Below are 72,089 nucleotides of genomic sequence, written 5' to 3'. Positions count from 1 at the left end.
GAATAACCAGGTTCAAAGCCATGTTGATCAATTTATAGAGGAGATCAATTTAACAAGACATAATTATTGACAGTTGCAGAACATACATTTTATTTTTAGGTTCTGTTGGGGTATAGTTTAACAAAAGACACCATAAGCTGCTTATTAATTTGCCTTAAAAAATGTGTGCTCTTTCCTATTCAAGTTGTATTATTTAACTCTTCTCTTGTACACAATTTAAATGACAAAGACTAACGTAACAGTTGGCAGATAAACAGCAAATTGAACAGAATGGACCAATAGTTTCTCAGTTCTCTGTTGTAAACTGTTGCATTATACACTGATTGTGCTAAAATAATTGTTACTGTGCTTATACTCCTTAGTCACCGTTGCGGAAATAAAGTGATGGAAGATCACATTTGTGTTTATGGAACAGTGTAGATATCCCCCCAGTACAAGCACAGTGACTTGAGGTGAATGATAATCATTGCAGAACTTGTGCTTTGACTTGTAAACATTGTAAAAATGTATTTGGTATTTTATTTGAAATGAAGAATCAAAATAGTTATTAAAAAAAAAAAAAGAAATCCTCCTGTAAATATATATATTCTGAATCCATGTATACAAACATTCCTTTAGAGTTCAGATTGTGAAGAGTGTCTTTATTGGCTAGAGACCGCTGCCTCCTGCGGCAGAGGTTACATGTGCTATAGTAAAGAACACAGTGTGTGAAGTATTTGATGTACTGCAGTACCATAGTTCTTTTGGTCTGTTAAGTAAGTTGCAATTTGTGATGAAATGAAGTTGAAAGTAGTGCTTCATACTAACAAATTTCCTTGGTTACGACTTGATTTTTCTTGTAAAACTTAAAAGGAAAACTTGAAAATTTTATATATTTGGATTTTGTAGATTTTTTTTATTTTATTGCAACACAAGGTACCAAAATCATTAAATAAAGTACACTGTGGTCATTTTACCATGGCTCTAGAGTCTTTTTTAAAACTCTTTTATCCTGGTGGATCAGCAAAAGGATGCTAACTTTTGAGCTTCTGAAATTATTACCAAACAAGACAAAAGTTGGCCCAGGTTGGACCACAGTTTGGGACAGAGAATCTCCAGAGATCCTTTCCACCATTAATTATTCTATGACTCTAGGCAGTATTATCCCAGGAGCTCCCATCGCTGAGCACAAGACTGATCCAAGTGGCTCCCAGGCTACCTCTGGGACTGGGACAAGACTTGACCTGGGACTTGGACAACCTTACAGGTGTTATCCCAGCAGGGACCCCCAGGAAACCACCAGATACCCCAGCAGGCACCTCACCCAGAGCAGCAGAACAAGTTGCTCTGGCCGCTCTGGCTGAGGCCCTGAATGCTGTTCTTGAAGGGAGACCTCCAGAAAAGCTGCCCTTGCCCAGGGAGCAGGCCAGCAGGTCCTCCCCGCAACTTGGCCCCTCAGAGCCAAAGTCCTTCTGACACGGGGCCACACTCCCCAGCTGCCTCCCTGGCTGCTCCACAGTACCAAGGAGGGGAGAAGCAAGAGGAGCCTGACCCTGCCACCAGAAAGGGGGATTTCAGGGCTCTGCTCTCAGGGCTGTCATGGGAGTGCAGAAACCCGGGACCTCTCCATCACCTGAGAAGGGCCCTGCTTACAGGAGACAGAAGAAGGTGCTTTGTTGCTTTTATTCCCCCTTCAGGCTCCTGAAAGCATCACCATTCAGTGATCCCCACTGAGTAGTGGGGGAGGGAGAGCTGAGCCTCACCCCAATCTTGTCCTGAGCCCAATAATTGGGAAAACCTCCAGGGAAGATGCAGCTGCTTCCTTGATCCTACCGTGTCCAAACCCCTTCTGGTTGAGGAGGGTTTAGTTTCTTCTACTTCTGCCTCCTGGGCAAGTGCTTTAATCGTTAAACTACTACACAAGTTGTTGCTGTCTTTGGCAGCACCTCCAATGGCCTTAAGGGACCTTTTGGACTTCATTGCCATGTTTGTGTGTGCAGTGTCACCCCAAGCAGCCCCAAACCCAAAGTTTGTGCAATGAAGGCCGGTGCCCATATCTCTCAGGCTTTCTGTCCTGTAGCCATGCTCCTTCTCCTTCTTAGATGCTGCTTCTTGGCCTCCCTCAGGTGACCAAGAAAGGGAGACAAGGGGAAAACAACCCACCAAACAACTAAATAATTAGCATGAGTTCAAAGAGAGGAAAGAATATATACATATATATCTCGGGTAAGTGAATTTGACTGCAAGTAGGGATGATATGTGACTCATTGATAGATTCTTCAAAGTTTTGTTTTCCACGTGTTTCATGTTGTTTGGCTAAGGTTATGAAAGGAGTAGCTTGTTATTGCAGCTTGGCAAAGTGTGATGGAGGGAGCAGCAGCCCAGCAACACCACTGGTAGCTTGGACACTACTGACCGCTTGGGTAGCCTTTCCAGAGACAGGAGTCTCCACCTAAAGATCTTGTCCTCGCATTTAGGTGTCTCTGAAAGGAGCTGAAGGTCTCTAACAGGGCTTCCGACTCCTCTCCCTGAATGTGGAGCTGCATGGGACACATTAACTGGGTGAGCAGCTGCCACTGTGTGAGACTAGTTAGCTTGGGGTAGAAGCAATTTACTTTGCATGGTTTTAGGCAAATTATTAACCTCTGGGGCAATAGCTTTCTTCAGGGGCCTTTTAATGAAAACCTGCTGCATGAAAGAAGCAAAGTAGTTTCTTTTTAGGCTGAACAAAGGTAGTAGACAGTTTAATTAGATTCTTAACAACGGAATAAGAGAAAATTTTTGCAAGTTGCTTGAAAAGTGCTGAGTCAGAGTACTTCTTGTCTTGCCTGCCTTAAAAGAAGACAGAAATACCTATAGTGCCAGTAAAAAAAATATGCTGAAAAACTAAATACAGGAACTGGGTAATAAAAGCCCCAAGTGTCTTGGCAAAATTATTCAAGCAGGGTTTTTCTCCTACTTAGCTCGGGAGCTAGTAAGAGGCTTGACTTAATACAGCTAATAATGCACCTAGAGACCTGTGTGCATGGGAAGAAGCAGTGTCTTCCTACCACAGCAATAGGAAACTTGGAAAGGGAGATTAGAGGCAAGAAATTATTCTTTTTCTCCTGAATGTTGCATAGGTATAAAATGCATTTGTTCAGTGACTTCAGAAATGAAGCTGGAAAGTAGGAAAGTAAATACTGATATTGTGTAGTATTTTTGCTGTGGGAGCATTTCAGACCCATGGTCAAGCACAGAACCACAGGTGAATTTGATGTGAAGATGGGTTGGAAACCCACTCTCTGGCTTGTTTTTGGGCTGAGTGAACTCTAAAGTACACTACACTCTAAAGTGTGTTGTCCACACAATAATGCATATTTTAACTACGTTACATTAGTGTTATTCTCATGTGCTCCTCTGTGCTTCTTTTCACTGGGCAAGGGGAAGAGAGCTCATTTTGCTGACAAAAATGTAGCTCCAGAGGATGTAGAGCCAGACTGATGGGAGTGGTGGCTTTAGCTGCGGTTGCTGTCACCTAGCACACTGGGCCATGTAGGCTTCACATCTGTTCTTAAGCGGTAGGTTTTTACAAGATGGAGAGATTTCTTATTCACAGGAGGCTATGCAAAAAAAACCTGAGGACAAAGGGATGCTTATACCTACTGTGTCTTCCAGTAACCAACTTGTTTATTTTTAATTGGGCTCTTGTTAACTGCTGTGCGCATAAACTGTACTGCCATGATCACACCCAAGATACATGTGGTATTTCCCACTGCTATGTGACTGCTACGTGTGTTCATAGGACTTACATTATTAACCAAGTAGATCCGTTTATGGAAGGCAAGATCACTGATAATGTCCCAAAACATGGAAGGATAAACTTAAGTGCATTACCATTATAAATATTGGAATTGAGCTAATGGATTATTGCTGATATTGTGGGCAGCTGCTGTTCATCTCCAAACTATCTCATAGTTTTAAGCAAGATAATCTTATATTAATTTTAAATTTCCTGTACCTGTAAAGACTATAGCAGTCCAAATCTGAAATTTGATCAATTCATTAAACTCCAAAGGTCATTTAGATACTGACCTAACTTCATTTTTAACATCCGTGACTAGTGGGGCTTTGGCAGTAGTCACTGTTAGTAGTTCCTCTGTATCTTCCTTAGCATTGGCCCTACTTTATTCCATCTGTTAGCTTTGTGCACTCTTCTGCTGTGCCAATGGATCCACCATTAGAGTGAAACAAATGTAGTTTCTCTTCCCTAGGCCGGTGTGAGACACGATGTACCATGACCAGCCTCAAGTTAGCCACCCTCTGCAAACCAGCTATTTCACAACTTGTAGTTACATGAGAGTGAGAGGGAACACCTGGAGGCTCCTTCAGACTAAGCAAGCAGCGTTACGCAACTCAGCCCTTCCACGTTGCACATTTGTCCCTACTGATCTTTTTTCTCATCTAATGATTTTGTAACTCTTCCAAGATTCTTCCTTTAAGGCATTTTCTTTTTGTGTTTGTTTGTTCATTTATTTTAAATGCCCGTTTGTCTCTGATATTTGTTTTTGTGTTTTCCTTTGGGGATTTGCTTTTGCTTTGGGCTGTGCTTGCCATCTGTGATGTTTGAGGCTACATTTCAAATGCTGTCACCTTTTCTGGCCGATTTTGATTGCAGATGGCCGTGTTGGTGCAGCAGTGGGAGAGGATCTGTGTGGTTACTTTGCAGGTGTGTGGCTTTTTGTCAGAGGTCTGATGTCCTGAGGAATGTCCTAACAATGTCCTGATAAGAGCAGGAAAATTAACCCATCCTTCAACTTCTCTGACTGGTCAGTGTTTTGTTAGGTACCCTGTGCCATCTTCTGCCTACAGTTTCACCCCAGGATCTGTTGTGCTATATGTACATGTGCCCATATTTTAAAATCTAAAAAGAAATAAAAATAAAACATAAGGAGGCCCTGCCTTAGTAGGGCCAAAATATCTCAGAGCACTCACCATTTCCAAGGAATGCAAATAATTGCCATGTGCTTAAACTCTGCTATAGAATAAAGTGTATAGTGTGCCTTAATGATTTTGCTTAATGAACATCTCCAAATATCATACCCATATGAGCAGCATACACAGTATTCTGTGTTTGTAAAGGAAAATTGAGGTTGAAGCTTAAATTCCATGTTATGCTATAAAGGCAGAAATGGGCTGGTTTACCTCCTGTGAGAAGCACTGGTGGTCACCCAGGGGTTACAGCTCTCCGCTCTCTGCCCCAACCAATAGCAGGCAGGACATTATTGGCAATTAAGAATAAATATGCCTCACGGCTATATCTTTCTTTAAAGTGACATGAACTCTGTCCTGGTTTTGGCTGGGATGGAGTTAATTTTCTTTCTAGTAGCTGGTACAGTGCTATGTTTTGGGTTCAGTAGGAGAAGAATGTTGATAACCCACTGATGTTTTCAGTTGTTGCTAAGTAGTGTTTAGTCTAAAGTCAAGGATTTTTCAGCTTCTCATGCCCTCCCAGCAAGAAGGCTGGAGGGGCACAAGAAGTTGGGAGGGGACACAGCCAGGGCAGCTGACCCAAACTGGCCAAAGGGCTATTCCATACCATGTGACGTCATGCCCAGTATATAAACTTTGGGGAGTGAGGCTGGGAGGGATCGCCGCTCAGGAACTAACTGGGCATCAGTGGGTGAGTGGTGAGCAATTGCATTGTGCATCACTCCGTTTGTAAATTCCAATTCTTTTATTACTATTGTCATTTTATTATTGTTATTATTATAATTTTCTTCCTTTCCATTCTGTTAAACTGTCTTTATCTCAACCCATGAGTTTTACTTGTTTTTTTCCAGTTTTCTCCCCCATCCCACTGGCTGGGGGGCAGTGAGTGAGCAGCTGCATGGTGCTTAGTTGCTGACCAGGGTTAAACCACGACAAACTCCTAGGTGTGACTTGTAACTAATAATGAATCAAGTTTAGTTTTTAGATGGGCTTTTGCTTCTATATGTGATCCATCTGATCTTTAAAGTTGTAATTATCCAACTCTAGTCTATTTATGTAGTTAGCAGTTTTTTACATTTGGGCGCATCACCTTATCCCAAACTGTTACTCTGTGCTGGTAAGACATGAGATTTCAGTGATAATGATCTCTTCAGCACCCTAATGGGACAGGCTTTCATTAAAGTGGTGTATTATCTAGCGTATAAAATTAATTTACCTTGCCTGTAGAGCGCCTCTGTGAGGTTTTGTTGCAGAAAGAATTACAGAGTTAAACTTCTGTCTTTGATTTCCACGTATGGATTGCTAGAATCAGACACCTTCAGAAAATATGCAATTAAATGCGAAATGTGCTTGGAAATTTGGGGATCCAAAGAGCGTGGTCCTTGAGACTCCTTCTCAGTGCTCAGTTAGACCTCTGACACGCCGTTTGCTTTTCCTTATCATGGTGAGACCTTAAAATGCAGGCTGGGGAGCAGGGAACCAAAAGGACCATTTCTGCTCCTGCCTGATCCCGTTACCCAGCCACCTACATGATGTCACCTGTGGCTTCTGTCCATTTAAAAGGTTCTTGTGCCTCCTGCTCAGCACAGGGGCATTGCTGCTTGGTCTGGATTCGTCTCACCTGCCATGCAGCCCTATGGAATTGCACAAGGGCCAGCTGTCCGGCAGAATTTGCAGTCCTCACCAGTGCATGCCTCGGTTTAGATGGCGATACGGGCTAATGATCTGACCCAGTATGGCACATCCCCTACCCGAGTGGTGGCTGAGAAGTCACTGCACTGTATTTCCAATCAGGTATGCTATTCCGCTGGTAGTGCATCCAAGTAGGACATGAGAAACCTCAATTTTAAATTTAACTTCTTTCAACGTTGTTTTGAATACAGATCTCATAAAACCTTTTATTTAATTAACTTTTCTTGCATAGATAATTCATTTTCGTCAGCAGCCTATGCCACAGGATGCTTCTGACTGTACATAGCGATAACATACTCTCTTTCTATTTCTGCCTGAAGGAGAATTAAAATAGGAAGGGAAGTGTTTGGTTGCACTTTTATTGTTTGGAGTACTTTTTCTTGTGTGCACATGTGCAACATCTTTTGAGATCATAGCTCTCATATTTCCTAAAGGAAGAGGAAATAAAAACAGGGTGACCTTAGAGAAAAACAAAAAATCTTGGAAGAACATAAAAGTCTTCTGCTCATTACAGTTTGCCTTGAAGACTTTATCTGACATTTCTCTGAAACCTGAGTTATCAGAAGCAGTAATTTGCTCTGCATTATCTACTACCTCGATTCCAAAGAAGTACTAAAGAGGTGCCATTCAGATTCATACAGGAAGCCATACAGCCTCTTATTGAAGGTAGCTGGTGTAAGGGAAGAAAGCAGAGAAGCTTTCTCTGAGCAGAGGGCTCAGGATCTCTCTGTTATTTATCCTGCAACTGCCTGGGACAAATATACAAAGGCTCTGTGCCTAGGTGTCAAGGTGTAAGTGTAGAGATCAGATCATGTAGCAGGAGCAGGCAGAGCCAGCAAGGAGATACAGCCAGGCAGATGTGGTAGGGAGGGTGAGTAATGGAGCCAGGCACCGTCACCTGCCGCCTTGCCAGAGCTGAGCTTTTATCCATGGCAGGGTAGCACTCCATGTCCTGGCACTTTCCAGGTCCCACACGTCTGTTTTTCAAGCAGAAGCTGCAAAGAGAACTTTTTCATACTGGCTTTTTCAGACCACATTGGGCTGCATGAATAACTCACTCCCTATGTACCAGCTTGCATTGCTGCTGTCTTAGACGGTACAGAGCGCTGAGCTGAGCTCTCCCTGTAAGCCGTCAGGATGTGGATGCAGGATTTGGTGTGAGAGCTCAGAGATGCTCAGCTGAAGTGTTCAGAGGAACAACCTCTGCTTCAGCAATGTGGATTTCAACTTGTGCCAAGGCAGCAATGCTTTTAAATTGCCCGTGCCGTTACTGTTTCTGACATCAGAAACACTGGCTACAATCTTCCAGCTGATATGCCTGGGAGAAAAAAAAATGAAAAAACACAGGCCAAAATGTTAGCAAACCATCCCTTTTCACGCTGTAAACTTCCCCGTGCAAAGATCCTTCCTTCACTTGCCCTCAGGTGCCAGCAGAGGCAATGCAATATTTGGGTTTTTCCATGCTATGTGTTATGGCATTTGTAAGTGTGAAACGAGCAGACCTGACTCCAAGAGGTGGGCAGGCAGGGCTGCTTTCCGGCTGGCCAGGGCAAATGTCTTTAGGGATCAGGCATATAAAAAAAGTTTTCCTTTCTTCTTAAAAAGGGGAATAACTGCACTACCTGCGCCATGCTGAGCCATCTTGCACTTTGACAGCTTTTCTAACTTAAGACAACCTGCCTTGCTAAATCTTAACCCATCTCTGTGCTGGCGGCAGCTAAAATTAGTGATTTTTTTATTAGGATGGTTGTAATGGGGCAGCACTGCTCACTAAACAAAGGGGCAAAATGTATGTAATGGAAAAGGAAAAAAAAAAGAAAACAGCCCAGCACCCTGTGCAGGATCAAACATTTCCATTCCAGATGGGCTGTTGTAAAACAAGTGGAATCTTGGGAGAAATAAACCTTCAGTTTTTCTGCTGAAATATAAGGTAAACCCAGCATACGCACAAAGCAGTATGGGATGCCAGGAAGGGAAAGTTGGGTCATGGGCATATGAATTACCTGGAGTCAGTCATATTTTCATTTTATGCATTTATTACAAGCAGCTGCCAACACTTGCTGCACCTCTTAAAATTGACTTTGCCCCACCCCGGCAGCAGCACATTTATATCAGGATGAATCACCACCACCTTTTCCCTATACAGCCTGCCTGTGCTCAGCCAAACATCTTTTCCTCTCCCCTGTTGCAAAATAGTAGCTGTCCCCAGCAGCTGACTATTAAATCTGATTAAATTTGATGGAAGCAGGTCCTCATTCTGTCCCGAAAGAGCTGATACTACAGGGTCGCATGTTTTCCTGCGACTGCCTGTCTCCGCTGCCGTCTCTTGCCTAGCATGCTGCCTGGAAAGGTGGAGGGGCTGTCAAAACAGGACAGCATGCCAAAGAAATAAAGCTCCTTCTGAAGGACAGCCCTGATATAAAAATTTCAGGTTTTTTTAGGAGGTGCCCCCTCTACAGGTGAAATTGCACCTTCATATTTGAGTGTATCAGTTTCCCTCGTCAAACCTGCTAGTCCTTTGTGTTTTACTCCGGAGCTTGGGAATGTCGGTATTGCAAATATTTGTTGAGGTGGCAATGCTATTCTGGAACCTGAGTGTTTCTGGGTTTATTTGCCCTGATGTGAGCATGCTGCTAACATGGATGCTGTCTCCTATTTCAGACATTGGAAATGGGGCCCAAATCCTCAGAGACAGGCAAATTCCTTGTCAATGAAAACGTTCCTATAGACTTAGTTCCTACACTTACAGAAATATGCATTAAAATCAGGAGCGTGGGCTCCAAAAATCATTACTTGCTTGCTGTCCATGTTTTGCTGCATGGTTTGGAGACAATCTGTTAGAAATCAGCACATCTACAGAAACTACTTGGTTCACCAGCTAATAAAAAATGATTAAGCATAATAATGACAAAGAAAGCATGAACGATATCATCTTGACATTTGCAAAGCTTAGGTGGATTGAATAATAATGGTCTTCTATTTGCCTTGCGACAGCAGCTGAAGTAGGTTCCATGCTCCTGTTTATACCAAAGAAACAGGGCATCACACATACCCATGTGTACACGTACCTATGCTGCTATGTAAATAACAAAGTCAGACAGTATCTGGTCCTGTAGCCATTAATGGTCAGCAGATGTTAAGACTTAAAAAACTAAAGACAGACAGATTAATGCATTCCAACAGCTGAGATTTTCTTGCTGCCTTTTTAGGTCAGTTCTCTACTCCCGTTGCTTCTTGAAGTGTGTTTTTGGGCACTCGTAGGTGCTTAGCCACCCACATGCTGAGTTTTCCTGACTCACCTTGCTGCAGACAGCAACAAAAGCCACCCTCCAATTTTAAATGCCTGTCAAAATGTACATCCACTGGCTCATGAGGAGAGCTTTGCAAATGAGGCACTGGGAATGGAGTAACCAAAGCAACTTGAAAGTGGTGTTTTCAGCACAGCTTCAGATCTATGTATGACCCAGTTGCTGCACCAGAAGGGTGGAATAAATTGCATAGTATACAAGTGTCTGTTGGTTCATTTATTATAGCTGCTATACAGAAGGCTTATTGCCTCCCAGAAATGGTATTTGTGGATACTGTATGTATGACAGAAAAATACCAGAGGCTCTTTATAAAAAACTTTCTCACCTGTTAGAACAGCAGTCTTCCCTTATAAGGTGTTACAGTTTAACCCCAGCCAGCAACTAAGCATCACGCAGCTGCTGACCCACTTCTCCCCCACCCAGTGGGATGGGGAGAAAATTGGGAAAAAAAAAGTAAAATTCAGGGTTTGAGATAAGAACAGTTTAATAGAACAGAAAGGAAGAAAATAATAATGATAATAATAACAATAATAAAATGATAATAATAATAATAGAAGAATTGGAATATACAAACCAAGTGATGTGCAACGCAATTACTCACCAACCGATGCCCAGTTAGTTCCCGAGCAGCAATCCAGACCCCCCCAGCCTCACTCCTCCCAGTTTATATACTGGGCATGACGTCACATGGTATGGAATAGCCCTTTGGCCAGTTTGGGTCAGCTGCCCTGGCTGTGTCCCCTCCCAACTTCTTGTGCCCCTCCAGCCTTCTTGCTGGGAGGGCATGAGAAGCTGAAAAATCCTTGACTTAGTCTCAACACTACTTAGCAACATCTGAAAACATCAGTGGGTTATCAACTTTCTCCTCCTACTGAACCCAAAACATAACACTATACCAGCTACTAGAAAGAAAATTAACTCCATCCCAGCCAAAGCTAGGACATGAGGTCTGCTCTCTACGGGGATCTTAAAGGTGGTGGTGGGACATGCCCAAAGACCAGAACTTAACCACCTTAGCTCCTCAGCTGTAACTTTTTGTGTCTGTTTGGCCACACCTGAGCTAGCCCTGGGCTGAACAAGGTATTTCAGGGCACTAGAGGCACTGAAAACAGGGTGGCTGGGCCAGCCTGGCTGCTACCCCTTCCTCTGAGTGCTCTCCAAAGGCAGCCCTGCCGCAGCGCAGCACCACGCACTGTCCCTACTGCAAGGCGAACTCAGCGCTGTGTCTGCGGGTGCTTGAGCTTGCTTCACTCCCCTGCAAAGGCAAAGCTTTAGGGTGATTCAAGCCTTGTCCTGAACGATCCTGAGCATCATCATGGGGAGCAGGGGAGTCTGCAGGAAAGAATACAGACCAAGACTAGCGATGGAGAGAAGAACTGGGTAGCAAGCACGACCACTAGCTTGCTTTTGAGGGGAAATAGCAACCCTTGATGTGCTGCTACCTGATGAGCAAGTCTAATACAGCGTTGACTACTGGGTACCTTCCACTAGAGTCTACTGGCTCATAGTTTGTTCCAGACAGGCCCTGAGGGCTGCAGAGGTCTTCTCCTGAAGCTGCTCCTCCCACATGAGTGCTGCCGCCACTGCTCAACTCAGATGGCAACTTTGGTCCTGGAAACACCATCAGAGCTGCTAGGCTTCTGCGCTGGTGCCAGGTTTTGCAAGGAGAAGGAGACAGGAAGTTTTGTTTCTATAAACGTGACTCAAGATTGTCCAGAACTAGGATTCCGAAACTAGTTTGGGGTTTGGGTGTGCTTGTTTCACTTATGGGGCTTGGTTTATATTTTCATTAACACCTTGACGGACTGAGCCAAGTTGCAGTCAGTCTTCTGCAAGCTTGTTCTCACAAAGCACTATCAAGATACCTGGAATGTGGAAAGTCTGTCTGGAATGTGGAAATCTATAGGAAAAAACATTAACCGAGCAAGCCTGCAACTGCTGTGCCCAGTAGTTAAGAAAAGTAATCCACTGCATGATAGGCAAAAGAAAATTAATCCATTTCTGAATGGACAGGACACTTCAAAAGCTTTGGTGGATCTGTCAGGAGAGTGGGTTTTATATGGTAAGGAGAAATCTGATCATTAAAGGAGCTGGCAGCTCCATCACAGCAGTTGAAATAGGAGCTCAGAAATGTTTCTAGGTACCTTTGGTAGGCTTCAAATAGATCAAAAAGAGAACTAACAAATGTTCATTAGGGTCTCCATTTCTGTTCCCACTTAAGAAGTAACTGAAGGAAGACTGGAGCTGCTCTGAGCACAGCATAGACCTGACCGTAAGAAAACACTATTGGAAGAAAAAGAAAAGCAATCCCCAGTCTGGAATATATGAAGATCAGCCACAACTGCAACAGGACTCATCCCAATTCATCTGCCACAAATTCCCTGTAAAGATGACACAAAATTGTAAATTCCTACCCTCCCTGATGTTTGGCACATTCTGTTTCCCATTAAAAGCAATTAGGTAAAAATGGTTCCATTTCTTGCCTTTTTTTTTTTTTTTTTAAGATCTTCTCTGAATAATACAATACTCCCTTCTGCACTCTGTTAGAACTTTGGCATCTCACGTTACCAGAGCATGCAGTGGTTTTAGCCAGAAAACAGGAGCCAAAGCTGATTTGAAGAATTGTGCTGTGCTCTCTTGTTATCATAACTAGTATGGACAGCAAGGAGTGGTGGGCTTTCACTCGTGTGATGGCTGCAGCACGAGGCCTGGTGGAATGGGATCTGCTCTACAACAGCCAACTCACCTCCATGGTGGGGAAAAAAATACTGGGTCTGCCTTATATATGCAGCCTGATGTTAATTCCAAATGGCATCTTACCTTCTCGTAATGTTTCAGACAAACACACACACAAAAGAGAGAAGTGTGAGCAAACACTTTTTAAAAACATTCTGCCTACAGTTCAAAAGTTTATTACACTTTTGTGACCAATCTTCTGACATGAAGAGATCATTATAACCATTTTAAAATGTTTCAGGAAGCAACATATGGTATGCATTCAGTGTATGCTCTGGCAATATTCAGGGTAGTAAGTGGTAAATTTGCAACCAACTGTGCAAAACAAAATTACTCAAAAAAAGCAGAGAAGCAAATACTGCAAATAACCTATGATGAGAAAAGTATCATAGAATCATAGAATGGTTTGGGTCGGAAGGGACCTTAAAGATCCTCTAGTTCCAACCCCCCTGCCATGGACAGGGACACCTTCCACTAGACCAGGTTGCTGAAAGCCCCGTCCAACCTGGCCTTGAACACTTCCAGGGATGGGGCATCCACAGCCTCTCTGGGCAACCTGTTCCAGTGCCTCATCACCCTCACAGTAAAGAATTTTTTCCTAATATCTAATCTAAATCTCCCCTCTTTCAGTCTAAAGCCATTACCCCTTGTCCTATCACTACACGCCCTTGCAGAAAGTCCCTCTCCGGCTTTCTTGTAGGCCCCTTTAGATGCTGGAAGGCAGCCATAAGGTCTCCGCGGAACCTTCTCTTCTCCAGGCTGAACAACCCCAACTCTCTCAGCCTGCCTTCATAGGCGAGGTGCTCCAGCCCTCTGATCATCTTCGTAATCTGTGTTGAGACTACCATTCATTTTGGCTAGTTCTGAATTAAAAAATATATATATACAAAAAGGCATTAGCATCATTGATCTGTACCGTAGAAACACATTATCTTTGTTGCTAGCAAGGACTTTCATAAACATGAAGTGAATAGAACTGAGAAAGTAAGTGATCAGATTGTCTCATGAAGTTTCAGCAGACATGCTTTAGAGGATTATCTTACTTAACATGTATTTTCTGGGCTACTACACTCAGGTAGCAATTCCACACACTTCCATGTTTACTTTTGGTATGGTAATTTTTTTTGTGCAAAAATAACATGGAAAAAAAGCAGTCTTTCGTCTATGACGGGCTTAATAGGTATTAAGCACTGTAGAGCTAACCCATTGTCACCATAGCTGTATCTTTCTCTACAGAGTAAAAGGATGAAGCAACATAATGGTATACTTGTACAGCAAATCCAATACCGGATGAACCACACAGTTGTGTTGACAATGCTGATTAAGTGCTCTACCTTGCATTTACAGTGATTAATTTCATATGAAAGCTTCCTAATAATAGATGTTCAGACTGAGCTCTGCTATTACACAACAGGACAGTAAATTGGCCAGTAGGAGATTTGGGTCTTGCTGAGAGATAACGACAAATACCTGTCAGTACAGCAGTCAGTCTATTTCTACTTCCAAACAACCTGAAAATGCATATTCTGGTTATGCTGTTCACATGGAGAAACATGGAACGTCTTCAGCATTTCCAAAAACTAACCAGGCAATCAGCAGTCTAGTCTAATGCTGCTAAAATCTCCTTTAAATACTTCTGCCTGATGCACAGTAAACCAAATCAGCTAAAAGGAAGCCGTGTCTATTACCTTCCCTGTAAGAGTCTCTCTGCAGGTCTGCCCCCTTTTTCAATGAAATAAAGTAGGTAATAATTCACACACCAAGTATGTATAAATAAACCTTACTAGTCAGTCTTTATAACATATTTTCTGTTGTGGAATTTTAAATGTAACTAAAGTGGTATTGCAGTGCCTGTTAAGGCCTCTTCCAGCACTAATAACAACTACTAGAAGTCAGACCTTACTGTTTATGTGACTTTTGTCCTTTATTCCACTGTTGTCTGAATTATTTTCCCGTTAATTCATTCCTTCTGGGGCTTTGATCCTTCCACCCCTATTCAGACACTAGGCAAGAAGAGCTTCTGAAGGGTATTACACGCCATTCAAAACCACTGAAGGTTCAGCAGGGCAGGCCATGTATAATTTCATTTAGTTCAAACACAACACAAAACTTCAGAAGCCTGTTCCAGTTCTCAATTTTATTCGAAAGGTGTCTTTATACATTTGTTATATATAGAAATAAATATGAAAGGCCTATACAAATATGAACACTTAAAGAGTACCAATACTGCCCTTCATTTTTTATACTCATCTTTCAATACTTAAAGGGACAAAACTGCATCAAACAGCCCACATATTTAGTAAAATAAATTTTACAAAATCTCAGTTCACAAATGTCTGTTCCTGCCTAACAGAACCTTTTAGACTGAGTTTTCTTTTACATATACGCAACCTCAACACGAAATACGTGCAGCTGCCTTTCAGAATTTCACAATATAGACTGATTACATTTTCGTCAAGATGGACAGTAAAAACAAAGTCATACTTAAGTTATACTCCAATGTAGGAATTTGCATTATCACTTTTAATGACATACTGTGTTAACATAATATTTTTTTAAAAACATTCCGATAAATTAAAAAGAACACAATCTTGCCTTCAAATAAAACCCAAGTCATTTAAAAAACTTCAGAATGGGCATTTGCTTTTACATAATGTGATTCTTCCCCAAACTTTAAAAAATTTAATTCAACACCACATAAAATGCTTTTGATGTAAAATAACATCGTAAAATCAGTAAGCTTTTTGCTTTTTGTAAACCATAGTTTATAGACTTTCCCATAAAGTGATATTTTTCTAACATAGGGCATCATCCACATGCATTTATGTAATCTCACTAATTTACACATTTATGAGAGTATAAAGCAAAGCATGTGCTTAAATGGTGGGAGGAATGGATACCAAATTGAATTCAATTGCTCTTTCAAAAGTTGGGGTTTGTTTTTTGGTTTTGTTGTTTGTTGTTTTGGTTTTTTTTTTAAGAAAAGGTCAAACCCCAACAATACTGAAAGGAAACCACATAATATAGCAAAACCCTCTTTTGTCTTTCCTTGAGGAATTTGTCCTCTATCCCAAAACTAAGGAGTTCCCAGATGCTAATTTAAGAACTGTAGCTTAAACTTGCTGGGAATCAGAAGAAATATTTCAGATATTTCCTATTTGGACAATAAAAGCGTAGGCTTTAGTTCAGAAAAAATATAATAATTTACTGTAAGCGCACAAAAGCCCAATCCTGCAACTATTTCCTGTTCATTCAATTGTTTTCACTTAAGGAAAGTGTATACGATTTCCGTCCCAAGCCTGATTTAATAACTTACGTAAATAACTGTGAAGAATATGGATGTTTAACAGTTTACAAATACACTAGATTTAAAGGATATTTGGGAATGTCTACCCTGTTTTTCAAAAGAACTACTACTTTTAAAAGAAGTGTTGTACTAATATTTTCTTTCCTTCAAAATAAAGATTTATGAGCTCATGTTACTAAACAGTACTCTCATTTCCACTTCTTAAAGTTTAAATGCTTGGCTCATTCTTTCAAAGGAGATTTTGCAGATTCATTGAGAAGTATACGCAACAACTCTCTACTCAAGGGCAGATATCCAATATGGCTCGGCATGGAATAGCAGCTGTGCCATAGGGTTCTCATTCACAGCATCAGAGTAGTTTCCGTAACAAACTTCCTTGGTTCACTGCAGTTCTCTAATCAATTTTCACTCCTCCAAACTCTTTTTGAGCTCACCCAGTAAAACTAACCACTTTCCACCATAGGTTTTGCAGGCATAGCTAGAGGTTCTGCAAGCCACAAAAGGTTGACTGTTTTCCAGCAACACAAGAGTAACGACCTAAAGAAAGTTTTCATAAATGCTGTACGGCATTAATCTGGCCTGCAAAACCTAGTTACAGTGATGATAATCAAGACAGTAAGACTCTAGCTCTACAGCAGGTCTAACATTCAGGTTAAAAAGCAACCATAGGCAGGGAGAAAAAAAAACCACAAAAAAAAAAAGACAAGTGACAATGTACATAAAGACTTGCAGTGTCATTTTTGAAAAAAACGCTTTCAAGGTAGGAATGCATGTATCAAAGACTAAGCTTTGCCCCATTACGAATGATTTGAAGTTTGGGTTCCTGAGCTTGATACTGGACAGGGGGAAGGGCAAGGGAAAGTGTCTTATATCTTAAATTATACAGCAGTATCATAAGGACAGTATTTAAAACCTATTATTAGAAGAATGAATAAATTACTATAACTAAATAGTAGTTTATTCAGAAGACCTTAATCTTCCTTCTTTTGTGTTTGAAATCGTTCCATTAAAGCCCTAAATATATTTCCTGGTATTTTCTGATGTTTTTCTATTAGAGCTTGGAGCGCTGCTTTTGTCTGTAAGGAAAGAGAAACGGTTTTGGTCAGATTAAGTCATCTTTATATTGTTCATACATTAACACAATTTCTAGGCTCTTTTCATCCTTTCAGATGTCACAGAACTACTGCAAGTTCAAAATACTATTTTTCCATATTTAAGCCCACAGGATGTGTTTGTGGGATCACTGCCAAGAAACAGATCAACAAACTAGTATATTCATCTCTGGTAGCTGTGTTCACAAGCTCTATTAGTGATACGCAATACTAAAATGATGATGGAGTAAATTAATGAAGAGACCTAGATCTATAAAGCATGTCAGTGCCTGTGTGCTGTACTGCAATTCAGAAACTTCTGCCTATGCCCAGGTTTGCATCAGTAACACTCTTCCAGTATGCGGGAACTTTGCTTCTACACATGCTCAGAAGCAGCACTGGAAACACAGTTGTGTCTCAGCACATTTGGCTTGTACAAAGGAATTATCCCTGCAGCCAAGTCCCCTAAAGGAGCTGGTCCTGTAAAGCACACTTGGACCACACCTAAAATACTGCATAGGACAGCAGCATTCACTTTCACTCAAAAACACAGCAGGCCAAAAAGTTAATAGCAGCCATTATTACCATATAAAAGCTCTATGAGACACTTTCAAAACCAGGGCAGTATGCAAAAGCTATGGTGAGGACGTGCCGTAACCTTCCTATTCTGCCTAGTGAAGCACAGCCTACTGAATTCTTAAGGTCAGAGACAGAACAGAGAACTATTTGCCTTTGTAAACCAGTGGTCAGCAAGGGGAAAACTGATTCTTGGTACAAGCTCCCACTGTTTACATGAAGTATGTGATCAACTGTTAAGCCCTGGGAGAAGGTTCCTGCCCACATCTCTTTACAGAGATGGTCCTAAGTGTCTCTGCAAATCTAAAATTTCTATTAGGCAAATAATTCGAGCTTAATTTTTTCTATATACAATGGGAAAATGCATACTGTGCCACAGCCTGAAACATGAGATACAATTTTAAAATCACTGTAACTAGGATCCTAGGGGATTCACATTCTAGGGCCCTTATCTAGCAGAATTTGCACATAATTCAGAAGCAAATGAGGGTTGGCACAAACGTAAGGTGCCAAAGCACGTTTGAAAGTCACTTAAACACACATTCTCTCCTGAAAGCCAACAGTTCTAAAGTCCTGTCAGACTGAACCCACAAAAGAAAGAATCAGTTTTCCATAACCAGGGCATAAGATAATGCAGATAAACATGTTAAGATGTCATTTTGCAGAGATCTAATCAGAGGGTAAACAGGAGAGACAACTGAACTGACACCTGCATGGTCAAGAAGAAAAATCTCTTTCTCTCAAGTGAAGAGAGTGTGAGAGTCTCAGAATGCTAGAAGTGACCATCTGTGGAGCTTCCAAAAATGGCTATTTCAGCCCCCTCCGACTGCTCCATCACTTAGGTTTTATGCTTCTGTAGTGTGAAGCCTATTAATAAAATGAATGAACATGAGAACCTGACAATCCTTTTTATAAACCACCTAAATCTGAACTAGGGGAATGTTCAAAAGTTAATTTGTTGGGCAAGAATTTGGAGGAAATATAAATGGAAACACACTGTACAAAGCAGTGAAATGACTTACCTTAAATTTTTTTATTGTATGGAATTGAAACAGTTTGTGGCCACAGATTTGCTATATTTGAGAGGTTTCATTAGTACCTTTCTGAAAAGGCCAAGAACCAGAACACTTTCTCTGGGTGAAGTACTTATGACTTTCTCAACTCAGAGCAGTCTTATCTGACTGAACTTCAGTCCCTAAAGCAAGTTGTTTCTCAAAGCAAATACAAGGTACAGTATTGACTTCAAAAGGCCTAGAACATCTGCAAGGTATAGTAATAAAAAGATAGTGTTTAGGAAGGACATTCAGAGTTAAGCAAGTCCAAAGCTTACCATGATTCCACCAACTTCTATATCTAGCTCCAAGGCAGAAATCATTATCTTGACAAGAATATTCCAGTGTTTTCTATCAGAACAGTCAATATTTTAAATATATATATGCATATCTGTCTTACCTTTGCAGTTAGTTCCTCAGCAGTTATATTTGGTTCATATGGAATGGGTTCTCCGATAAATGTACGAAGCTTGACTGGAAACCCACCGTACACAGGAACTAGTGGCAATCTAATACGTTCATATAGTGACCTAAATATTTCTAATGTGAAAAAATTTAGGGGGAAGGGAGAAAGCAGGAGAAGAAGGGAGAGGGGTGGAGACGGGGAGGGGGAGACAAACAGACAGACAGACTGAGATTATTCTGTAGTTTTTTTCCCAGTATGTCTTAAAACCGGCTTGTCAAGTAATCCAGCCCCTGACCCAGATTCTCAAACAATGTGTCATCTCAAGTGCTATTCTACCCTTGACTGTCATTTCCGAAAAGCTGCGTTAATGCTAATGTCAGACTTGTTTCCACCCTAACTTCGTGTGATATCTCTCCTTCAAAGAGTAGCTGCAAAGAGAAGGAAGAAGAGGAGAAAAATCCAGTAGCTGCCTCTCTGGAAAAGAAGGGAATGCTACACAATACAGGTTACAGTTCACCTAATTTTACAGGTTAGCATAAGAAACTAGTATTGGAAGACTGTTCTGTTCAGTCCCACTGAGGTCTAGAGGATCAGAAATAGTCTTATCTGTCTAAAGGCCAGTCATGCTAAAATGCTGAACTGCCCTTTCAGATCACACACTGGTTGCAGTGAAACAATATAAAAAGAGAGAAAAACCAGGTATTTCTATATCCGCTCTAAGGAGACACATCTTCTACCCCACATGCCACCTTCTAAGCATCTAGCCCAAATGCAACCAGAACAGCTTCCTCGCAGAATGGGTGCTAATACTCTCTCTCTCAATTTAGACAAGAAATTCCTTTAACTGAGGTGTTGGCATAAGAAAATCCTTACTGACCAAGATGTGGAATTTTCTGTATACAACCTATAAGAACAAAGAATATTCCAAAACTATTGAAACTGGAGTAATGCCTCCAGTGATCAACAGAATCCACTTCCTCTAGCACCCCTGCTGTAGAATATAAGTAGCATGAATGATTTCGGCTTAAATTTCTGCTTGTTTGGGAGGATTCTCCTGAACACAGCCAATAATTAATTGCTGTTTATTTTTGTACAAGCTAACGAAAGTGTGAATTATTCTGCACGTCTACATCAGATGCCTTGGCTTTCTCCATGTAATATATAGCTTTTAATTAGAGGGGGAGAGAAACAGAATTGTTTTGCCCTGCAGTCCTCTGATGAAGATGATGATGCCATACTTGAGGCAGAACATGTGGCATGGAGGAGACTGTTCAGGCCCTTCCTGCTAGATGGTAAGTTGGAGAATACAAAAAAAGGGGTGTTAACACTAGCAGATCAGCAGAGATGTGGGCATCTAATCATCCCAGAGGTGGACCCTTCAGACATATACCCATCTATTCATGTGCTGGCTCGAAGTCCCCATAGAGGCGAGGAAAGAGAGCAGGCAAATACAAAGTTTTGTGAGGAACCACAGGTTTAGTGCAGTAAACCAACTACAGATTAAATATATTTCAAACCATTTGAAGTTTAGGTACAGACAGAGGTGTAAGCAGAGAGCTTTAAGAGAACATTTAAAGAAAGTACGTCAGTTGCAAACCCCTGTTTGCTTTGCTTCTTAACAGACAGCAGAAAACCTAGAGCTGGCCTAGCAGATATAAGCAGAGAAAAAAAGTGCTCTAAATCTATTTGCCTTTTTCTGGCTCCTTTTTCCTTTCTTCTACTGCTTCTGTGAAGGCATACTGTTACGTGGAGAGTAACTTAGATGAGCCAATACCACATCTAGTGCTGATATTAAATCCTAATAACATCTCTGAACTCTACTGGAGAGCAAACCTCCAGAAACAAGGCTGTGTCAAATCTCAAATTTATATGGGGATTACTTCTACAGAGATAGGCTAAGCACATATGGAAAAATAAACTACAAAAAAAAATAGAAAATATCTTACTTATTCCTCCTAATGTCCTAACGCCTTCTCGAACATTTTGTGTAAACATAGGAATGATGGGCTAGGAGGGAAAAAAAATAATTAAGAATTTAATGAAGATAGCACTATCTAAAAACTTCTACCTCACTTAAATCCAACAAGCAAATTAATTTCAGAAGTGTTTCTCAGACAAGGACACAGAGAGAACAAAACAAAGTTCTTCTGTGACAACCTGCCATGAGGTTTCAAGCTGGAGAATACCATGAGATTTCAGTGAGTCACTGTTTCAGCAAGTCCATTTTCTCAAAGCAGCCCAGAATTTCAGAACCTATGGAGCATTTAGGCATCTGCTCATCTAGCACTGTTTGCACAGTTGTGACTTAAGTGGTTAAACCTGTTGCTTAATTTGTAGTTATGCTCAAAGGGAAGAATTCAGAGGATTGGGACCCCAAACTTGTCTGATTCATCTCTGCTATGCTGATTGTATTGCTTCCCATACGATATGTCATATTCAATACATGTCCATGATTTACTTCTGCTGATGAATATTTGGAATGGTGTTGAATATTACAAGTTTTTATTGCTGTTTTTGAACTTGAAAACAGCTGCCAAGATTTACAAGAACCAGGAGGGGGTCCACTACTACATGAAGTTTTTTAATATCATTTTATAGTATGTACTCACTGCACATAGCATCATCAGAAATACAGACTCTTTATGTGATTTTCAAACATTCAGATTCTTTCAAACTTTTTTAAAAAAGCATGGAGATGAGCTAGTAAATGAAAGTTTTCAGACAGGTATCATGTTGGGGTTTTTTGGGGGGAGGGGGAAGTCTGTAAATAATCCAATGCCAACTATAGAGAATAAAAAGAAGTGCAGTTGCCTAAACTGAATGGTAACAAACTTCTTTATTCTGGAACCATCTTATTTGGAACATCTTACTTTTGACACAGAGGTAGTGATTTTTGTATGTACCAAGTTGGTTTATATGACAAAAATTCTTGCAAACAAACTGCTGAAATGAAACAACTTCAAGAAGTTGAAGGTCCCAGTTTTAGACACATTTTTCTGATGTTTTAGACACATTTTTCTTTCCACGAGGAGTTACGCTCACAATTAAAGGTGACTTAAAGTTCATCTTTAATCTAAATAAAGATATTTTCCCCACTTTCAGCCTGCCTCTGAAACTATTCCTATTCTACTGCATCTCTCAGGGTTTTTTTAGGGGGCGGATGAAGGTGCAAGACCTTTGTGAGGGCATAAAGGGAACTGAACACAAATTCAATAAAATAAATATAACTAATACAACCATAGCTGAATCCCAAGTACAGCCTTTCATATTCTATTACAATACATTAGTAAAATCTAAGTCTGTTGAAATTATCCTGTTTAAACAGTGTTATTTTCCTCCTGAGAAAAGTTACGCACACTTAAAATTGGGTCTTAAAAGTATTCTATTTCTGTATAAAATCCAGAGATTTAACTAGTCTCTCTTTGACAGTACCTAAATATAAAACTCTTGGCGTGAGACTTACTTTCAAATTAGGCATATGCAGACCTACGGTCATATGCACAGATCTTTCAAATACAAATATAGAACAAGAGGGACTCTGAAATTATTATTAAAATAGTTACAATTCAAATATATCATACACTTATGTGCCTTTCACAGTTGGTCCCATATGAATAATTATCTGCCCGCTGATCAAGCACAATGCTATATATTAGACCTGAAGAGACAGTTCACACTAGTGAGCAGCATCTCCACCTGCCGCTGTATGCCCTAGACATGTCTTACTACCACAAAATGCCAATACAGTACATAATGCCAGCGAGTCTATACTGTGCTGGGTCACAGTATACTTCAGTGGTAGGGAGAACAGAAATGTTGATGCATGGTTGCTTCCCAACCATTCTGGTCAGGGTTGAGCTATCACAATCCTGACCAGGTATGGTAGAACAGCACAAGCTTGTAATGTAGAAACTGTCCTGGATTTCATCTCTCATTCTTTTAAACTCTGGATTTCCTGACCACACTATTCCTAGTTGACTCCAAAGCCTTCTTATCAAAAGCGACAAAAAGAGTCTTGAAATGTAGTTATGAGAGCAAGTAGACCATATCCATGACACTCAGCAATATAACATCAACTATATGATAAATAAAACATCTCTTCCTGGAAGAAAGTACTAATAAGTTAGCATTCTTTGCTCCTCTTTCGTGATCTGTCATACTTACCACTTTTGCATCAATGGCCACCTGAGCAAAGCCCTTCCGATTACCCCAGATAATAGTATACATTTCATCACTGAAGAGTGCTTCCCGAACTCCACCTGGGGCAATGGCTATCAGACAGCCCTTCTTCAGAGCACTGACACATTCTTCTTTTGGTCCATGCATAACTCCATGTACATCAAGCAATATTTTAAAACCTGTAGGGTAAGATAATATTAATTCAGAAGATGTTAATTCATGCTACCATTGAGTACAGATTCCCAGCACAGAACACAATGGCTAAAACTTACTTGTCTAATAACCTGTAACCCCAAATGAAAGATGTTTCTAGAGGTACTGAAGCATTAAGTCCTGCTTATAAATTTTGGTGTAAAAAGTTGAAGATTTAGGGGTTTCAGTGGCTTTTTGTCATAGTAAAGTCAGGTGCTACCTCACAATCAGGACTAAACTGGAAAAAACTGGCAAGCACTGTGTGACATCTTTCATGTGTTCTTCAAAGGAGTTGTCAAGTCAGCTCCAGGGCACTGGTTCCTTGCCCAAGCTCTAATTTTCAAACGTAGCACAGTCCTAATAAAATGCAACAAGAGAAAATACCAGCAAATTATTGTGGTTTTTTTGTTTTGTTAACTTTGGCAAACAAAGAGCAGTCTGTGCACAAGAAGGGGAATGACAAAGAAAATGCAGCATTCTCTGTGTTGCAGATCACTGCAGGAATTGACTCCCTGGTTCAGTCTGTGAGTACTCGGATGGCCTTTCATACAAAGAGGCATCTGGCAAGCCTGGGTTGGGTATATTCGTCTTAAGTTAAGATTTTTCATTTACTGAAGTGTTCAACTGTAAAGTTACATAAACGCCTCATATCATCTTGAATTTGAAATGTCATACTGACCCTGCTCTTCAAGAAACAGCAGAACATCAAAAATTTGCTTACAAGCATCAAATGGGCACAGGCTTCACCAATTTAGACAGCTAGTCTAATGTGAAAGAACATAACTAGCATAAACCTCTGTTTGCAGGAAATCAATCATGTTCACTTGGTTCAATAAATTTTTAATTTATACAGTATTTATGAGTACTGCATACCAAAATGGGAACTTTAGATGACCGAGCAGTATGGGAAAGATTACTTCTCTTTCTTCAGGCTTCCCACTTAGGCAAACAACCTTATCAGCCATAGACAAGGACACAGAACCGACCTAGTAGAGTTTGCCCCTCAATAACAGATCTTCATTTTTTAACCTCAGGTTAACAAATGAATAGTTGTTACCATGAACATACATTTGTTACATACAGACTCACTGAGGAAGAGTCCAAATATAGGTAAGAAGACAGAGCTGTCTTCTCTTACAGACCGCATAAACTAAGGGCTTGGGAAGGAAAGCATGAGGCAGCATATCATTAGTTTATTCTTAACTAAACTCTGATCTCTAACCAGTCTTTGTAGTTGGTGTGAGTATAATTACTGATTTATATCTATACACAACTGGAATCTGTCCGTAAACATGACAACAGAACACAAACTCTATTACACCTGTCTCATATTCTGCTGTGCCTGCCTCGCACACTGCTGATGACACTAGCAGTCTTCATCTAGGAGCATTTGCACAGAAGACATGTGAAATAGAGTTTTCCTGAAGTAATTTAATTTCTCTCAGCTGCTTTGTTTGTGGGATCTTAAATAGCTGGTTTTTTACAATGTTTTACATTCCCAAACTAATTAAAGCTCTCCGGAATGTACCTGGTGCTAGGAAGCTGCCTAGGTCTAAGCCCTTTCTGTCAGTGAATTCAGGAGAGAGATGAAACAGTAATGAGAAGTGTTGAGCTGAGCATGAAAAGAGACTCCAAGGAAGCAGAAGCTGTGAAGATAGTTTTCCCTTCTGCATTGGACATGCTGGGAAAGGGAGGGGGGGGCCTGTGATAGAGCAAAACCATGAGTCTGTCTAGTTCATAAGTCAGAAAAAAACAAGAACAGAATATGGACAGAATACAGGCAAAAATTTGTAATACAGAATAGTGGTGGGGTGGGGTTTCAAGTCTTCATAAAATTTCTCAGCCGTATTTCCCCCCTTGACGTTTAGTATAAACCTCATATTCTGAGCTGTACCTCATAGCCTAGCCAGCAGATCACACATTACTATCAACATCTCTGCTCCAGTAGCAAAGAGGAAGAACCTGGCTCTGTTAGAGCAGCAGAGAGACAGGAACTAGTGCAGTGGCCCTGAAGGGACAGCCAGGGTACTCTGTGCCGAAGGTAAAGGTCATCATGGAGTAAGAAGAAACACTGGCATAGTAACTGGCTGTTGCATGAAAGTGACCAAGAATCTCTTTTTCCACTTTAAACAACAAAACAACTCTCAAAATTATCTAAACACAGTTTTTCAGCCTTCCAGAGCATGAAGGGATGCTAATTTTTCCAAATACCAAGAAGTCCAAAATTAATTTTATTCTGCAGTTCAACCTGGACTCTGCCCTTTGCCCCAGCACATCCTTCTCCTGTTTTCCACAACACTGTGTCTGCACCAATGTTTGAAAACCCTTTGGAGAGTACCCAGTAATGCATTTAACACTCATCTCAATAAGTGCACTATATAAATTTCTCTAACTTAGCCCCAGTGACTGTAACATAGGGACTGTCAGCTACCTGGTAGAAATATGGCAAGGATATCATCATTTTTCTATGGTTGACCCTTAGGACCACAGACAGAGAGGAATCATTTAGGCCACTGAATCCAACCATCCACAATTGTAGGTAACCACGCCTGTGTATCTGCAGAACATCTAGTCCACAAGACACTTTGCAACACCTTGTGTATGTAACAGACAAGAAGCCACAGCTCCTTTCCTCTGGGACATTACAGGAGAGGGACTGTCTTAGATCCCTAAAATAGCAGGCAACCTTTTAAAGAGGGCTCCCAGATGACTCTAGGAAGCAGACATGGCCCATACTATAGGAGAAGGTGATAGAGAAGAACACAAATGACATCTCTGTCCTCACTGCACTCTTTGGAAAAAGATTTTCTCTTAACTCAACTTTAGAGAAATCAATGTATTCCTGAGCATTACACAGCTAAGAATCTAAAAGAACCAGAAACCATTGGAATGGTTTTTTTTCTGTGACTAATCTCCAGTACTTAAAAGGAAAAAAAGAAACCACAGGACCATATTTCATATCCTTCTGCCCCAAAACGCAAGCAACAGAAGCATACATAGTACTGATACAGCATAAATTGAGACAATTAATAATTTCCTTTTGCATCAATGTGAAAGAAAGACGCATTAGGCAATGTTCAATAGGAATCTCCAGGTATCTATAGGAAGCCTCCTATTAGGTTAGATTCCCTTCCACAAGTTATCAAGCTGTATCTTTCAAGACTAAGCAGTAGGGAGAGGCATGTTTGACCCCTTGCAGGTTCATGCATCCCTTAGGAGGCAGAGCAACATTTTGCAAACACACTCCAGTTAATTGCAGTTAATTCAGGACAGCAGTGCCCAATGCAGAGGATGCAATGAGACTGCAAACTGGCAATTGCATACTGGCATGGACCCGAGATTCAGATTCATGGGACAAACCATTCCTCACAGCTATTCACAGTAGATTCAATAATCATAAAAACAGAAGGATCATTAAACCAGCTAATCCAAGTGTGTCTAACAGCCTACAGATTCTCCAAACGCACCCCCTATCCCACGTCCCCCATTTCTTCTGCATTGAGCATAATAACTTTTGGTTAACTAAAACATCTTCTGAAAAGGCATCCAATTTAATCTGAAGACTTAATCAAGATCAGGCAGTCTTAGTACTAGGATAAAATTATGGCAGTCTTTCTGGTTTGATTCACAAGAGAAGCGCCATCTATCTGAGTTGCCAGTCATAGATTATTCTGCAGATTTTGAGACACAGTCCAGAACATTATCTGGGCTCTTTGGGCTCATCTTCCCTGAACAGCCTTAATTCATTCACAGAACCAAAGAATTATGTAGGTTGGAAGGGACCTCTGAAGGTCATCTAGTCCAACCTCCCACTCAAAGCGGGTCCAACTAGATCAGGCTGCTCAGGGCCTCACCCAGCAGAGTTTTGAAAGTCTCCAGGGATGGAGATTCCCCAACTTGTCTAGGCAATCTGTTCAGGTGGCTGATCACCCTCACAGTAAAATACCTTCCCACACATCTAATAAAAATTTCCTGTGTTGCAACTTGTCTCTGTTGCTTCTCATTCTATCACTGTGCACCTGTCAGAAGAGTCTGACTCCCTCTTCCCTGCACCCTCCCGTTAGGTTGCTGAAGACAGCAAAAAAAACCCAGTTCTCAGCCTCTCCTCATACATTGTGTGCTCCAGCCCCCCATCATCCACTGAACATGCTCTAGTGTGTCAACGTCTGTCTTGTACTGGGGAGTCCAAAACAGGACACCATATTTTGAGATGTGCTTGCACAGGTGCCAAGCCAAGGGAAAAAACCTCTTCACTCAGCCTGCTGGCCACACTCCTGCTAAAAAAAAGCTCAGTGTGCAGTTCATCTTTGCTGCAAGGGCACGCTGCTGACTGACGTTCACCTTGTTCTCCACTACAATGCCAAAGTCCTTTCCTGCAAAACCACCTTCTGCCCAGGGTACTGCCACATGGGATTGCTCCACCCCAGATGCACAACTTCATATTTGCTTTTGCTGAACTTTGTGATGTTTCTGCCAGTTCATTTCTGTGAAGGCACTCTGAATACCACCTCTAACCCCCAGTGTATTGACTGCTTCCCCAGTTTGGTATCATCAGTGAACTTCCTGCAAGCACGCTCTAGCCCCTCATCCAGGTGTGCAATAAAAACATTAAGCAGCGCTGGTTCCAGTATCAGTGCCTGAGGAATGCCTTTAGAAACCAGCTGTTAGCTAGATGTTATACTGCTGAACCCGATTCTTCAAGACCAGCCATTCAGCCAGATGTCTCTGTGATGCTACTAAATGATACTTGGGGGACTCAAAAGTATGCTCACGCTTAGAACCTTATTTTAAAGCAGAAATGAAGAAAAACAACATTCCCTCCCACTTGATAAACAACTGTGCATAAGTATTGATACAATAGATACAATATGGAGCCAAATCTAAATTACAAAATAGGTTACGTTAGTCAGCTGTATGCAAAAGATTTGATAATCAACTGACAAATCCTAGCCTGTTGGCAAAAGCAGTTGTAGAGGCAAAGCCATGCTGTTACCAGTATGAAAAAAGTTCAGTTTTCAGGGATTAAGGCTGAAAGAAAACTATACTGACAAAAGGACAGTTTTCTGATAAGAGTTGTTTCCACTAAAAGCATCAGTGCACTACAGAACACTCCTGTAAATTCACAAAAAGAATTAAAAGATTTTTAGTCACAAACTGAACTTGGGAAAAGAACTGGGTACTACTGTATTTCACACACACAAAAACCAAACCCCGCACATAATTAGTTTCACCAATCAGCAGTGTTTTTCACTAGGCTGTCCAGCCAAAATCTTGCCCTAAACATATTTTTCATTTTCTTCATGCTTCACCTCATGTTTCACACAACCTTGTTGGACACTTCTACAGCTTTCCTCCAAAAAAGATTCTACTTGGAACAGTCTTCCTGGGGACAGGTTCCACTGCCCTCCATACTCTCAACTGAGTGGGATACGAAAATACATCCGTCTCCCCAGATTAATACTATCAACTTTAAGAGCATTGCTTCCAAACAGTTTATTTCATCAGGTTATTGCATGGGTCAGTCTCATAAACTCATTTTTGTTTGTAAAGAACGTGTTAGAGACAGCTGTACCTCAGCACTTGCACTAAATTTGTCTGAACGTCTGTTCTGAGCACTGTGTTCCTGTGGCACAATTTTTATTAACTACATCATAAAAAAAAAAAAAAAAAAAAATTAGAGTTCTCAAACCAATTGTTGACAATGAAGTATGTTACCTGGTAATCTAAAGACGAAATGATCAGCTACTATGTGGCAGTATCTCTTCTTTTGTATAAGAAGTCTAGCCATGAAATAGATACAGTCAGCAGGAGTAGCTCCATGATAGAACACAATAAGCCCTGGTCCTTCAGGAATATTTTCGGCACCATGAAGCTCATAACCTGTTAGGTGTTAAAGCATAACAGATGTCAAAGTCTGACACAATTCTACCCCAAAGAAACTCCAGCACGTTGGCAAACTGAAACCGATAGCTATTAAGCAGTGGTAAGAGCAAAGTGACTGCTAAAAAGTCAAGAGATTACTTGCAGCATTTACTAAGTTGCTTTCACAGGAAATACAAGTTTAATTAAAAGCAGAAGAGCCACATTTAAAGAAAGAACAACAACAAAAAAAATATGAAAACAAAACACCCAGCCTCACTGTCTTGAACTGTTTAATTTTTCCTTACTTTTTCAGTTCACTGTCTTCAAGGCTGCAGAGTCCTCTTAATCAACCATTCAAGAGAAATCAAAATAAGGATTGGAGTGGTAAAACACAATTATTTCAAGCTACTATTTAAATGAAGTTCATTGCCACCAGTAACTGTTTAAGAAGATTTGACATGACAACATCCATTTACATGTCACCTTTTACTCCAGAGTATGAAGCTTATCTTTGTTACTTCTCTCAGAATTATACTTGCTCCATTTTTCTGTCACTAAGTACTAAAAGCTAATTGGGGCTTTATATGCTTAATTGAAACATACATAAACACACACAAGTTTCTTACTGAACTTACATTTCTAATTAAGTGCAGAATATATTCAGTTAACACAAAATATCAAAATACATCAGTATAGAACATATTCAGTTAATATTGAGCAGTATTGTTACAGTATCTTGTCTGTGGTCTTTTTTTTTAAAAAAAAAAAACAACAACAAAAAAACCCCAACAACAACAAAAAAGCCCCAAACCCTGTTACTTCTTCCAAAGTTAATCAGGTCTGCAATTCCCATTCCATTGTTTTTGTTTGGTTGGTTGGTTTTTTTAATTCTGAAGGTACTCTTGACTCTTCTCCCTGTATTTTACTTTCTATACCTGTGGAGCTGCAACATATTGCAAGCATATCATCTGTACCATCCCAAGTGACCACTAACTGTGCTCCATGCCAGCCAATCATAATCAGAATGATACCTACATCTAGCATTTGCATAATATATGTAAAGTTCCAGGTATCACACACCAGTTTGGGGTTTGGGACTTTTGGGTTGTGGGGTTGTTGGGGGGGGGGGGGGGGGGGGGCGGTCCCAATGCTGTGAGATTTCAGGATGAAAAGTTCTTCCTATGATATATTGATTAGTCAAGCAGGGGAAAAATACAATTGCAAAACATTTCATTCTTTAGCAAGAGAAGTGTATAGAGAACATGGAAGCAGCTGGCAGGGCAGAAAAAAGTCACCACTGTCAGTAAGGGACTCGATAAGAATCTTGCCTGCGCAAATAAAAAGTTAGACCTTATAAAAAGAAAAAGTTCCTAAGGATGAAAAGAGCCAAAGCCTTAAAAAAATAATTTTCTTATGAAAAAAAGTAAATAGCTTTTTATTGTGAAGTGAGCATTTTAAGCTCTTTGATGTAGCTGTTGATTTTGATCTAGTGTACTTTCCTAGATTTGAAAGTTACATCTTAGTCTTACAAAGCCTATCTGATACAGCCACTGCACCATCTGGTTATCAATGCCTTGAAAACCCGCTTCCCTTTGACTAGAGAACAAATAGAGATGATTTTCAAGAAGGATTTGTTCTTTATGTAAATTGCTCTTAAACATCTCTTTCTCCTTTGGCTGCATCTAGACTGAATGGTTCTGAAAGAGGCTTATGATTTCCTTAGAAAGAAAAGCCAAATCATTTATTAAGTCTGTCTTTACAAAAGAAATAACAGTAGAAGGACAAGGAATAGAGCCCTTAGTTTTGACATTCTAGTAGAGAACGCAGTTGTCAAATACATAGACAAAAAATAAAAAAATTAGGGTTCTGTAACAGTTTGGGGCTCTAAAGTCAACTCGAAGCAACCAGTGAGCGAACTGACACTAAGTGCTCCTTTAAGCCATCATTTGGCATTGTATGTAAAAGACTGGTTAATTACAATTAAATTATGCTAACATGTGCTGACATACTATCTGTCAGGGAACTGGCATTTAAATATAGTTAATTGATCTAATTTTTAACATAGCAAACATTTCATGTCCTCCTGGAATGAGGAAATCCAGGAGTAGTTATAAAAAGTAAAAAAGAAAAAAAATTTAAAAATTTTTAAAAATTGCTTATGTATTCAACTGGATGAAAGATCTTATTTTGTAGCAGCAAAGGAATAAATGCATAAGACAAAAATTTCTACACCCAAAAAAGTCTCAATGGCTTTTTTTTTTCTCCCAAGCACCACTGGCAGTCATTGATAAAATGGAAAAAAAAATTGGCCTGAATTTTAGATTTCATGCAACAGCAGCAACAATCAGATATATATTGATAATCCTGAAAGGTAAACCAGGAATAAGAGCTTCAGCAGTTTTTAATGAAAAGTCAGATCTTGCTTACCATGCCATATTCTTCCATGTCCATCCCATAGGGTAGCCAACATCTGTTTTGCACCACCCCAAAAATCATTGGAATAAGCTTCCTTTAGTTCATTCTTCCTTTTATAAATATGAAGAAGGAGAATGGAAGTGTAGAAGAGGATGATGAGAACCCCCGGAAGTAGTAAAACTACTGCGAGTGGAAAAAGCACCCATGAAAGGTAGACTGCATAACTCAGATAATCTTCAATATGCTCCACGCCAGTCCATTCTCCCAGAATGTAAGTCAGGCAGGTTAAGTAGGACATAGGTATCGGTCCTGCAGTACAGGACTCATTTCCACCTATCATCTCCTGTTTAATTTAAAAAAAAAAAAAAAAAAAAAAAAAGAGGCAGATGAATAAATCCTCAAAAAAGATAGACCTGCCTATACTGTTTAATCATAAAAAACCCCTCTCTGACACATTTACTCATACACCATTTATCCCACATCCCAGCAGCACCTATTAGAAACATAATGGTTCATACAGCAAAACCTTTACTTGATTTTTTTTTCAGTCCTTTCCTTTTGTGTAGTGGAAATGTTGACAATTCTAATTGACAGAGATAGTGCAATTGCTTAATCTCAGGCTAAGATTTTATCTCATTAAAAACTGTTCAACTTACGCAGATCCAGAACATTTGTATTGTTACCAATACCAATTTTTACTGTATTTTTGGTTTTCAGAAAGCTGTATTGATTAGTGTAATTTATTGTTCTACACAATACACTCAAAACCTTCTCCCAAGCACTTACTACAACAGGAAACAGCACAATCTGAAACCCAGTGCTATAAAAAAAACCTGCTGAACACTTCCACTGTCCACAAGCATACGACGACTCAGGAAGATGATGGTCTCTAATAAGCAAGTGTCACTCCTGTAGAGACCTTTAACTATATCTGGAAATTTACAGATAGTGAAACGCAAAGTCCCAGAGCACAACACAGACAGGCTGCAGAAAGGACAAGGAGAAAAAGGTCACAAAAAGTCCTCTAGAAGTTTTAACTGCTCTGGCTTTACTGTGTCTATGTGTAAGAATCTCTCTTCTCCAATGCCAGCTCCTAAGAAGTTTCAGGGCTAGACCTCTCTGGGCTGATATTTCAGGTTTTCTGTAATTCTGGAGCAACACTTTTTTCTTAGCTTTGTACTATTTAGGGCAAAACTTGCTATTCGCTACATCTTACAAACATGAGACAACCTGTACACTTGGCTATCTTAGCTACAGTTCTAGAACAACATAAATAATACCTTGGGGAAAAAAAGTTACCCGAATCTAGAAAAGTTTTGGTCAAGACTTGAAGTAACTGTTACTCCAGACCAAGAAGAGAAACATTTTGCAACTGTAATGTAGGCATGTAGAGGGAAACAGATTAAGAGCAATAATTTCTAAAAGAATCTAAGGTTGGGATGGTTGTGTTTTGTTTTTGTATTAAAATGTGACTTACATCATGAATGATTGCAAAGTTCCTATGCCTAGATAGACATGTATCTATCACTCCTTTACGCTTGCTCTGTTTTTGCAAGCAACAAGTGACTGAAATTCAGAAGATAGTTTTGCTAATACTATCATAACCCCAATGACAACAAAAACTACAAAGCAGATCAGTTTTGCTCCACATTTGCTATGAGATGTTGAAACATGTACTACAGCAGAACTCATCTCACTTATTTCCCGGTCTCAATTTTTCCTCCCGTTCTGATAGACCAAGGATGTTCCTTTTCCTTCTGTTTTGAAATTGGCCTCTAACCACATTGCTCAAGATAACTCCTGTTAATGAGAAGAAAGCTGATCTCGTGACAAGGACTTTGCTCCCACGATCCATGCCTGTTCCACTAATTCAGGCTTACAACATTTTGCTCCTCAGCATGTTCTTGAGGACAATGTGATGAGCAGCATCTTCAGCAATGTATAAGCATGTAGCATTAGTGACATGCACTTCACTGATTTCATGCACGTGTGTTGTGGGGGGGTCTTAGGGGAAAGGACAGGAGAGAGCGAGCATGTGGAAAAGCAAGAGAAAGCTCCTTCTCATTCCAGTTGCCAGAGCTGAACTTCGGAACCTGTCAGGCAGCAAACACCCACAGCAAGTACAAGAAACATGACTTGTGAGACCAAGCAACATTTAGGAGTAGCATTCAACACCACAATATTCATCAGATTATTATGCCTGGACTTCTCCAGTGGTTCCACCTACTAGCTAGAGAACAATATGGAGCATGGGTTATGGCACAGAAACATTTTTCAAAGCTCAGGGGTGATTATACAGCTTTAAGGATTACTTAAATTATACTCTCCCGCCTATTATATTTTTAATTCTTTATGGCTTTCTCCAAACACAAAATCCTCACCAAGTAAATTTAAAGTCCTGTCCACATGTCAGCCTTGCAAAATATTACTTGTCCTTTTGCCTGTAATGTTAGATGCAATATCTTAAATGCAATCATCGCAGTTTTATAAGTTTATTTGCATATCTATGCACTAACCTGTAACACAAATTAAAATCCGACATCTTTGCTGCCAACCACAGAGGTTACATCTAAAGTATTGCCTTCCATTACAGACAGTCAACTCTGTACAACACTGTTTCCTCATCTTGAAGAGAATCATAGAATAATTTATATTGGAAAGGCTCATTGAACAGCACTTGTCCAACCTCTTGCTAACTAAGAAGTTAGATCAGGTTGCTCAGGGCCACGTCCAGTCCAGTTTGTAATATTTCCAGGGATGGAGATCCCACTGCTTCTCTGGGCCCCTAATCCAGTGCTTGACCACCCTCATGGTGAAAATGATTTTCCTTATTCTAGTTAGAATTCCCCTTACTGCAGTGTGTGCCTGTTGCCTCCTGTCCCTTTGCTGAAAAGAGCTTAACTCCCCCCTCTCTATAACCACTCATTAAGAGCAGCGGTAAGATCCCCTTTAAGCCCTCTCTTCTTCAGGCTAAACACACACAGCTCCCTCCGCCTCTCCACAGACACCACGTGCTCCAGCCACCTAACAATGTCAGTGGCCCTCATCTGCACCCCTTCCAGTTCGTCGGCATCTTTCTTGTGAGGCTCTAAACTGGACTTGAGGTCTCAAAAGTGCTGAAAAGAGGGTAATAAATACTTCCTCGATCTAACGGCTATAGCCTTGCTAAAGTAGGCCAAAATGTAGATAGCCATCCTCACTGATATTTGATTTACCATCCACCAGATAAAGGCCTCCTCCAGGTCTTTATCTCCTGTAATTTTGCTCCCCCCATAACAAGTTCAGCATTCATTCTGATCACCCAGGGTACATCCACAAAAATACTCCGTTTCCAAGCCCAAGTGTGATTTACGTTACTGCCACACTGGACACCCTACCAAAGGCAATGGCAGTGAAGAAGCAAAGGCAGATTCTGTCTCCATGATCAAAAAAAGCACAGGATGCTCCACATTGAATAAAGGTCCAATATAGTTCATCTACGCCACTAACAGATAGTGTCATTTTGGTCTGTTCCAACTTTACAGCTGTCTACTCTATGACTGCCCAGAGCAGTTAAAAATACAAGATAAAGCACACTGTCTTCTAGAAACACCAGGAACATCACTCTGATTAGGACCTCATTCAAGCAAAGAGAGACTATCCTGCTCTCCTTGTCAGAGGTTTTCTGACATCTGCCACCATCCAAATCTAAAACCTACAATGGGGTGCAGTACTACTACGTCTCACCCTTAGCCAGCTTACAGGCAGAATCCCTCTGTAACACGAGCAAACCCTTAAAGGACTTCTTATTTTAACTGACATCAGTAACACATTTCCTGCTGTGCAGTTCAAACCAAATATTTGTAATTTGAGTTCTAGCTTCCTCACAGACCAGCTTATATGTATTTTCAATAGATGAAAAAGATGCAATTTCTCATTTGACTAATGACAGTGCACGCTGACTTAAGCTTATGCTTAGGGCTTTACGTTGACGGTGAAATGGAAACAAGGCTAACACGGAATTCCTTTCACTGACGTCTAGCGTATGACCCAGAAAAGTCCTTAACTAAACTACAACAGTGGTCTTCAGTTGCAGTCAGCAGGCGCTACATTACCTGAGACCCTATAGCTCACGCTAGAAGAAGCAATTATGGAAAGCAACATATACTGCTGTAAACCACACACAGTGTGATTTCAGCATGTGTATGAAACGTGTAAGTGGAACCTCTGGAGAACATTCCAGTCTCTCCAAACTAGAAAGATGCTGCAAAGCAACAGCTACGACAGGCCCCTGCCAACGGAAATACACTGCTGTCCACTGCGTCAGCCAGCTACAGGGAGTATTTCTACTAGAATTAGCAACGCCACCACAAAGGCAAGAAGAACACAAGACCCCGACAATCCTGCTAATGGCATCCGCGGCTGGAGAGACCCTAGAAGTCAGAGGGTGGTTTCGTCCTTGTTTTGAAAGAAGGATCGGCCTGCTTCTTGCTGCTGTGACGGCCGGGCAGTGGTTCCTTCTGCAGCAGGCTGGCGGGGTCGGCGTTTCTTCTTTCTGACAAGAAGGACACAGCCCCAGCCCGGCTGCCCCAGTTAAGCGGCCCCCGCCCCGTCCCGCACCGCGCTCCGGCCGCAGCCCCCGTCGCGGCGGCAGTTAAGGCAGGGCCCCAGGCTCGGCGGTAGCCAACACAAGCCACCTCCCGCCCGGGGACCTGCGGGGCCGCAGCGGGGGCCGGGCCCTGGACGGGAACACCACCCCCCCCCCCCGCCCCGGCAGCGCCCGCTTACCTTCCCCTGGCAGCGGCGGCTCCGGCTTCAGCCCCGCGTCCCTGCCGGGGCCTGGTTTTACTTCTCCGCCCGCCGCCCCCGCGGAGGCCGGGTGCCCGCGGGGCGGCCAGGCTAGGGCGGCTCCCCGCGGTGGGACGGAGGCGGGAGGGCACCGTGCCGCCGGCGGGCGGGAGGGGGGTCGCGGAGAGAACGAGGGCGGCGGCGGAGCGGAGGGGACGGGACGAGAGGAGAACTCCGCGCCGCCGGGGGCGCGGGAGCCGCCCGGACCGCGTCCGGCACGCACCGCCCGGCGCTTCCGGCGGGAGAGGAGCGGGCGCCGCCAGGGGGCGCGCGTTTCCCGCGGGCGGGGCGGGGCGGGGCGGGGCGATTCGGTTGAGAGCGCCGAGGCGCGGCCCCAGGCGGACGGGCGCACGTGGCCGCCGCACCGCCGCGCGCCCTGCCCTCGGCTGTCGGCGACAGCGACCGCGGCAGCGCTGGCTGCAGGCTCTGTCAGGGCTTTGCCCGTCGTGGTTTTCTGCCTGGCCGTCTTTTACGTGTGCGTCACCTGCCCGTTCGGCTCCTGTGGTTGTTCGGTTCTGCTTTCGTGTGACGGTATTTGCGCTGTTGTCCAATTGATCTGTTTTTCTGGTGTCACCAGTAGGGTATTTTCCCCCAACGCAAGATCTTGTAGTTCGAGCTGGATACGCTTTACATACGAAAAGTTAAGAAAGAGGATTTCCTCACGTTGTTGGTGCACAAACTATACACTGAAAGAGTCATAAATGCTGCTTTTGTTTTGAGGCCGGCATGGGTCATTTGCATTTGCTGGGTTTCGTTTGTTTTTTGCTGTATGATGGAGTGGCTAGAAAATACGCGTAGCAGGGGAGTGATTGGATCCCCAATTACAATTCTATTTGTATGAAAAGAAACTCTAGTTTCTGTAATACCAGTTTCTAGTTCTAGTTTCTATTATACTGCTCTAAAAAGAGTCAAAATTTAGAGGGGGCCTCTAAAATAGTATTATAGTAACTGCTCTTTATTAAAGCAGTATTATAATGTTTCTGGAATAAATAGTTTAAATTTTTTTTATTACTTACATGTATTACTTATAAAAATCACATGTCATTCAAAACCACTCACATCTCTCAATCATAGTTTTGTCTATCACGTTGAGACCCCAGAATATACTCTTAAGACAACTGCAACAGAAGACAACTAATAGAAATTAATTTTCACTCCAGCTCACTTCAGCTAAGCTGCAGATAATACAGGGATGCTGCTGCAAGATGAAATAGCCCAGGAAAGACTTGAACTTTGTTAGCAAACTGTTAACAGCTGTCTGAGATATGGAAGATTTAGGCTGAGGTTCCTGCTTTGAAAGACAATCAGTGTTCTGATTACATACGCCCTGTCCAAGGCTAGTGCTCTGTTCTGAGTTGCAGCACGGCCCCCAGCATCAGGTATCAGAGGACATGGAGTTTGAAAGGTTGAGCAAATTCAGGTGACTACAGTGTTTTAATTGATCATAGAATCACAGAACCATGCAATCATTTAGGTTGGAAAACACCTTTAAGATCATTGAGTCCAACTGTAAACCTGACACTGCCAAGTCCACCACTAAACCATGTCCCTAAGCACCACATCTACACGGCTTTCAAATACCTCCAGGGATGGGGACTCCGCCACTTCCCTGGGCAGCCTGTTCCAATGCCTGACAGCCCTTTCAGTGAAGAAATGTTTCCTAATATCCAATCTAAACCTTCCCTGGAGCAACTTGAGGCCACTTCCTCTTGTCCTGTCACTTGGGAGAAGAGAACAACACCCACCTCCCTCCAACCTCCTTTCAGGTAGTTGTAGAGAGCGATAAGGTCTCCCCTCAGCCTCCTTTTCTCCAGACTAAACAACCCCAGTTCCCTCAGCCGCTCCTTGTAAGACTTGTTCTCTAGACCCTTCACCAGCTTCATTGGTCTTTCTTTGGACACGCTCCATGCTGATGCTAATGTACTTGAAAAATAGGATAGTCAGAGAACGATGCCATCTAGTCCTTCTGCATAGTTTCTGTGATACAAGGAATGCGTTCAGATTCTGGTTACTCTTAATTCCTGTTGCTTCTTCATCTGTGTCTATTTTAGTATTTGATAGCCCTTTCTTTTAATTCCTCTTCTCACTCAAGCTCAGGCTTTGAATTTTAGCTTATATTGTTGGAGTGCACTATGTAAGACTTCATGGTTTGAATTCCTGTTCATGTCCAGGCATATCAGTCAGCACCTTGATTTGCTTTAGTTTATCATCTCCTATGCATGTTGAGTCTCTGCTGGGAGAAAAATCTTTCTGCCTGTATACAGCAATTATGGTTAAGGTGTTCAAGTAAACAGTTCTATGTCTTAGGACAGATTTGAGATTTTTTTTTTTCCAGGAAAGGATTCTTGTCTTTTTGCTCCAGGGAAATAACTTACCTGTCTATCCTGCTCCCTTCTTAAGATGTGCAAGAAATATTTGTGGAGAAGCAGCATGGGAACAGGAAGAATTTATTTTAATCCAAAGAGTAGATGTAGTTTTCTAGTGAAAATGGGCAAACATTGTATATATTTTCTTAGACGCTACATAAAGTTTTAGAATGTTGAAGGGAAAGATTATATAGGTATTAGAAGTACAAGAAGGAAAAAACGAGGCACAAAAAATACCTTGCTTGGTGTTTGAAGTTAACAGACTTGGCTGCATTTAATGGCATATTGGATAGATTACACAAAGCTCTCCCACTCTCACCAGTAACAACATCTCACTGCTTCTAAAAACACATTCTGCTTGCTGTAGCAAGTTTCAGTATTCTGAAAGTTGTATTAGGAAGACCACGCTGCCTCTATCAACCTTTCCAAACAGATAGTTAGGCTCAATCCATATGGGGACAGCAGTGTTGCAGTACTGCATTTTTAGGCAAACTACCAGTGATGATAAGCCTCAGGGTTGCATTACCTAACTAAGCTCCCCCCCACCCTACCCCACCCCACCCCCCCCTCCACCCACCCACCGCCCAGAGCCCGCTCCCTGCTCATCGGGAGATTTGGGCCATACCGCACATCTGTACCGCCAACACATTACAAGGCAGGGATTCTCAGGCTGGGGGCAGCCTCATCCACTAAACCAGTACTGTATGGTGCAATAGTGTAGGAATGTACCAGCTCAGACTTGAAACTACTTTCTACATGTATTTGCATAGTGCTACACTTAATTAAAGCTTTTTTCTCTCTTTGAGAGACTTTTCTTTTTTCTGTCAGGGCAAAGTCTTGGATGTAGCATTCCTACTTTCCAGGGTACTGAACCACTAAGCTCATGTGTTTGTAGGAGTCTATCTGATTTAATGGGATTATTTATCTTTGTATAGTCTCTCTAGAAAAATGGCCTAAACAGTAGATCATTAGCAAAAGCAAGACAGTTTCTCTTCTGACACTGTCTTTTGTGGCATCCAACAGAGAAGGTGCCCACCAAGGGGTGGACTCTGGTGGGACAACAACGACTCTGAGGCTATACTCTGAGACTGGACCGTGAACTGCTCGAAACACAAAACCACAGATCCAGACAAAACTTCTGAGGCTCTCAGATGTATGTACATACTTGTTTTGGGAACCAGGCAAATCCTGGCTACATGATTTCCTTTGGGGGAATTTAGCTGTTGCATTGCTATTATACGTAAGTTTTCTTCTTCAGTCTTTCTGACTTCAGAATATCCTCAAAGACACAGGGGAACCTTCAAGAGGTTGATCATTGTCCTCTGTCGAATCTGTAGGAACTTGTAAATTAAACTGGTTGAACACCAATTATTAGTCATCAGTGCCGTAGGACATTGATTTTTACTGTATGCTGTAAAAACAATGAAATAAACATAAACATCCTAATCACTTTTACAACGTTTATCAAATCGCTCCAGTAAAGCCTTCCATATGCTGCCTGGGATTGTTTGGTGCTTGCTTATGAGAGTCTGGATGGCAGTCTTTGTCTGAAAAGAGAAGAGAAAATTGCCTTTACAGACCTGCTTATGCAAGGAAGAACAGTATAATCACTGACTTCTCAGAGGTTCAAGAGGTATTGGGAAATTCACACAGAAGATCTGCAAAATTCACACAGAAGATCTGCTTTAAGAAGAAAGTTGTGTTTTATATTAGCTAGTTGTCTTAATGACACTTTCCTTGGAAATGAAAGGAATAAAAACATTGATTGCAGTTTGGATAGGCTCAAATTATTGAGATTTATCAAGCCTGAGCATGACTAAGTCAATGTAGCCTTTAACACATGCAAACATTAAGTCTGTGCAATCTCCATCCCTGAAGGTTTTCATCAAAAGCACCGGATAAAGCCTGACTAACCTCATGTGATCTCGCAGCTGACCTTGCTGGGACCAGGAATTTGGAGTAGGGACCTCCGTCTGCCCTTCCCAACATGAATTTTTCCATAATTGTATCATACACAGCATGCACATAATAAGAGAATTCATATCTAAGTTCTGTTCATTTTTACTCTACATGAGACTCAAATGCAAATTTGTGAAGAGAATGCATAAAAAATTCTGTATTTCTACTAGGGATAAGAAATAATCTCCCTTAGTTTTTCCTTGTGTATTTAAACTTGAAAAAGAGTAGGTATATACTCCAGTGATTTACCCCAGAGTGATGGTAGAATGTCACTGGGAATATAAGAAAACAGTAGCCAAACCTTTCCTGACAGATTCATGTCCTGACTCCTTTCCAGGGCAGGATCAGATAGAGGTCAGCCAGGCCACTGCTCATCTCAAACTCCATTTAAGTTGTTTTTTTTTTTTTTTAACTAATATGAGCCACAGAAGACCTAACCGTACTCCCACGGAAGTGGGTGATCAAGGGCTTGACTTAGTAAAGCAAATCAATGTCATGGGAAATTTCAGTTTCAGTTTTGCAGGTACACAAAATACTCTTCCCCCAAAATACAAGAATATGGATAACCGTAAGGGCAGTCTTAGCACTAATACTGCTTCCAGCCTCCTAAACCTGCTAAGACCAAACTCCACAGCTTGCTGGGGCAGTTCCCTTGTAACAGACCAAACCTGTCTTTCTGGTTTCACTGCTGTGAAGCCCAGAAAAATCTGCAGTAGATCCTTAAAAAAAGGAAAAAAAAAAAAAAAAAAAAAAAAAAAAAAAACAAAACACGAAAGAAAAGCTAAAAAGAAAGAAAAGCTAGCCTTCTTCCATCTTTTTGGGGGGCAGCAAGGTTTTTTTTCATCAGTGATTCCTAACAAGTGTTTTGATCTGTTTATTCCTAGGCCATAGCAGATTTTTTTTTGCATAAAGCCCTCCTTTCATCTTCTATGAAAAATTTTTAAAAGTGTTTTCTGTATAGACTAGTATTTTGAAAAATGTCTAAACCCTGGGTCTATAAACATTTTTATCCTCCTGGGCACCACTGATTTCACCAAGCTGTAGGTACTCAAAATATTTTTATATTTTGAATGCAAATTTTTTTTTTAACATTTTCCTTTTGACACTGAGACTAAAGCTCTTGTGAAACTTTGTTTCTAGAGCCCTATGTTATTTGGAGAAGATTCTCAAAGGTATTTGTTATACATGAAATTTATTTTCCTAGCTGCTAAAAACTGAACTCAAAACATAGTATACATAATTTCAGTTATCAAAGTTATCAGAGGCATGGGAGAAACAAAGTTAGCATGCCAAGAAGACAGAGCTCACACATTCTGAAAGGATGAGCACATCCCAATCAACTATTACTATGTCAATACTTACTAGTAGGTATCCGTACATTAAACCTGGAGCTCAACTGCCCATTGCTTTAACAAGCTAGTAAAAGGGTATTTGTCTTTATTCAAGCATATAAAAATTTAGTTTCAAGTGCATATAATAGACGGCAAAGTACGTAGTTCAGTATTGCAAGGAGACCTAACTTACCTTTTCAACTAATTCTTCTGTAGTTATATTGGGATCATAAGGGATTGGCTCCCCAATGTATGTGCGAAATTTAACTGGAAGTCCTCCGTACGGAGGAGTAAACGGCAATCGAGTACTTTCATACAACTGTCTAAAAAACCCTGAAAGAGTTTAAGGAGGAAAAAGTGAGATTATAGTCAAGAAAACACAATCCAAACTTGAAATCTGATTAATATGGAAGACTTCTTAAAAATGCATGCTTTATCTGATAGCCAAGAAGAAATTACAGGATTTAGGTAACTGTCCACCAAAACAAAGCTCGATAGACTTCACAGATCACTCAAATAAGACTGCATTAAAGAACCAAATCACAAAGTACAAGCCAGTTATACACAAGCTATTTCCATATTTGAGATACCTCTGACCCACAGCAAGCGTTAGAGAATCCAAAGTAAGCAGAAGTCTGAAAAGCAAAATCTAAGAGAAAAGTGAGAGAAAACATTCCAAATACTTAAAATATATTTTAAAGTTCTTACTTCTTTCTTTAAACATCCTATATCCTTCCCGGACATTTTGAGTATACATTGGAATGATGGGCTAAGGAATCGCAAAAAAAAAAAAAAAGGTGGAAATGTTATACCAGGTTTGAATTTATGTTTTAGTGCCTGTTAATGCAGCTAAGAAAATCACTTGAATACAGAGGATGATTATCAGTCAGTTACATAGCAAACAAGGAATCTTGTTATAAAAAATAAACTCCAGAATAGAAATAAAATTCTGTTTCTCAGCTCCCACAAACATTGCTGTTTTAAAGTCACCACCTGGAAGGAAAATGACTGACATTGTATTAGAGGTTTATACCTTTCATTTTGAATGTACATTATAAAAGTTAACTGAGATTCTAAAAAAAATAACTTGTATGTTATATATTTATTGCGGTATCACTGACTGAAACATAAAATGAAGTTTTGCAGTTTCTCTGTTTAAAGCTTACATCATGTGTGGTGAATAGGAAAGTATTCCCTTTGTGAAGTCTTGCAGAAAGCAAGACGACATTCATGTTTGGCTCATCTCATTTGCTTCTCAAAGTAAGGTCTCACTGAAGCAGTAATGTTTGGATAATACCGCACTGGAAAAAACTTCTGCAGATCCCTTGGACAGATAAGGCAATTGCATGCCCTCATTGACCTGGATTACATGCCTTCTGGAGGGCAGATCCTTAGGCAGTTACAGAACAAGTTCACTTCATTATTGAGACTAAAAAGACAGACACTTGACACACCTGAACTTGAAACAGTCATACCTTACAGCCTGAGGTAAGATTTCATAGTTTGTAGACAAACTTAACAGTGATTGTATCCATATGTACAATGACTTTTTTTCCCTCTATTGCCACTTTTCATTTTTTTGAAACTGTATTTTGAGCATGTTGTTGCAATTACTTGTCCAGAAGGTAATGAAAGAACACCTTTATGCTGTTAAGAATCACTATCAGAGAACAGAAACCACAGGATGAGAAAAAAACAAGCAAGAAAAAGACCTAACTAGAGCCTAACAAAGAACTCAAAGTGATGGAAACCATTTAAAGGAAAAAAACCCTGACATATAACAAAAATATCAAACATACATAAAGTTGTATTAGTAACCCCTTCAGAATGAGAAATTATGGGAAATTATTAGAAATAAACCCTTAAAAATAATCAATAATGTCTTTTAAAAGCATATAACTACTGGACACTAAAAATATCACACTTAGCTTCAGCTATTGATTGAATACTGTATGTCTAACATTTAAAATGTTTGAAACCCACCTATCATACAGACACAACACTTAAAATTTTAGGAATAGTGCAAGAGAAACATATCTTAGGCTATAAAGAAATCTGGCAACTACGAAAGTCACTTGCATACAACGATCCGCCAATGAAGTACAGAGTGGGTAGCAGCATTCAGTCCCTAAGCTGATAAAAACTGGTACACACATAAAAGCTTGCACCTGTAAAGCAGCACAATCAGATCTGCAGTAACCCACAGATTTAGATCTGCTATGCTGGAATTGAGCTGGATCACACCCGGCCAGCTTGAAAATCACAGAATCACACAGGATAGTTGAGGTTGGAAGGGACCTCTGGACATCATGTAGTCCAAACCCCTTGCACATACATAAGAATTTTATAAACCATAGTCCCTGTTGATCTTTTACCTAACTAGACTTGAACCCATTTTTTTTGGCACAGATAAAATGCAGGGATCTTCAGAAACAATGATTCCTTCCCATTAGCTTGTCAAACTCCAGCCATAGGCAGAGTGTTTCTGAAGCTCAGGCCCCTGGCATAGATAAATTTGACTGAGACAAATATATGTCCCAGAAGTTCATTGAGTCATAACATTAAATAGGAACACTCTCCTTCTCTGACCCCAAGTAAGCAGAGTAGTTATATAAGATGAAGTGGAAACTTAATGTGGAAACCTATAGGCAAGGACTGAGGCTAAAACTACGTTCCTTGTTTGCTTTTCTTCAACTTTTTCAGTGGAAGAACTGTTGAACTTCTGTAACATTATAAGAAGAATGGGAATGTCTATTCATATATAAAGTTGGTTTTGTCTTGAAGTCCCCATTCAAGTCATCTGCGGCTGGTTATGAACCACCATGTAGTCATTTTGAATACTGTAAAGTGAGCGTGGTTCTTTGATTGATGGCTACACTGTAGGTAGAATAAATTCAAAAAGACACTTACGGTCCTATCTTGCCTTCATCCAGGATCCGAATACATATTAGCAAAACATATATAATTGCTATTATAGAGCAAGTTCTGATAGTTTAGATGAGTCTATCCTTAGTCTTCAGTCAGCCTACAAGACTGGTTTGGCCAGTATTGAAAAGCATGCAGCAAGAACAAACAAACAAACTCCAAATTTGTCAAAAGATGGAATCCAGTCACTACTATGGGCCTAACTTTATAGAAGAAATGGTATATAAGGTTAATATTGCTCCCCCTACTGTTAAATGCACAGCACTAGGGGTTTTTTAAGTGTTTACTTATCTAAGATGTGTATGACCACAGATTTCCAGAGAAATATGAAAGATGCCCAAAATTTAGTGGAGCCTGCAAGCTAATTACAGTGGTGCCCACCATACTGGGATCTGGTCAGACTTCCTGATCGTAAAAAAAACCAAAACTGAATGAGTGCAATAATAAGTGATAAAAGAGCCAGCAGCACTGTAAAGGTGAGCTGAGGCTAGCAGGTGTCAAAAGGAGAGAATACTCTCTCTGTCCTCCAGGTAACAGATAATCCTCCGTAGTGTCTCTTTTACCAAACATGTTGTACAAATGACCACAAGAACCTTTCACACTGCAAGAACCTTATCCTCAATGAATACTCAATTCATTAAATAAAAAAAAACACAAACCCTGTCAACAGAAAATGTTAGCAATTTTAGATACTACTATTCAGCTATTTCCATGTGCTTCTAAATTATGGAAGACTGGAATGACTAAGAGGATTACTAGCAAGGATTTTTGTGATGTGTTTTGATCAGGGTGACGTCCTATATTAAGGGCACTCAGAGTTTTTTATTCAATTTTTATTAAAAAAAAAACTTATTACATTATAGAATTACACTATAAGGTTCCAAGTGGAGTGAAAACATCTGGGAAAAGATTGTTCAAATGTTTGAAGTAGCTTGGAAGACAGATATGAAAGCAAAATGATTAGAAATCACTCAAGTTGTGACACCTCTTTCTGACTGTTTGAGTATATTATTAAATTAATATGTAAGAGGAAAAACTATAAGGGAATTCAGAACGCCCATATGAATTTGACTGGGTTTATCCTATTCACATTCTGTTATTTTCCTAGTAGTGGTGGTGTACAGGCCCACACAATATATGAAGTATCGTGACTAACATTTACGAGCCCACACTTTTGAGAAAAAGAACAGAAGAGGGAACAGAAGCACATGAAACATTACTTTTAAAAGGGCACATAACAAGACAAAAAAGAGGTAGAAATAGGACTCCCAGCCTAAAATTACTTTATCCACTGGGTAAATGCCCCTGAATTTATTCTAGTGTTTAGTTATCTCCCCACAAGATTTCAGACATCAAGTTATGAAGAAACATTAACCCAAAGCATGCATTTTGCAACCCTAGATACTTTGCAGTAGGAGCTATAGCACAAGAGATCAAAGCAAAATCTGAGAAGCAACAAATTGGATGGGGCAAGAAAGAGATGTAACTGCACAAAAAACCTGAAACGGGTGGTAAGAAATTCAAGTTTCATGGGAAGAACTCAACTACCTGTACAGATCCTCCTATATAGACAGAAAAGGATGATGTTTATGTGGAAGGCCAAAGAAGAGCACTGCAATTGATGAGATATTAAGAAGAATGTGAAGAGAAATTATGGTTGTGCAACTAATGAGAAAGCAGCAGAAAGCTCATGGCAGAACAAGTGAAGACTGGATGTGTACCAGTATTGTCAGACACAAAGAGCGCTAGGTATGCTAAGTCTAAATTAATACAGAAAACTCATCTCTAGTGGTGATCATGATGAGAAGTGACAGTTAGGAAAAAGACAGGGTTGCTGCTCTTTCAGGTGTATGCCATCCCAAATAAAATTATTTCCCAGAGACTATACCAGAGAAACAGTCTCACATGTGGAGTTAGATGGGAGAAGTCAGAGCCAGTGGTAGAAGTTTGTATTTGTAGATCATCATCCATACAGAAAATATAACTGAAACCGTGGCCATGTGTACGTTAGTGCAGTGCAAACCAATAGGAGCACATCTCTAGAGGATGCTAAGGATCTGACATCAACACTGAACAGTGTTATGTTTTTATGTAGAACTAATTCTCGTCTGGTACCACTGACTGAATGCCTGTTTGCAACTGGAGAGTATTAGGTCCCACTTATGGTTTAGTTTCAGCCAAATGGAATGCAGCTCAGGTATTCTAACACGTTCCATGATGTGAATGAAAGCATGGTAAGTGAGGGAGATGGAAAAACTGCTTCAGAGGTACACACATGGTTCAAGCTCAGACACTGATGAAGACACACCTTGGGTTAGTTGATGCAATCTTTCACAAACATGAAAAAAGGTAAGGGTGAGAACAAAACCCTGGACCCTCCCAGAATAAATGAGAAGAAAGAAAGATAAGGATAATACATTAAAGACCCATAAGAAAATGACTGGGTATGTAGAAGCAAGATAAAGATGCAAGTCTAGTAGGATGAGAAAAAAGAATGAAATCTTACAGAAATATGGAGATGGACAACTGAAGATTCCTGAAATACAGTCAAGACAAGAAATTGGATGCCTGCATGATGGAACTGGAACTTCAGAGATGGATGGCTTGCAACAGTCAAGAAAAAGCTACAGTTCCATAAAACCCTTGCTCCCTACAGATTAATGTGCTTGAGGAAAGTAGTGGGAAATGGAAAAGAAATCTTTACTCCCAAACCTTTTCTTCTGTCTGGAAGATTTTCCAACAAACACTCCTAAGCTGCATTTTATAATGAAGCATGTATACAATAAGCATAAAGTAGGATTGGTAACATGTAATACTCACCACTTTTGCATCTAGAGCGACTTGAGCAAAGCCTTTTCGATTTCCCCACATGAGTCGATAACTTTCATCACTGAATAGTGCTTCTCTAACTCCACCTGGTGAGATGGATACCAAGTGTCCATTCTTCAGTGCAATGAGACACTCCTCCCTTGTACCTAGCATAATACCCGTCACTTCCAATAATAATTTAAGTCCTGCAATAAATAAGTAGCAAATACATACTATTATAACAATATATCACAAATACTGCTTGCAGGTAGGAACAAGATTACAGCTAAATGAAAATCTAATAGCTATATATTTAGACTAAGGCAAATTTGTACAAAGGAAGTAAAACACCTACAGAGTAACTATTGGCAAAATGACAAATACATGACAGTGTTTTTGCCCAAATGTTATGAAGATGAAGGAGCTTATCAGGGGCATCTCAATAAACTAATGCCTCCACATGCTATTTTCCATAATTATCAAAACACCAGCCATGCAACCAGAACTTATGCATCATAGCTAGAAATCTGAAAATAAACATCTATTCCTCCCTCCTTCTTTTTAAATATTTTAATACAGAAAAAAGATACAAATTTTCAGTACAAAGAAGATAACTACAAAAATAAATATGTGACAAGCAACATTTTAAATGTTGAGGTTTTGAGTTGTTAAACTGAGTATTTTGTTGTTAAATTGCAAACTACGTGGATCAAGTTGGACTGCTGTACAACTCTTAAGATACATGAATGGCAGAAGTCAGCAGGGCAGTTTCAGCACTGCATAAACAGTTCGATGAATCTCCTTCCTTTGTTTCCATAACCAGGATTTCTCCAAAGGCCAGACTGAGAACCATAGAAGCATTCTATGTTTTCTTACATCATCTTCACATTTTAAATCAATCAGTTTGGAACTCCCATAGAGAGCTTTAGCAGACGAGAGTTTCCCCAATCTTCAAATTCACTGTTCCAACAGCATGGTTTGAAAAGAAATTGTTTATATTAATAAATGTAAACAACAACTATGGCCTGCCAGAACCTGGTGGCTAGCACTGCAACTTTGACAAAGGTCTGCAACGGAAACTTTGGAAGACAGTGGAAAACACAGTGCTGCATCCTGTAATTGAATTGTATTTAAACTTACTCAAGGCATCATGTTTGATAGATCTTTCTGTCAAAGACAGATGTTGACTATGTTTAATCCCTTTGTGAACTCATATGTATTCCTGTTTTATCCTGCAGCCAGGAATGCCATATCCTTATTAAGCGAATAGGTACTTGCTTTGCTTGGCTTTAAAACTTGCCTGTTAAGAATTATGATGTATCACATGAACATACTATCACTTCTTCCCCTTTTCCAGGTCACACAGAATTTTATATCCTTCAGTCATGCAAGACTTCTGTCCTATGTACTAGCTCTTCAAAGGAAGCCATGCCAGACCTCTGATCATCCTTGTCCTTTTTTGTATCTTTATTACTTTGAGGCTTTTCTGAGATGGAGAGACCAGAGATGGCAAGACCAGAATTCCATGCAGTACTCAAGATGTGGGCACAATATGCATTTTGAGCACATAATGGTATTTTCTGTTTCTTCTTTTTCATGATAAACCTATAATTCTGTTTGCCTTTTGGCAATTGCTGAGACTTAAGCTGACATATTCCTAAAGTCATGTAGAAAATTTAAAGCCTAATTACATGTTTATGTGTTTAGACTTGTTTTTCTTTCCTTGTGGACTGCATTATAACTAATACTGAGTTTCATCTGCCATTTAATCAGCCAGTGATTCAGTATTGGTAGATAACCGTACTCCCTGTGTGGGCTTTTACTGCCTTGAAAAAAAATGGACAGTGTAAAGCTTTGTCACCTCACTACTTATCTAGATTATGATTATTTTGAACAATATAGGTGCCAGCACTGATCTTCATCTGTATACCTGGTGAATTCTGCTTCTTTGTGAATATGAGATATTTATTTCTACCCTTTATTTCCTACCTTTTAGCCAGTTATTCATTCACAAGAAGACTTCTCCCATAACTGTAATTAATCCAACAGACTGAGGTTCAGCATATGCTCCTGAGCATTCTTTAAAGAACCAATCTGTGAAGTAGAACATTTGTCTGCAAAAAGCAGGTATGATGGAGCAAGAGAAGGTTAGGGAGAAGTTTCACTCAGTCTATTACCTTTAGCCACATTTCTACTAATGCAGCAAGTGGGGAGGCCTAATCTCCGGTATTTGTGGTCTTTTTTACCAGATGCCTTTTTGGTAGCCTTTTTATAGGTTGACACTGTATTTGCCACCTTCTGTTCCTCTAGCATGAACATAATTCAAGCAATATGTTATGTACACATAAGTAGTCTGGGAATTGCACAGCTGAGAGTGTTGCTTGGTCCTGACAATAGTTTACTATACATTTGTAATAAAAAACTGTGCTATGGACACTTCAATTTGAAACAGTACCCTCTCACTTATCCCTTAAAAAAAGAAGTCTCCTTTGTAACATTCTAAGCTTTATCTTCCTTTAGGGGTCCTCTTAAAAGCCAGTCATCTCTTGATGGCTTCATGCTTCTGATGTGTTTAGTACTACACAGTATTTACTAAGTACGCCTTTAGCAAATTCTTCATCATCATCTTTCTAGGGGTGCCTTAGTATGTTCTTGCATCAAACTTGCTTGAGTTTATGCTCTTTGTTTTCAGTGTTTGGGCACAACTTCCTTTTCTGAAAAATGTCCTTCTACTTTTAAATAGCTTCCTTTACTCTTTATTATTATAATAATTTTTAATATAAGTGGTATAAAGGTGCCTTTAAATAATCTCCCTGCTATTCCTTCTGGGTGTTCCTTCTTTATGCCTTGTTTTTCTAAAAATAAATGAGGTTTGCTTTTCTGTATCTTCTCCTTTTCACAACAGAATTACTTATTTCTTTCTCAGTCTACCATGTGTTGAATGTATTGTGGCAGTCAGTATTACAAAGCTCTCTTCAACAGTAAAATCTTCAAAGAAGTTTTATGTCCTGCTCCAGGCTTTGATCAAAAGATAGATTTGATGTCACACCCCACTACAATGGCTACCCAGTGTAGAGAACAAGTAGGTAATAATTCATGTCCTACCATTTACTGGGCTCTTCTGCACACATAGCCCATTGCTGACCAGACAGCACTAGGTCAATAATATAGTCCTATCCTACACTTTCTACTGAGGCATGACTTTTCATCCCAAAGGGATTAGATAATGTCTATTTGTTGGCTTTGGAGGGTCTACTAGTGTTTTTATGACCTTCCACTTGAAAGACAGGATATTCTACCCTGTTTGCCCTTCTGCATCTACCAGCTTTCAGTTTAAAAGTCTAAAAGCAGTCTTTTAGTTTAAAAGCTGTCTTGAAAGTCTAATAAATGTAAATTTCACCAAAACCAGCAACAGGTTGAGTGAATCCAGGGTGCTTAAATACAAGAGAACATGTTCTTACCTGGTAAACGAAAGACAAAATGATCAGCTACTGACAGACAAAGTCTTTTCTTCCAGAGAAAGAGCCTAGACAAAAAGTAAAGGTAGTCTATAGGAATAGCTCCATGGTAATACACAAGAATGCCTGGTCCTTCTGGTAGGTTTTCCACACCATGAAGCTCATAACCTGTTTAGGATGGAAAGCAATACACTGACTATGATAGGTGTAAATCATCTGGCAATTTAAAGAAAACTGTTTACTATCCTTTGTTAAATGACTTTCAGGAAGTTCTGAAAGCCCCTGCGGTAGCTTTTAAAAGAATTAAGTTCTGGATGGAACTTTTGGTCAATAGCAAAGAGAAAGCCCCTCAAACACCACAGGTTATCGGTGGACTAATTTGTTGGTCAGTTTAATCACTAGACGAGACTTGAACCTGACATCTTCCCCAGTGAGGGGACTAAATTAATTATTTCCCATTAGGAACTTTTCCCAGTCCAAAGCACAATAATTAAAAAAAATTACTATACTGACTGGTGTGAAACCGCTTCATCAGCAGAATGAGAGGCAAACAAGCAGTCAGGATGCTTTCCTGAAATACGGAAGCATGAATCTCCATTCTGTGTTAGACAGAATGAAAAGTTTGGGATTTTACACAATAAAAAGCTGCTCTGGTTGAGATGTTTAAGTCCAAACCAGAATCTGTAAGAATCCCAAAGAGAGGTTCTCTCCACAAGAGTTAAATGTATTCACAGTGGAAGGGAATTTCCTCACAGACATGGACTTCTGTAAATCCCTCTCCTGACTCTTCCTATGTTTGATTTAGGTTTTAGGTGGAGCCAGACTAGGAGGCTAGTGTATAAAAAGGCTTGGGAAAGCCACAGCTTCTACCAACTAAGAGCTCTGTTCCACCTTGCCTGCCTTCATCACCATCCCTGCTACAGCTCCTATCATGAGCTGTTCGGGGGGAAGGATGGGGATGAAGCAGGCAGAGTCCTAGGAAGAGGTGGAGAAAGTTTTATACTGCAGGATGTTCAAAGATTAAGGGAAAAAGCTGTGAGGAAGGATAGCAACACAGATAACAACCTGTTATTCTTCATCCTTAGGGCAGCAAAGTTAAGTCTTGCTGATAGCCTTAAACTACTTCTGTGGGAAGAACAAAAGCCTAGCATGTGGCTGCCTATCCACTTGAGAAATTTACCCTATATAAACTAATTTCTCCCTTTCATTCTGCTTATTCTGTATTTCAATCAGTGTTTGAGGCAGAAACTTTTGGGTTAGGTGCCATACAAAGTATAATAAACGTAATTTCTTTGCATCCATTTGGAAGAAATTAAAAAAAAAAAAAACTAAAACTTATGTGTATTTACTATTTATTGTAATTCAAAGCTTCAGACAAGTCATGTCATACTTACCATGCCATATTCTTGCATATATATCCCAAAAGCTTGCTATTGTTTTCCTTGCACTATCCCAAACATCACTCAAGGGATCTGCTTTTACCTCACCGTTCTTCTGATATATTAAAAGCAAAATATTAGTAAGGTAAATGAAAAAGAGGATTGTTAAAGGAACTATAAAAAAACCTAATATTGCACTTATTGTCAGTGAGACGATGACCACATGAAAAAGGTGTTTCTTCAGGTACTCCACAACAGTCCATTCTTCCAGTACATAGGCAAGGCAGCTTAGGTCGGTCATCAGTATCTGTGCTGAAGCGCAGGATTCCTTTCTACCTATCACGTACTGCATGGAGGAGAGAAAAAAAAAACAACAAAGACAAAACAAACAGCTCTGATTTCTCTAATCATGGAATATTCTCAATTTAGGAAAAAAGTTTTCTGTAGATGTACCTGATGCCTATTTTGGTATAGCACAGAGTCAAACATTTTGTCTGTCTCTGTCATGCTAAGATAGTTGCTGGCAATTGCCATCCACTACTGACTGTAAAGGGTGATGAGATTATCCTATGTATTTATGGGGGGTTTTTATACAGCTGGGTAATAGGGGCTAAAGGACAAGGGCTGGAGTCTACGGAAGCCTCAGGATCCATGCAACATGGCTGATCAGATGATTTCTCTGTATCAGCATGGCTTTTTAGAAGCTCAAAAGAGGGTAAGTGATAAGTATTTTCAGCAGCGTTAGCCAAGAAGACTGCTACCAGCGGTCCAGGCTCTCTCAGTCCTCTGCAGACAGTCCAGCCTGGGCTTCTGGTCCCTCTCAGTCTGGCAGCAGCCGGCAGCGAGGGGAACAAACAGCACAGTGAGCAGCTGAAGAGCCGGCAAGCAAAACCTGGGCAGCCGTGGCTCCTTCCCGAGGCCTGGAGGTGCCTGGGACAGTGTTTGGTACTGCTGGTAGCACTGGGAAGAGCAGCTCTTCGCCGCTCATCCACACAGCCGTGCCAACACACCCCGGCAAAGGCCAAGTGGGCTCCATGGCCCTGGTGATATGTTTGCCACATGCAGCTCCCTAGTTAAGTCTGTTCCTACAGCTGACCCTGCCGGCCTGGCAGCAGGTAGGGGTTTCTCTGGAACCCAAGAGCACTCCAGCATCGCTGGCTGATTTTAAGATTCTTGAGCTTAGCCAGAGTTTTAAACATTGCAATCAGGTTCAGTAATCCCTAACTGAATACAGTTTTTATTTGCTTCAATCAGGTTACTGCTTGTTTAACAAGTAAATTTTTCTGCTCCAATACTAGAACAAGTACCTACAAGAAACAAATCGTAATTGCTGCAGTCAGTTCCAAGATCATAAAGTATAGCAAGTCCAGACTTTTCTGACTTTATGTCTTCAGCTGCTTACTTATATGAGCAAACCTGTGTATCAGGTCTGGCTGAGTTGGAGTTAATTCTCCCCATAGCAGCCCTCGTAGTGCTGTGCTCTGCATTGGTAGCTAGAAAGGTGTTGGTAACACACCAGTGTGTTGGCTACTGCTGAGCAGCGCTGGCACAGCATCAAGGCTGGCTCTCCAACATTTTTGCCCCCCTCAATGGCAGGCTGGGGCTGGGCAAGATCTTGGGAGGGGACATAACCAGGACAGCTGACCTAAACTAACTAAACAGATATTCCATACCATATGATGTCAGCTCAGATATAAAAGCTAAGTAAAGGGAGACGGAAGGGGGGCATTTTGGTCTTCCGGAGCAACCACTACGCGTACTGAAGCCCTGCTTCCCGGGAAGTGGCTAGACATCGCCTGCTGATGGGAAGTGGAGGATAACATCATTTGTTTTTCTTTGCTTTTGCGCATGACCTTTGCTTTCACTTTATTAAACTGTCCTTATCTTGACCCATGAGCCTTTTGTTATATTTTCTCCCCCCTGTCCAGCTGAGGAGGGGGAGTGATAGAACGGCTTTGGTGGGCACCTGGCGCCCAGCCAGGGTCAACCCACCACAACCTGTTATACACTACTCACTCCACTTTTTTCTTCTTTGAAGCCCTAGGTAGAATATAGGGGTGGACTGGTGTAAAGCACAGCTCTGTTCAGAATTATGGATGACAAGGAGTACAGCAAACAGCTACAGCAAAAAGCGGCCACGATCATGCACTAGACTGTAACATGCAGTAAGGCAAGCAGGCCCCAAGGCAAGCCCTGCCGATGAGTAGCTGTAATAGCTATAATTTGGTCTCGTGCACTCCAGTTGAATCTGTCCTTATCTCAAAATCTTCAAACTCCACGTTGGGCACCAAAAAGGACTGTCGTGGTTTAACCCCAGTACACAGCTGAGCACCACACACCCACTCACTCACTCCCCCCCTGCAGTGGGACGGGGGAGAGAACTGGAAGGGTAAAAGTGCAAAAACTCATGGGTTTAGATAAAGACAGTTTCATAGGTAGAGCACAAGCTGGAAGGATAGTAAACTAGGAGCTCAAAGGAAGCAAGCACTGTATTAAATGATGCTCAGCGTGGCACAAACAAAACCAACGTGATAAAGAATGTCTCGAGAATTAATACAGAAATGTTTATATCCTGATGACTGGTGCCTGACTAAGATACAGGAAGATCTGGAAATTGTCACTGAAAAGAGATTTTATTGATAACATGAAAGAAATAAAAGGAATAGTCTGCACGATTCAGATATTAAAACCTCTGCTTAGAAGGTGTTTAAGAAGGATAAAGCTGATGGTGTAGTGCTACTCTGTAGTAAAGAAGTTATTAATTGTTTAAAGTTGCTGATTAAGAGCAAGGACTACAAATTCTCAATGCCTGCAAAGGATGCTGTGCTGACAGAGCCCAGGACAAGGCCATGTTAAGGGCTTCCCTCAGGCCACTCAATCAGAAATACTGAGCAGTACTTGGAATAACTCGTTCAGCCTGAAACATAGGATGAAAGAAGCAACTGGATTTTGCATCGTTATGGGGACTTCAGACTGGGAACACAGACTACTATAGCCAGTAGCAAAACTGGCTTAAAATTGCAGATGAAATGCCCATACCCATAGTAAATGTACCAATAATAACCCCTATATGATATGGGGATTAATTTGGATATATTGATGGCTGACAGGAACCTGGTGACCAAGAGATCATGTAATGTACCAACATTTTAACATTAAAAAGTCCAGGTATCTTCTTGTACCTACCATTCTTTTAAAAACCACCTGAAATGCCCTCTGGCCTCCTGATACTCATTTTTAGTAACTCTTGGAAGACTAGGGAAAATCCAAAGGACTGAAAGAGATTTAAGATTATTCCAAAGTCCCCAAACACAAGTAACTGCAGACTCAGCAGCCAGATAAATCACTGGCAATATTACTGAAAAGCTGCCATGTGACGAAGATAACATGCCACTCATTATAATTTTGTGGGAAACAGACCTTGTAAACAAATGCACCTCTGTTCTTTGAGGAAATTAGAGGTTTAATAGCTTGAGCAGGTGTCATGCACATACAGTTTTACTAGGAGCTTGTCAGAGTCACTTCAAGCCACACATGAGCTGCTACTTGGAACTCACCCTTCCACCAGCCCCTCACCGTGTGTTCTCATCACCAGCCTGGTCTCCCAAAAGGATCAGCTGGCTCCCTGATAACAGGAGGACTGTGAAAATGCTGGCACAAGCAAAACCACTCTTGGGAACAGGCCAAACTTAAGTTGGCCAACAGGATTTATGAAAGTATATTACCAATGCCACTTGACATTTTGATTAAAAAAAAAAGCTCCTTAAAATAGAGCACATATGAAATGAATGATGTCATCAACTGACATGACAAAAAAGTATCCATCAGATGGGAAATGAGCCTATGATGTCCTACATTATTCAGCATTTTCAGAATTTTCTCCTAATATTAATAGGATGTTGACATTGATCAGTGTAACATCCCACTGATTCCTCTTCCTCCATCTTAATTTTTATGTAACAGAAAATTATTTGCTAGCTGGAAGACCACTACATTTAACCGTGTTTGCTCACAGACTACAGTATAAATGAACATAGTAACTTACTCATTTCTGATTTTAAGTTCAATGTAGACACTAAAAAAAGTTTAAGAAAGAAATTAAAATACTTAAATGTGCAAAAGTATTTTTTTTTAAACCTACGAAACAGGTATTAACAGTACAGCTTTAACTGAGGACATATGAAATTAGCTGGGTACACCGGGAGTGAGTTCACTTTACACCAGCTAGCTGGGTGGGTGGGATACAAACTAATTCAACATCATTCCAGCTGAATACGAGCCAGAGTGAAGAAAGAATAAATGGCTGATCAATTGAGGAAAAACTAGAAGCAGCACAGCTTTTCCTGGAAGTTGGGTGCTCAACCAGGTTTCAGTTCCTGCTCCCACAATTCAATTGTACACTGCCTCCAACATTTCATAAGGAAAGAATGAACCCTGATCACTGAACCCCGGACCGTATACAGGAGTCCAATGCGGTAAATGCATCCCTCTGTACTGCCAGTATAACATCAAAGGACTACAACAGGGCAGAACTTCTATTTTTGCCACGTTCTACTGGCTATCTCTCACCAGCCCCTTGCTGAGACCACAAACAAAATTTTGAAGCATCCTGTCTATCAAACACCATATAGAAAATTACTACATAACTACTTGAGTGCCTATTGCAAGGCTACTACTAAAGACCTGCTTGGCTTGATTATGCACTGGAAGACAATGCAAAAGTGTTATCACAACGTGTTTACTCGTAACTGGTTTGGTTTGCCCCAAGTCTCAAAATTTAAGAAAGAAATTTCTCTTCTGCTTTTATCAAACCTGAGCCAAGAGCAGCTCCCATGTTCTTCAATACTGAATATCCCATAAAAGGTTAACAAGTGGGTATAGTGTTTTGTGAACAAACTTTTTTTTTTTTTAATTGTCTACATTTTTCTCATTTCACCTAGTGATGGACTTGAAGCATTACTGTTCTGAGTGATTTCATTGTTCTAGAGAACAACATCTGTGTTGACACACAAGATGTTTGTTTGGGCTCCACCTATAAAGCATATGGAATTCCAGAGTAATAGCTGTATCTACAATGTAAAATTACAGGTGCTGTCAGAGGGAGACAGAACTAATGTCTCCCTATTTAAAGGGAAGCTCCCCTTCCAACAGAAGCCTCCTGTGCTACAAGTCACTCAGATCCCAAGCTCTTACTGAAGCATCATTTCTTGATAATCTTATCAACACTATAATCCTGGGGAACGGAAGTGCAACAATGAAACTGTCAGAAGAGACCTATGGCATCAAAATTAAAACCTTGTAGTTGGCTTTCAACCCTGACTAGAGAGTGGATTGTCTTGGCCTTGCTGCTCACCAGTTTGCTCTCAGCAGTAGGTTTAGCAGAGCACAGTGGGAAGATGGGTGTAAAGTAGCTGGAGACTCTTCCACAGAGAATTTTTTGACGGCCTGCTTTCTGGTGGCAGGCTCCTACTTACTCTTCTGTCACACTCAACTGCTCTGTTTCACAAGAGGAGTAATTTAACAGTTACAACTCTGCATCTTGCCTTTCAGCGTAAATGAAATTCCAATTTTACGTTTCCCAGGTTTTTTGTGGCAGTTCCACAGAAAATAACTCTCTCACTGGTCTCACACTGTCGCCATCCACTTGATTTGCCTCCATTAATCCTCCCATCTCGTGGGCTGCTATGTTTCTACAGCTTTCCCTACCTTCATGGGTTACCAGCACACCCACCCCAAAGCTGAAGGGTCTATCCCCCCCAAACAGAAACTATCAGCAATTACAGCCTCAGCGAATGCGATTAACTCAATTCCCACTCGGGTTTGATTCACCGCGCGGAAACGAGGAACCGTCCCTGGCCGGGCACCGGCGCTCCGCTCCGTTCCCAGGGATGTGGCAGGGGGCAGCTGGAGGAGGGCGTACGGTGCGGAGAGCAGGATCTGCCTCCCGTGGTCGTACCCGCCGCGCTCAGGCGCAAGTAAGATACAGCAAGTGCCAGCCACCTACATTTACCCCTTTTCCTCACCGGCAAACGTCACCAACGTTTTCAAACGTCACTGCCGCGAAAACTCGGGGTTTTTTCCTCCATGCCTGGTGCTATAGGGGCGCTCAGGAAGGACGGTTGCTCAAGCGCACGGGTACCGCAACTCCGCCGTACCCTCGCCCGGCGCCGGTCCCCCGCGGGGGAAAGGGCCTCCCACTCCCACCCCCGCCACGGCCGCCCTCCGTCCCACGCCCGCCTCGCGCCCCCCGCGGCTGCCGGCGCTCCGCGGCCCCCGGCCCCGCTCACCTGACCGCGGCGGCGGCGGCGGCGGCCTGTCACAAGGACCCCGCGGACGCGGCCCCGTCCCGGGATAAGCGCGCCGCCGCCCCCGCGGCCAGGCCCGAGGAGGCGGGGCGGGGCCTGGCAGCCCCAGCGGGTTCCGCGCCCACAGCTGCGTTTTTACTTCTTCAACCCTAAAAACTGCCGGGAGGGGCGCCGGTGGCCCCGCCCGGGCGCCGCGGGAGGGAGGCGCCGCTCCCCGCCGCGAGGGGACGGGGACGGGGGACGCGCGGAGCCTTCGGCGGCATCGCATCCCCAGCGCCCTCGGCCCCTCCGGCTCTCCTCAGCCCCGCCGCGGCGGGGCGCGGGCGAGGGGCCGCTCCCGCCCCGAGGCCTCGCCGCCCGCGAGCGGGAGGCCCCTTCCCACTCGCTCGTGGGTGCCGAGGGAGAGGTGCCCACGGACGAGCTCCGGCACGGGAACACTGGGCCTAAGGGCGCGCTGCCCGCCTCAGCTGTGGCCGCAGACGGGGGTGAAAGTCTGCGGCTTCGCCTGAAGCGGTGAAGCGACGTTTCCTATCCAGCTACGTCGAAATTACGGGCGGATCACTCAATATATCCTACGGTTGGATGGGATTTAAAACAGCTGCGGGTAGTAGATTTCGGTATTTGCGCGGCTTTCCACACGGACTTCATCGCCGGTCATGAGGCAGGAGTACCTGCTCTCTGCTTGGAAGAAAGAAGCCTCCCCGGGACGTGCCTCCAGCTGGTTCCAGTGTACCTTGATTACGGAAACTTTCAGACAGCGGCATTGACTACTGAGTTGAGAATGTCCAATGGGTTTGCAAAGGAAAGAATCTCTTCAAAAAGCTTAGGAGAACTGGGTGTCACACAGACTTGAGGCGTAATTAAATAGACCATGCTATTATGGCTAAATTCAGGAAACCTGAAACGTAATACCCTTATGTTGTGCTGTTGTTCACACTATGGCTAATATGACAGAGGTCATATTTAGACTGATAAGGCCAAGAGCTACCAATGTTTATGTTCAGAAAAGGATTAATCTGACCTGTTTGAGACAGGTGATAGAACTTCATTGATTTGATTTGATACAGAACAAGAAACTGAGGAATAACAGCGATTTACAAATGAAGAGGAGAGGAACCTAGAAGCTGGTTTCCCAGGTAAACACAGAAAAAATATACATATGATTAGAGTAAATTTCTTAAGAATGAAGAGAAATTGCAGTTTGTCTCTTCCAGGATGCGGCGTACTGATTCAGGACTGAAACATGTTCTGAAGGAAGGCAGAATTGTGCACCAACTGCTGTTCATAGCATGACACTGCTTTAAGAAAGATTCACCCAAATTTGAAAATGCTCGGTGGACTAAGTGAGCATATTCAATAACGCTGTAAAGGGGATTTGCAACGATTGTCCAGTAGGATTTATTCCCAAATAGGATTCTTCAAAAGCTAGACTCCCTCCAAGCTTCTGAGAGTCTTGATTCAGCTGACACAAGCAGACTGGCTTGCCGCCTGCCTTCAGAAGATGCAGAGGATAGCAAGCAGTGCTCCCAATCTGAGCGTCTCCTCTTACATTCACATTCATCCCACCTGCAGCCCTTGCATGTCTCCCATGACACAAAGTGCATGGCTGCATTACATATCTTCCTGCGCATACCTTGTGCTGTAGCTGTGGTTCAGGGGAAGCAGTCACAAACCTGCAAAAAAGCATCCACCAGTGATGCTTTTTGGCTGGCTTCTGGCTTTTATGGCTCAAGGCAGACTTGTCCAACAACAGCTTTTCTCATGAGGGAACACGTTTAGGAAAAACTTGATATTTCTTGCCTAGCATGAAGCAGCAAAATCATTGGAAAAGTGTTTTTGCTAGTAGAGAGGCCAATAAAATGCAAATATAAAGTCTTTAAGTGGCAAAAGTACATTTAGATGATCAGTGCAGATAGAAAAACTGTTGTACATAATGCTTACTGGCCAACACCAAATGTAGCGGAAATAAAATATCTTGGTTTGTTTGCATGTGTTTTGTTTGCATGATGGTGTACTATTGTGCAAAGAATGTGGATAGAAATGAATGAACTAAAACTGCTATTGAAGAACAGAACTATAATGAAATAATCATGATAACATGGATATTGAAAAATGCATTGGAATAAAGTACTGAATAGCATTGTATGATAAAAAAAAGAATGACATTGCTATCTTTGCTTTTCCTTCTCATTTTTTTTCTTTAGATTCATCTTGAAGAAGAGTGGTTTGAGGCTTTTTCAGAGTATTTTTAGGAATCTGGAATGGGCCACCAGCAGCAGATTTGGATATGAAGGGAGATTTCTAACGACGCATAAAGCTACTCTGAGGAATTCGTGTCATTACATGAAATCAGAATTTAGGCATTTGAATCTCAGGGAGTGGGAAAAGATATTAAAGAGGTGCGAGATTTCAACAGTCTGGAATTTTTAGATGAAATAATGGGCAAAAATTTTAGAAAGAAGGTTCCAAAATAATTGTACAGATACCCAGTGTACAATGTGTGTTATCATCAATATAAAGATTCTATAAGAAATGGAGCAAAAGGAACTGATTGGTATAATAAACTGTGTCTTGTGAATCAGGAGCATATGTTAAACGGGGAGGGGAGCAGTCAAGATTTTCTGCCTTTAGATAAAAGTAGCAAGGTGAGATAGAAGGTGAGGTAGAAATAAAAAATTAATAGGGCTGAAAAAGTACTTTGCTCTAATTTTGAATAAAGGCAATGAGATGGAGCATTGGCAGATTGATAATAAAGATGAAGGAGCAAAAATTACAAAGTTGGAATGTAAAATCAAGGTTCGGAAATAGTAAGGATAGAACCAGTTAGTTTTCTCAACCTATACAAGAACAATGTCTAGCAGATATAATTGCAGGCCCAGTAGTAAGGATTTTTAGTAGCTTCATGAAGTTAAGAATACCGGATAACTGAAGAATAGCAAATTTAGCACCTATATTTGAGAAAGTAAGAACAGTTAGGAGTCTCCTGTATTCTGCACTGCACAGTGTGTTTCAGACAAATACGTGTTAAGAAAATAGTAGTTCCAAGATGCGCAGAAATGGTAAACTCATGTTTCATTTTCTAACTGTAAATCCTGCCAGGCAATCCTGCCAATGGGATGAAGCTATGGAAGGGTAAGTATAACCTTAGGGTTTATCTGGCCAGAGTTCCTGGTAGGATTACTGAAGTGTTACAGCTAGCGTAGAAGGCATTACTGAGATCATCTTTGAAACATTGTATTTAATTCTATTTTCTTCTTGTTTATACAGATTAAGTTAGATTGAAACAAGAACAGAAAAGAATCCAAAGGAAGACAGAGATGCAGAAGCTTGTTTTAGGAGAGTAAGACAGAGGCATGTGGCTTTTTTTTAACCTAGCAAAATGAAATTTCAAATAGGTTATAACTGTTGCTGTTAAATAATTTTGGGGGTAAGAAGGGAGATGTTTGACTGAGTTAAACGTCAGTCAAAGCACAGAATAAATGAGTGTTAATGGCCAGTATATGACTTTAGCACGTTTTATATTCAGATAAGATTTCTAGCAAGAAAAAAGAGGTTCTGAATCTGTTTACAATAGAAGTAATAGAGTTTCTACTGCTATTTGGAAGTTGAAATAAATAGGTTGCAGAAAGTTGGCCGTCCCAGTCTGGTGTTGCTTGCATGACACTGCAGATGAGTTGCGCTCGGAGCTGGCTCCCTTTTGCTGAGGGCAGTTCCAGCAGAACATGGAATGATTGATCCAGTTGGTGGCTGGTCCCAAGTGGTGTTCCTCAGGGCTCAGTATTGGGGCCAGTTCTGTTTAATATCTTTATCAATGATCTGGACAAGGGGATCGAGTGCACCCTCAGTAAGTTTGCAGGTGACACCAAGTTGGGCGGGAGTGTTGATCTGCTTGAGGGTAGGAAGGCTCCACAGAGGGATCTGGACAGTCTGGATCGATGGGCCGAGGCCAATCGTATGAGGTTCAACAAGGCCAAGTGCCAGGTCCTGCACTTGGGTCACAGCAACCCCATGCAGCGCTACAGGCTTGGGGAAGAGTGGCTGGAAAGCTGCCTGGAGGAAAAGGACCTGGGGATGTTGGTCAACAGCCTGCCGAATATGAGCCAGCAGTGTGCCCAGGTGGCCAAGAAGGCCAACAGCATCCTGGCCTATATCAGAAATAGGGTGACCAGCAGGAGCAGGGAAGTCATCGTCCCCCTGTACTGGGCACTGGTGAGGCCGCACCTCGAGTACTGTGTTCAGTTTTGGGCCCCTCACTACAGGAAAGACATTGAGGTGCTGGAGCGTGTCCAGAGAAGGGCAACAAAGCTGGTGAGGGGCCTGGAGCACAAGTCTTATGAGGAGCTGCTGAGGGAGCTGGGGCTGTTTAGCCTGGAGAAAAGGAGGCTGAGGGGAGACCTTATCACTCTCTACAGCTACCTGAAAGGAGGTTGGAGGGAGGTGGGTACTGGTCTCTTCTATCAAGTAACAAGAGATAGGACAAGAGGAAATGGCCTCAAGCTGTGGCAGGGGAGGTTTAGGTTGGATATTCGGAAAAATTTCTTCACTGAAAGGGTTGTCAGGCACTGGAACAGGCTGCCCAGGGAAGTGGTGGAGTCCCCATTCCTGGAGGTATTTAAAAGATGTGTAGATGTGGTGCTTAGGGACATGGTTTAGTGGTGGACTTGGCAGTGCTAGGTTTACAGTTAGACTTGATGATCTTAAAGGTCTTTACCAACCTAAATGATTCTATGATTCTATGCTTAACATAAAATGACCATTTGGGTTTGGAGTCTGGGAAGTTTCTTAGCTAAAAGAAACTGATTTGTTTCGTATCCTCAGTTTTGTTATTCTTCCCTTTCACAGTTGTCAGTGTAGGCCAGCTGGTTCCACATTCCATGTCTAACTACTGGCAGGGCCGGTGGTTCTCAACCCGCAAGGCTGGAGACCTTCTAACAACTGCAGCTGGAGTTTGCCACTTCACAGAAGTGTAACCCTTCACTGTACAATAGGTTTTCATCCTGCCTTCTTGTCATGCATACTTCATTAATGGTTTTCAGCAGATCATTTTCTGATAGCAGAGATGTGACAAGTCATCAGGAATTTTTGGCTCTCTTCCAGTTTATAAAGAAACATAGTCTCTAGCAGGTATTGTTCTCTGTCTTTTCTCTATGCCTTAATATTTTGCAAGTGTCCTCTGCATTCTTTTCCAGTGTATCTCCACTCTACTGACGTTCATATAATTTTCCTTTCCTCCCTGCCTTTCTTATCTAATCTCAGTCTGCATTATTCTTACTCCCTATTCTTTTTTCCACAGCACTAGTTCTTAGGCATTCTGGTTCTAGAATCTCTAGGCTGAGATTCTCTCTCTCCTTCCCACATCTCTCTCTTTCTGTTCTCAACATTAATCCATCTCACTTGAACAATGCCCACCTTGTCTTCGTCACCTTGGTTCCTAGTCTCTTTGCCCAGTTTATCACAATGTCACCAATGAAAGCTTGCCTCTCTGATTAGGTGCACCCTTCCCAGCATCCCTTCACTGACCCAAAACCCTATTGACTCTCCCCAGCCTTACTATCTGGAAATGCCACTGTCCATTCCCAGCTCTTTTACACACCATGGGTCCTTTTAAAAAAAGACTGCTCCCCAGCCTTCTTACCCACCTTCATATCTGTAAAACTCCACTGATGTCTCACAACCCCTGCCCCCGCCACATCCTTCCCACAACCTCCACTAGTCCCTCGCACTTCTCCCTCCCTCCAGTCTCCTGGAATTCTGCAGTTGCCATAAAATTGCATTGCCTGCACTGGTAGCCTTGAGCTAGTTTTCTGTCTAGAGGTAGGGGAAATAATAGGATGAGTTTTTCTGCTTAGCTGTAGTTTGATCAATGCTATATATTGTGAGAAATTATAGTATACAGAGAGGACAGAGTCTTTGCAGATATTTAGATATTAAAAGGTGACACTTTTTGAACATAAGCACACTGCATTTTTTACATCTCATAGTAGGTCAGCCTAGATGCAGGTCAGAAATATATCTGGTGATTTCCTTCCTTCACTCCAGCTTCACAGTGGACTGTTTAGCCTTCATATCAATGGCTGGGAGTTCAATAAGCAGTTGGTAAACTCAACCAAGAGCTTCATATAGCTCATAGGATAGAAATACTTAAATTTTGCTTCTAGACTGTGACGATCGTGTCACAACCTGCTGTGAGAAAGCTCAGAGAAGTGGGAGGAAAAGACGATTAATCCCAAATATACACAGAGGCTCAGAAACATTTGCAGTAGTTATACACTGTTTTGTGGGTTGCAACACTGTTGTGGTAGCTCAGCAAAAACACACATACATAGTTTCTCTGATAACTCAGAGTCATTCTGGACAGAATGAACCAAGCCCAGTGCTGGTGTGAGCAGTCAAAATACTGGTGATGACCGTAAGTGTATATCTTTTAGCAGCACTGAAGTGTATTTAATGTACGTACCCTGTGGTGATGTTACTGACAGACATGTATGCAAATTACATGGCTATTAACTATTATGTGCACCTGAATACATGGTTATTTTCTAAACTCATGTACGTATAGACACAGTAAAATACAGCCTTATGTCATTAGACACTTTCCTTTACATAGGGTTGTACAGTTTGTACCATGGCTGGACTATAGTCAGGACTGGGGTCTCCACTTCAGAGCAGTCTAATTGATGGTCCCATTGCTCCTGGACAATTTTGCACCACTTCAAGCATTATAAACTGTATTCACCATCGAATCCCAAAATAAACATTGTAATGTAATTCAGGTCCTGATTGTTAAGAGGTTAGGCAGCCTTGCTCTAGTTATTACTTCACTTAAATACTGTAATAATAGCATTCTTTGTATTGCAAGCAGTTGAGTGGGTGTGTATGTAGCAATTGCCTAAGTGGGTAGAATTTGCACAGATGAAAATGAAGTAGATGACCTGTAATATCAAGTATGGGTGACATGCCTCCTTTATACACCCTTTCAGCTTGCCCACGCAGGATGTACACACCAAACAAGGCAGCCTTCTGAAGGGCTGAAGGGTCATAAAACCTTAGAGAAGCATGGGTTTTACTGAATGGATCTGTCTAGGATGCTTTATGCTTCAGGAATTTAAAAGAAAAGTGCTTAATAAGACATTTGGTTTTGTGGAGGTTTTTTTCCTAACACCTTCTCATGTACTGTCAAGTAATTTTCATTTGGCCATTTATGAAACTGTAACTTCAAATACTCTGTCTAAAATGAAAATTTTATAAATGTTTTCTTCTGCATCATTAAGAAAAGGCTATATGAATTATAATCTTGACTAAACCGCAGCAGATAGAAAAGGTTAAAGCCTGTTTAAGTTTTTTGAGAATCTGAACATTAGAGAACACACTTGTTTTCACAGGGGAATGTATTTAAAGACAAATGAGAATATATTGTAACTTCATTTCAGGTGGCAGGAGTGTTGCATTCTTAAATAAAACCAGAAAACCCAGCCAGAAATGTGACAAACCTCACTTGTAGGCTGATGAGAAGTCAGAAGCTGTAGTCAAGTTTCTTACTTGGGCAGTTTTTATTATGATGTAAAGTTCAATAGATTAATGCCTGCATAACATGCTTGGTTCAGTGTCACTAAGACATTTGAACCATTTGTTCAGTAAGCCACTCTTTCACACAGATAATGACAAAACATTTGGACTATTTTATATTTCCATGTATTTGAGACCAGGTTTTACCATCACTGGTAGGCCAGACTTTTCTGTCTCTAGTCCTGGTAACATGAAGAACTGAATTCAACCACACCTGATAGACCTAACCATAGAAGGGCAGTGACAATGATCTCTGGCATCACTCCATGGACAAAAATGTTGCCCAATTCTTCTATTCAAGGAAGTAGAGGGGCAACTCTCTATGGCCACAGTAGGACTGGAAGGGATCAGGTCACCTCAAGAGGTGATCAGGTCCACCCCCTTGCTTAAGGCAGTGCCTCCTGTGTCTGTGTCTTCATAGATGTTTGTCTGTATTGGTCTAAAAAAAAAATCTAGCGATAGAGATTACCCCACAACACTACAAGATGATGATGATGATGATGATTATTATTTTGTTATGAGTCTTCTGTAAAGCACTTGAATATTCCATTAAAATTAGTAGTAATCACAGATACACATCCATTTTCTTTGTTGCAATTTTAGATGTTCAATTCCTAGCACATGAAAAAATTTTAGGAGCTCTTCAGGAATATGTTAAATGAAGTAACCTTTACAATGCAAAAAATAATAAATCATGATTTCAAGTAATTTTGCAAAAGCAATCCTATTAACTGAAAGGAACCTGAAAAATGGGGGAAAAAATTAAGCTTATATTTTAGTAATAAGAAAGTGAATCTGAACCATCATACTTTCTTAATTAGACTGCTTTAAACCATTTTTCTCCCCTGCATGTCTTTCAATGCCCTTTTCCTTTCAGAAAAAGTACCAAACTGCTTCTTGAATTTAGGGTTGGGTTTTTTTCTAGATTTCAATTTCTAGATTTTCAGTGATCAGCCACACTTTGTACCTGATCAAACTAGGATTTTTCAAGACCTCGCTGACAAGTAAGGAATTAAATTGCTGATCTACAACACAGTGACTGTATTCTATCTTAGATTTACTGGTATCTAAGGTTACATTTATAGCTGCAATGGCTACTAATAAAAACTTTTTTATTAAAAAATTAACTCAACATGTTTCTAAAATAGAACCATCCATGAAGGAAAAAGTACAATCTTTTGCATAGTCATGTTTCAGAATAGTCTGAATTTAGTAGACGTGCTGCAATGTGTTAAACTGCATTCATTTTACTTCACTCACTGTGCCACAGATCTTTCTAATAACACTGCTGATTCAACAGAGCAGGATCCTTGGTTCTTATCCACATTTGAGCTCATTTTACACTGCTCTAGCAGTTCGAGGACACCTGAAAAGCTGCTTACTATTCATATATCTCTAGGGCTTCTTCAGAGTCTTACAGATGGCTCTAAAATAAGGATTTGCTAAAAATATGCAGTTCAGATTTAAAATGCAGTTCATGTAATGCAAATGTAATTCATTTAAAATGCAGTTCATTTTTAAAATATGTATTGTATTTTCACACATATTCATTCCCATGCCCACCATGTGAATCTGCCTATGCTCAGCCATCTGGGATCAAATAACTTGAATCACAAAAATCATCCTTCTCATATTTTCTTCTGAGGGCATTCTGTAATAAGTACTGATTCTACCTGTTTGAGGATTGAACTCATTTCCTTCTCCTGTCTGGATAACTAGAGTTTTTCTCCAGAGTTCATGAAGAGATTTCCTGAAAGATATTTCTGGATAAGGAGTCTAAGCCACAGAACAGTCTATTCAAGTCATCAACCAGCAGGAGCTAAGATGGTTAAGGCTGCTAGCTTTGACAAAGCACTTTTGGACAAAGCACTTTGATGTAGTTCTGTTTCTTTTGTCCTTGGTTACAGGAAGTTAGATAGGAGGTAACAAGTACTGGCCAGAGATATTCTCATCACTGATTGCCAGCTTTGCCTTTGAGAAAATTATGGAATCTTGGTCAATCCGATATGTTCTTGCATGTCATCGATTAGACATCGTACTTGATCATTTAGCATGCATATTCCCAGAGATTTTATTCTGGATGAAACAGAAAGAAGAATTAAGTAAGTGGTTTTCATGTGAAATTTCACTGTTTTTTTCAGAGAGAAGTCCCAGGAGTTTGCCTTTTTCTTCCCAAATTACTAGCACAGAACTCTGTGGTGCTCTTCCATCGCAGCCCACGCTGATGCCTGACATAATGGCTCAAATGGCTGCTCATCTGCATTTGTAGAATGCTTGTTCTTTCCTTCTGAAAGAAGTGCTCACTACTATAAAAATGGATCCACGAAACTTACTTGACAAAATGCACCAGCTTATCAGTCTAATTTGTTCTTGGACCTTTCTATCTGCTCAAATTTTTTTTAATCATCTTGAACTCTCAGTTAGAATGGAAGGAGTCTACCATTTTTTTAGGTCAGTCAAGAACTATATCACCTGATAGCTCACCTGGTAGTTCACTTAGGCCACTGTGTGGCATTTCTGTATTTCAATATTTCCAGAAATATATATATTTCAATATTTTCATATCTAATTATACACAACTTTTTTAAGGGATTGGCCAACTTGTTCCCATCCGTAGAAGACTGTCACTTAGTAAGGCCTGGTGTCAGTATTCGCAGCTTTCCTGGATCCACCTTGTGAACCCCTGGAAATTTATTCATCATTACATGTATTCAGGAAGGTGTTTTTCCCAATGGTAACAGCTGCCATGAGGTTGGAAAAGATCAAGACCGCTGTGGCTGCTTCTTCAAATGTAGTATTCTTTCTTGGTTGGGTACCTCTGCAACAATTTTTTCCCAGATGTTAAAATTTAATCAGAGAATTAAATTACCTGTGCTCTGTCCTAAACCTTGCAACTCTGAGGCTGAAGCGTATGCTGCAGATACCAAGAAGGCCATCTCTTTTTTCCTCCTCAACATTATTTTTTTTGGATGGCCTGGGAAGCTGGTCACATTAGCAGCCAAGAAATCCAGAGGTACGGTCGCCTCCACACCAAGAAAGCATAACTACAGAGCAGATAGCATCAAGGTTCGTTATGACATGCTAAGGTAGATGGAAGTGTCCTCTCTCATCACAGCCCATGCCACCAGAGTTCAAGCTGTATCTGTGGCCTCAGTGTACTGAGGATGTGTACTGCCATTCTCACATTGCCCATGTCCCATCTGTAACTGCATCCATACTGCTTCTGACCACCCTGCCACTACTGAGCCCTCCAGAAGGAATTCCACTAGTGATAAAGGCTTCCACACTTCTTATCTGCCTCAGAGATTATGAAACCCATCACTCAGTAACTGTGAGCAGCTCCTGAAGGTCTCCCATGAAGTTAACATGCATATAAACTGCCACTTGAAAGTAAAAAAGAAAATTACTTCCCCCAGCTGTGGTCCTTTGAAATGTATTGGCTTTATGGATATTTACTTCTTGCCATTCTTCCTTTCTCTTCCAGAATCTGTTAAGAACATGGATTCTGGGACTTTGGCATCAGGAGAAGGTCTGGCTGACGCCAGATGTTTTCCACCCCACGTACTCATACGGTGGGCATGAAGGGAGCAGGAGGGATCATGACCTCTATACTCATTCTAAGACTGAAAGCTCTTCAAGCTCTGAAGAGCAGACACACCAGCGTGCAAACCTGCACAAGGATAGCATACCTTCAAGACTCCAGTTACTTTGCTGCTGAGAATACCTAACAGTTGGCATAATCTGGCTAGTTTTTAACACATTAGCAGCTTTGATACAGGATACAGGCTCAGGACTGTCTCATGTCAGAAAGTCCCAGCTTACCGACCTTCGACAGACAAGTAAAAGTTTGTTTATCCCTAAGGAATGAAATAATTCTGGTGGAAGATTATAAAGATATCTAGATGTTTTTAAATGCTCTATTATTACCTGTAATTGTTAGGTAAAAGATGAGTCCTACAGAATGCACTCCCTGATGATTTGGTCATAGTATTACAGATTTCATCTTGAATTAATGTCCTTTTTCAGCTGCTTCCCTAGGCCTTGTGACTGCCTGTCTGCTCCATGACTCAGTCCCACAGCTGAGATTATTCTTGTTTCCAGCCATCAAGGGTACTCAAAACCTAACAACTGAAATTGCAAACAAAATACAATTGCTGCTGGTAGGATGTCTTTACTCCTGTCATTCTCAGGTAGGAAGTTACTGAAATTTTTACCATTTATATTTGAGAACACGTAGTTAAATTAATGAATCAAAGACTACCTAAAAAAAATGTCCTTTTTAATTCCCTGAATTGGGACAAATACACTAAAAATACATTTTTTTATGTTCTTTTCATTTTCTTTTATTCTTATTCATTTTTTTTTATATTCTTAAAATACATTCCTTAAGGTACTCTCAAAAATAGAGGATACTTGCTGACAAGTGTCTACAGTTAAATGCAGCTGTCATTACACTGATGTTTTCTACAACATCATGAGCTATAGGTAGATTGCTAGATAGCCTGCTCGGTTAATAGGGACTTCAGAAATTCTGCTTTATAGTAATACAGTCCAAAGACCCTAACAAAACACTTGTCTCCTATACCCTCTAGAGTTATGAGAACAGTGTCTTTGTCTGAATCATTCACCCAACAAGACAGGTTTGCTAAATGTGCAGCTGAAAGTAGTTGATAGGAAGAACAAAAGAGTTGAGTAGATTTTTATTTTCTTAGTTTTCTTGCCTTAGTGGTGTGCCTCCGTGTGATGATGCCTCAGTGAAAAAGCATCTCTTGACCATCACAAATATGGCCAGTATGAGAAGCTGTCTAAAGTCAGGGACTTCAAGATTCAAGGTCGTTTTGTATCCTGGTCAGAACTTACCAGGATCATTAAAGTAAAAGTGAGAGAACAAACCATTAATTGATTTCACATCTGTGGGTCAAGACCATCTTTGAAACCAATAGGAGTGTTATTTACCTAGACACTGTAAGTCATAGAGCTGATATTAGTGTCATACTTCGTAAACAGCTCAATCAAAGTTACCACAAATAATTAATTCTTCCATTAACACCACCCAGATGTGGAAATAATCTTATTAATCATCCTGGGTAGAGCAGTGCCTGTAAATAATGTTGCATAACAGTTGACATTATATAGAGACTTTCTGCATCAATATTTTTATTTATATATTTTATATATGTCTAGATACAGACTGAGCTATTGGGTTTTGTTCTTCTTCTAAAAATAGTTTCATAAAAAACCCTGTTTAATAATAAGTTTTTAGAATAACAACAGTGATGTTAAAAACAAAAGGATTTTTAGTACCTTTAGTGCCTTGATGCATCTGCACCCACTTGCACAAACTAGTATTTGCATCCTATGAGAGGAAAATTATGCCATGTTCATCTACAAAAGAGGTC

General features: G+C 41.0%; 2 protein-coding genes across 8 annotated transcripts; both read right to left on the bottom strand.

The window, feature by feature from the left end:
* Positions 1–13,314: 13,314 nt before the first annotated feature.
* Positions 13,315–36,817, bottom strand: LOC115340505 (transmembrane protein 68-like). 3 transcript variants are annotated; one of them, XM_030012176.2, is made up of 7 exons: positions 36,534–36,817; positions 31,779–32,109; positions 29,205–29,369; positions 23,283–23,476; positions 21,065–21,125; positions 19,113–19,252; positions 13,315–13,549 (listed from the first exon to the last, which is right to left on the bottom strand). In XM_030012176.2, exons 2-7 carry the CDS (start codon positions 32,104–32,106, stop codon positions 13,544–13,546), a joined length of 894 nt encoding a protein of 297 aa, XP_029868036.1. In that variant the 5' UTR covers positions 32,107–32,109; positions 36,534–36,817; the 3' UTR covers positions 13,315–13,543. The 3 variants fall into 3 exon arrangements, with proteins under 3 accessions (XP_029868036.1, XP_029868035.1, XP_040978994.1); XM_030012175.2 differs by lacking the exon at positions 13,315–13,549 and adding an exon at positions 14,805–17,069 and having other exon boundaries at positions 36,534–36,816; XM_041123060.1 differs by lacking the exons at positions 13,315–13,549; positions 36,534–36,817 and adding exons at positions 14,805–17,069; positions 36,106–36,350.
* A 2,384-nt stretch (positions 36,818–39,201) lies between these two features.
* Positions 39,202–59,198, bottom strand: LOC115340675 (transmembrane protein 68-like). Of its 5 annotated transcripts, none has more exons than XM_030012603.1 (7): positions 59,107–59,198; positions 52,835–53,165; positions 51,444–51,608; positions 47,995–48,188; positions 42,958–43,018; positions 42,443–42,582; positions 39,202–40,506 (listed from the first exon to the last, which is right to left on the bottom strand). In XM_030012603.1, exons 2-7 carry the CDS (start codon positions 53,118–53,120, stop codon positions 40,402–40,404), a joined length of 951 nt encoding a protein of 316 aa, XP_029868463.1. In that variant the 5' UTR covers positions 53,121–53,165; positions 59,107–59,198; the 3' UTR covers positions 39,202–40,401. The 5 variants fall into 5 exon arrangements, with proteins under 5 accessions (XP_029868463.1, XP_029868466.1, XP_029868465.1 ...); XM_030012606.1 differs by having other exon boundaries at positions 52,835–53,169; positions 59,119–59,193; XM_030012605.1 differs by having other exon boundaries at positions 52,835–53,169; positions 59,114–59,145.
* Positions 59,199–72,089: the final 12,891 nt, after the last annotated feature.

The sequence above is a fragment of the Aquila chrysaetos genome, chromosome 4 (assembly GCF_900496995.4).
Source record: "Aquila chrysaetos chrysaetos chromosome 4, bAquChr1.4, whole genome shotgun sequence".
Classification (NCBI taxonomy): Eukaryota; Metazoa; Chordata; class Aves; order Accipitriformes; family Accipitridae; genus Aquila; species Aquila chrysaetos.
This window is presented reverse-complemented; position numbering and strand designations above follow the sequence as displayed.

Bases quoted from the DNA above. Each gene is read 5' to 3' on its own strand.
- LOC115340505 (XM_030012175.2), bottom strand. From the start codon at position 32,106: ATGATAGGTGGAAATGAGTCCTGTACTGCAGGACCGATACCTATGTCC. The intron at 23,477-29,204 runs GTAACATACTTC...CTTACCCTACAG, and splicing joins TTTCGTCTTTAGATTACCAG to GTTTTAAAATATTGCTTGAT. The intron at 17,070-19,112 runs GTAAGACAGATA...CTTTCCTTACAG, and splicing joins CTGAGGAACTAACTGCAAAG to ACAAAAGCAGCGCTCCAAGC.
- LOC115340675 (XM_030012603.1), bottom strand. From the start codon at position 53,120: ATGACCGACCTAAGCTGCCTTGCCTATGTACTGGAAGAATGGACTGTT. The intron at 51,609-52,834 runs GTAAGTATGACA...CATCCTAAACAG, and splicing joins ATATGCAAGAATATGGCATG to GTTATGAGCTTCATGGTGTG. The intron at 48,189-51,443 runs GTAAGAACATGT...TATTTATTGCAG, and splicing joins TTTTGTCTTTCGTTTACCAG to GACTTAAATTATTATTGGAA.